This window comes from Martes martes (genome assembly GCF_963455335.1).
Source record: "Martes martes genome assembly, chromosome: 1".
Classification (NCBI taxonomy): Eukaryota; Metazoa; Chordata; class Mammalia; order Carnivora; family Mustelidae; genus Martes; species Martes martes.
Window position 1 is genome coordinate 200918984 of NC_137888.1, and position 70016 is coordinate 200988999.

The 70016-nt window shown below is 49.7% G+C and overlaps 3 protein-coding genes across 3 annotated transcripts; 1 reads left to right on the forward strand and 2 right to left on the reverse strand.

Moving 5' to 3' along the window:
- Positions 1 to 13740: 13740 nt before the first annotated feature.
- Positions 13741 to 35728, forward strand: LTF (lactotransferrin). The gene is made up of 16 exons (XM_080817437.1): positions 13741 to 13869; positions 16108 to 16216; positions 16548 to 16730; positions 17035 to 17182; positions 17757 to 17812; positions 19246 to 19424; positions 19893 to 20067; positions 20773 to 20927; positions 22140 to 22230; positions 23280 to 23327; positions 23816 to 23971; positions 25601 to 25742; positions 31136 to 31203; positions 32820 to 33004; positions 33895 to 34084; positions 35522 to 35728. The coding sequence occupies exons 1-16, from the start codon at positions 13795 to 13797 to the stop codon at positions 35554 to 35556; spliced, it is 1995 nt and encodes a 664-aa protein (XP_080673563.1). The 5' UTR covers positions 13741 to 13794; the 3' UTR covers positions 35557 to 35728.
- A 5979-nt stretch (positions 35729 to 41707) lies between these two features.
- Positions 41708 to 43655, reverse strand: CCRL2 (C-C motif chemokine receptor like 2). The gene is made up of 2 exons (XM_080818471.1): positions 43392 to 43655; positions 41708 to 42876 (listed from the first exon to the last, which is right to left on the reverse strand). The coding sequence occupies exon 2, from the start codon at positions 42816 to 42818 to the stop codon at positions 41754 to 41756; it is 1065 nt and encodes a 354-aa protein (XP_080674597.1). The 5' UTR covers positions 42819 to 42876; positions 43392 to 43655; the 3' UTR covers positions 41708 to 41753.
- A 19453-nt stretch (positions 43656 to 63108) lies between these two features.
- On the reverse strand, positions 63109 to 66665 carry LOC308342812 (C-C chemokine receptor type 5). The gene is made up of 2 exons (XM_080803425.1): positions 66631 to 66665; positions 63109 to 65126 (listed from the first exon to the last, which is right to left on the reverse strand). The coding sequence occupies exon 2, from the start codon at positions 65113 to 65115 to the stop codon at positions 64057 to 64059; it is 1059 nt and encodes a 352-aa protein (XP_080659551.1). The 5' UTR covers positions 65116 to 65126; positions 66631 to 66665; the 3' UTR covers positions 63109 to 64056.
- Positions 66666 to 70016: the final 3351 nt, after the last annotated feature.

Here is a 70016-nt window from a genome sequence, read left to right on the forward strand (position 1 = left end):
CACTCTTCCTGTGTCTCAAAGCCCCACTCTCCCATTGAATAATGGGATGCTTAGTTTCCTTCTTTAAAAAAAAAAAAGATTTATTTATTTATTTTGGAGAGAGTGAGCAAGCAGTGGGGACATGAAGAGGGAGAGGGAGAGAGAATCTGAAGCAGACTCCATGCTGAGCATGGAGTCCAACATGGGGCTTGATCTCACGACCCTGAGATCATGACCTGAGCCAAAAACAAGAGTCAGAGGCTCAACCAACTGAGCTTCCCAGACGCCCCTGGATGTCTAGTTCTTAAGAGTTCAGAGATTTTTCCTCTTTTTGTTATTGATTTTTAGTTTGATTTAATTCTGATCAGAAAATATATTTTGTGTGATTTCAGTTTCTTTGTTTGTTGAAGTTTGTTTTATGTTCTAGGACATGGTCAGTCTTGGCAAATGTTCTGTGGGAACTAGAGAGTTATATTCTGCTACTGTTGGGCAGATGGTCCATAAATGTTGCTTACCTCTTGTTGGTTGATGGTGCTGTTAGGTTCTTCTGCACTCTTGCTGACTTGCTGTCTCCTTGTTCTCTCAGTTGTTCAGAGAGGGGTTTGACGTCTCCAGTTATAATTGTGGATTTGTCTATCTCTTCTTTCAAGCCTATCAGTTTTTTTAGGATTTTATTTATTTATTTATTTATTTGAGGGAGAGAGCATGAGAGAGCAAGCGTGAGTGGGGGACGAGCAGAGGGAGAGGGAGAGGCAGTCTCCTTGCTGAGCGGAGAGCCCCGAGGCAAGGCTTGATCCCAGGACCCCTGGATCATGACCTGAGCCGAAACCAGATGTTTAGCCGACTGAGCCACACAAGGGTCCCTAATTCAATCAGTTTTTTCTTCATGTATTTTGCAGCTCTGTTTTTTGGTGTGTATACGTTTAGGATTGTTACCCTTTTATCATTATGTAATGTCCTTCTGTACCCCGAACCGTTTTCTTTGCTCTGAATTTGACTTTTTCTGATACTAGTACAGTCACTCCTACTTTCCTTTTATTAATATTTACATAATGTTTATTTTTCTGTCCTCCTACTTTCAACCTAGTTATGTTGTTGTATTTTTCGGTGAGTTCCTTGCAGACAGCCAATAACTGGATTATGTTTTTAAAAACCACTTTGCCAATCCCTGTCTTTTATTTTTTTATTTTTATTTTTTTTAAACATTTTATTTATTTATTTCACAGACAGAGATCACGAGTAGGCAAAGAGGCAGGCAGAGAGAGAGGGAGAAGCAGGCTCCCTGCTGAGCAGAGAGCCCGATGCGGGGCTCGATCCCAGGACCCTGGGATCATGACCTGAGCCGAAGGCAGAGGATTTAACCCACTGAGCCACCCAGGTGCCCCCAAATCCCTGTCTTTTAATTGGAGTATTTAGCCTATTTATATCTGATACAATTATTGATATACTAGGGTTGCGTCTGCCATTTTATTTTTTATCTGTTTTCTCTGTTTTTACGTTTTTCATTATTTTCTTTCTCCTACTGTCCTGTGGGTTACTTAAACATATTTTTACAATTCCATTTTGACTTATCTATGGTGTTTTTGAGTGTATCTCTTCATACAGTTTACTTAGTGGTCACTCCTGTGGCCAGTTTGCATCCATGATTTATCACAATCTACTGGCCTGTTAGGATGAGTAATGGACCCCAAAGATGTCCATGTCCTAATTCCTGGGACCTGTAAATATGATGCCTTATGTGGAGAAAGAGACTTTGCAGATGCAATTAAAGTAAAGATCTTGCGATGGGAAGAGTATCCTGGATTAAACAAGTGGGCCCAATGTAACCACAAAGGTTTTCATAAGAAGGAAGCAGGGGATCAGAGTGAGACACAGAGGTGGGAAAGTGGAAACAGAAGTGGGAGTGATGTTGGGCCAAGACTCAAGGAGCTCCGTCAGCCTCTAGAAGCTGGAAAAGGCCAGGAAGTGGTGTCGCCCGAGAGTCTCCAGAAGGAACGCAGCTATATGTTCTTTAGCCCACTGAGAATGACCTGAACCTCAACATTTAGAACTTGAGGCTGACAAATCTGTGTTGTGTTAAGCCATGATAGCTGTCATGCCCAGAGTTTTAAGCTATACTTGGGAGGAGTCGGGGGAGATGTGTCTGTTCCATCTTAACCCAGAACTGGCAGTCGGACACGTGATTTTGAGGTGCTGGTGAGACTTGCAGGTTGAGCTGTCCTGCTCGCGGTTGAGCACATCTCCATCAGACTAGACAAGAAATCTGGGTGGGCATTATAGTTCCAGGAGTTTTCAGTATAGAGAGTAGTTTAATCTAAAGGACGAAGTCCTTCAAGGGCAGAGTGTAGGGAGAAGAGAGGAGGGGCAGGGAAAGAAGCCATGGAAACACTGTGGGCTCTGTGATTTTGAGAGTCCCATGGGGACAGATGGCAATGGGACAGCGAGAGGTGGGAGGGCGGTCAGGAACTGAGGCAGGAGCCCAGGGCCATCTCATGACCATGGAATAGGAAGGGGCGTGTGGGCATGAAAGGCAGGATGAAGGAAGGCGGAGTGCATTTGGGCACCAGATGGCATCCAGGGAGTGAAGAAGAAGGGGGCATTTGAAAATACACACAAGTGTTGACCTGGAGAGATTGGGAGCAGAGCCCAGCCTTGCCAGACTGGAATGAAGAGAAGACCATAAGGGAGCTAGGATTCCAGAGAGGAAGGAAGACATGAGGAAGAGACAGGAAGGATGAGCAGAGAGAAGCTCTTTGATTGCCGAGTTTCCTTTACAAATGGGGCAACATGGGGCAACATCTCTGTTGGTCAGAGCCTTGCTCTCCTGTATCCCCAGCCCCCACCCCTCAGCTTCTTCCAGTCTTCCCTCGAACACCATCCACACCAAGCTGGTGACTGAACGTTAATCTTTTCCCAAATGGATTTCTCTGGTAGTTAAGAGTTAAGACTTTGCTCAGGATCAAGACCTGCTCAGTGGATCAGGAAAAGGGGGCATCTTGGGGCACCTGGGTGGCTCAGTCAGTTAAGTGTCCCGTGAGTTTAGGAGGGAGGGAGGCCAGAGCTGGAGATGGAGAAGGAAGCTAAGGAGAGAGAGAGAGAGGCAGAATGAGAGACGAGGGAAGAGGCAGAGATCAGAGACAGAGACATGGAGAAGGAGCTGGAGAGCAGGCCAGGGTAAGACTGACACTCTAGAACACATGGGCAGTTGAGGGCAGACGCACGCTCTGTTAGAAGGAGGGGCATGTAGGAAAAGTAACTCTGCCATGGTTTTGGCTCTGGGGAGCTGTCCCCCCCATGGCCAGAGCTCCCAGCAGCACCTTCCTAGGTACCTACACATGGGATAGAGACTCTCAGCACACACAGCCCCTCCTGATGGGCCAAGTGTCCCTAGAGGGCACTGCCTGCTCCCCTGTAGCCCCATGCCCAGCCGGGGCCCATGCAGCTCATGACACTCATTCATGTCTGCAAATATGACCAACAGCTTGCCCGTACTGAGCACTGTGTAAGCATCTCAGACATCAGATTTTAACTCTACCCACTTCATACGGTGGGTATTACTTGTATCCTATTTTTACACATGGGGAAACCAAGTTTCAGAGAGGTTAAGAGACTAGCCCAGGCCAAGATGGCTATTTAGAGTGGAGCAGATTCCAACCAGGTGTCCAATCCAATCTTCTACACCTCTAACCATATTTCCCCTCACCCTCCAGTCCGCCAGGCTGTCCAGTGCAAAAGTGAATGAGAGGGTGTAGGGGAGACCTCGCCTGGAGCAGGTCAGGGGGCTGGCCACTCTTGGCCTGGGGGAACTGGGGAGGAGCAGCTCCAGCCTCGCCGGGGGGATGGAGGAAAATAGAGGCTCCTTGCTCCCCTGGGCACCCACTCAAGCTCCTTCTCAGAGATGGCGTGGCAGGGTTGGGGGGGCAGCCAACGGAGCTGCCAGAAAGCAGCCCCATGGGAGGGACAGCTGCAGGGGCCCCCTGGCTCAGGTGCTTCCTGCCTGGGGGTTTCGCTGGCAGGAACCTCATTCCTTCTGGGAATAAATTTGCATGGCTGGCCCTGGGCCAGCAACTGTCACCCTCCAGGCTGCCCTTGGCTGGCACCTTCCAGGAAGACTCTCTCTGGGCCTGGCCTGCTGCACATTCTCATCCAGACGTGGTGATTAGGTGCTCATGGAGTTCGGATTTCTGCCAGGGAAATGGGGGTGCTGACCTGGCTGGGAGAATTGAAATCTTGCACCTGGGAAACCTAGGACGTCTCCACTGGCCCTCGGACCACTGGGCAGAATGATGCCGTGTCCTTGGGGAGGTCTGCAGGGTGCTGGCCTGAGAGGGGAGGGTCCAGAAGGGCAGAGGGTGCTGATTACGAGGAGAGGGAGGTGAGGGAGGAGAAGGAGGAGGAAGAGCGCTGTCCAAGGACATAGAAGCTCTTTGTCTCTGTGGGTTCTTTGTAAATTGGGCAACATTTGGCAACAAGACGTATTAGTTAATAAAGCCACCATTTTCCTGCGGGCCACCCTTCAGCTCGGCCCCCACCACTCACAGACACTCCTGAAGTCTCACCAGGGCTTTTGACCATATGCAAGGGGCCCACTTGGGGCCCAGTATTCTGGGGACCTTGTTCTGGAAATTGTGACCATCACCCTGGCCAAGAAACAGAGAGCTCTAAGTCCACCTCGCCCTCAGTTTTGTTCACGTTCTGCTCTCTCTTCCGGGTGGTTAGCAAAGGAATGATGGACAGCCATCAGGGACCACCGGATAGGAGGCGGGAGTCAGTGGCGGATTTCTAGATCTGACTAGTGGCGTGGCCACAGACGAGTTGCTTTGCCTGGTTCTCCCCATTCGGAAAGCAGGCCTGCTGAGGCACGTCACGGTCCTTCCACAAGGATCAAGAGCCACGGCTGACATGTGGAAAGGGCTGAATGGTGCGTGGAGCCACAAGGGGTTCAATCCCTGCGGGTTTTCCTTCTTGCTGAGGTCGAGAGCTAGGGCTGTCCCTGGATCTCAGCCTCTGTGTGCTGAGCTCTGGGAGAGTTCTGGGCCTCCTTGGGGAGCACAGCCCGGCTGTGGGCTCAGGGGAGACTCAGGGCCCGCAGTTCCATCTCTGCATCTTGCTCAGTGTGTGACTGCAGGCAACCCTCAGTTTACCTGATTTTAGAGCAGTAACCGTGACTTCCAGAGCTCTCTGAGCCATGAGAGACAAGGTCACTGGCAGCTCCATTTGAAGTTCAAAGTGCCAGCCAAATGCTTCGGGTTATTACCTTGTCTTTCTCCTAGGAGGGCACCCCATACCCCATATAGCCACGCTGACCTGGGCACGCTGCCCGCACACAGTGACAAGCCCAGGCCGTGATGTGCTATAAACTGGCTCTCCAGGAGGGAAACACGCCCCGATTCACAGGGTTTGCTCATTTCCATGGTGTAAATACTCCCACCATGAATGAGTTCAAGCTACCAACGGTTTAACAACCTGCCACAAAATTCCTGAATATTTAGCAAGTGGCTGTCTAGCAAGCCAGTAACCTCCCACCATTGGCAGGGGTGGGCAGCCAGGCTGGTGGTCTCCAGTCGGCCAAAGACCCCCTGCTGAGCAGCTGTCTGAAGAACTCCTTTCCTTCTTTATTCCTTCTAGAGCTGGCTCCGCCCAGATGCACAGCTCCTTCCCAAACCTCCTCTTGGGGTTTGAAGCTGGAGGACACTGTAGAGGGCAGGGAGTGGGGGTAATCGTGCACCTGTAGGGAGGGGGCCTTGCTTGGGCCAGTCCTTGAGCTGGCAAAGGGTTCCTGTGTGAATTTCGGGGGTGGAGAAGGAGTGACGATGTGGGAGAAGTTTGTTGGCTTCCCTCACCTGCCTGCCCCACACCAGTCCCCGATATTACACGGTGGTTTGTCCCATCAGCATCCTTCTTCACCATGCCACGGTCTTGGCATTGTGAAACCTACAGCCTACTTCCCTGCAGGTTCTGTGAGATCTGGTCCAGCTCCTGGTCCCTCAGAAAGCCATGTAGATCGATGCTGAGCCCATGGGCAAAGTGGGCTCCATGCACACAGACTCTGGGGAGGCCTGACTTCACCAGCCCTGGGTCTCCCCATCTTTCAGATTTGACAATGGCAAGCAGGACCCTTCACGCTCTGGCCCTCCTCCTTGCTCCTTCACTCATTGACCAATATTGATCATCGGGTGTCCATCACACAGACAGGGCTAGCTGGCCAGAGGATTTGAGGACCCCTCTGAGGCTGTTTATTTGGAGGGTTTGGTGGAAGGTGGTAGGAAATCTGAGAGCAGGTGCAGGGCTGGAGCGGGGAATGAATGCATTTCAGATGCACTGATTTCCAGTGCCCACAGGACCTGCAGGAGGAACTGTCCAGAGGCAGATAGACACCTGGTGTGGAGCTCAGGCCAGAGGAGGTGACTTGGTCAATCCTTCTTCCAAGGAAAGGCCCAGGCCAGTAAAGCCCAGATTGACCTTTAGTGGTTCCTCGTGCTCAGGTAATTGGTCACTGAGTGCTCACACTCCCAAGTCCTTACTTGGCTGTTTCCTCTACCTGAATATTTTTCCTGTAGAAATGCAGCCCTTCCCCCTGCTACCCAGGTCAAATATTCTTCCTTGAACCTTTCTGGAACCTTCATGATGGGAACTGGTCAGTCATTCCTCCTCCCACCCTGACTTTGTATATGCTCCTGTGTCTGTGCGGTAGAGGGGTGTGCCTGTGCTTGCCCCCAACCATTTGGCTGTGCTGTGAGCTCTCAAGGGCAAGGACAGACCCTTCTTCTCCATGTCCCTCCTGGAACTCACCAGGTCTGGCACGAACGAATGAAGAACGAATGTTGATGATAGTTCTGTCGAACTTCATGGTCTCCTGGGTAGACTCCACCTTTCTGTCCACCTTCTCTGCAGATGGCCTTGGAGTAGCCATGCTCTGCAGGTGTCCAGCTGAGCACATCCCTGGCCTGGGACTGGGCCATGCCATACAGACACAGCGTACAAGCAGTCTGTCCTGTGACCCGACCTATCCCGGTCCTGCCTCCAGGGCCTATCCCTGGAGCTCAGCCTCTTGATTGTGGCCCCAGGTTCTCCGTGTTCCTGCCAATGCTGTAACAGACATAAGAGGCTCCAGAGGCTCCGACTTTACAAGCTGCCCTTTGTAAAATTTGCATTGAGAGACAGACACATGGGTGGTGACATTTCTTAATTCTTTAATAATTGTGGAAGGGCAGAGCTGAGTGGCTAATTTAGGTACCAAGATGCTTCAGCACTCCTGAGAATTAGTCAATTTTGTATTTCTTCACTATTTTTGAAATCGCTTATTGCAATTATCGATGAAAGCAACTTTTAACGTTGTGACACTGTGTTTCCAAACAATAGGAGGGGCTGAATCTGTCACCCCAAAACCCAGCTGATGATTCTACTGCTGACCCCCAGGCAGGCAGGATACCTGATCAGACCCTACTCTGTGCCTTGGCAGTCTCCATACCCGGGGCAGAGGGCCCCACCGCCTCCCTGAGGGTCCCAAGGAGGCACACTCTGTGACACCCCCAAGCCATGGATGTTGACTTTGCTTCCAGTCTGTTAATGATACACAGTGTGGCCCTCGAGATCCTCATATGTGAGCCACTGTGCATCATGGGAGTGCATTTAAAAGGTGTATTCTTAGCAGCAGAATCCTAGAGTTTACAAACTATCTTCCTGAAATAAGGTCAGCTTATGTTGACAAAATATGACAACTATCAAAATGAGGTTCTCATCTCCCACCTCATACTGCCACGGAACAAAACAAAAGAAAAACGACACAAGTGTTAGGACAGCCTTCTCACTGGCAAATGAGGGGACAGGGCGACAGCCGTTGGGCCCTGGGCGGTGGTCGCTTCCTCTGAGACCTCTGGCTCTGTTTTCTGGGAGCAGTACTGTGGTCTCAGTGGGGCCAGGAGAAACCCCATGGGCAGCCTGGGGCAGACTCTGGGCAGCATCTGTCCCCTCTGCTAGCTGTCCCAGGATGCTGACCTCAGGCCAAGGTAGCTGGGTCCTCTGCAGAGCTCTGGGCTGGCCACTGGCCAAGGTGAAGGTGGCTCCCAGGAACTTCTGACTCATCTGGGAAAGGAAAGGCGAGCCTCACAGTTCAAATGATCACAAATGTTCACCTTGGGATCCTTGCTCTGTGTCCAATGGTCTAGGAGGCTCTGAGACCAGAGAAAGGACAAGACTTGCAGGCCACGCACCAGTCCCTAGAGACTTGCAGCCTGCTGGAGAGAAAGACCATCCCAGTCCCCAGTCACCAGGCAGCACCAGCGGAGACTCACAGAGGTGGCCTGTGGGCTGGGTTTCCTCTCTTATGGCGCTAAGGCTGCTCGGGCACCGGTCCTTCTCCCCTCCCTCCCCTGTTCCCCCTCTGCCCCCCTTTCTTGGCCTCAAGGAACTAGCGGAGGAGGGGTGCGAGGGCGCAGGGCAGGGGATGCGTATTGGGCCACAGGGCGGGGCAAACCCCGTGAGGTCACCAAGCCCTGGATAAAGCGGGGCAGAGCCGGTGCGGGTGACAGAGCCTTCGTTCGCCAGAGTCGCCTCAAGGACCCAGAATGAAGCTAGTCTTCCCTGCCCTGCTGTTTCTTGGGGCCCTTGGTGAGTGCAGGTACCTGGGAGCGCGCCCCGCCAGGTGGGCGCCCTTGGTCTCCGCGCCCGCTGGGTGGATGCCTGCGTCCCTACTATCCCCCTCAGCCATCTATCCCTGCGCCCCGCGGGGGGGGTGCGTTTGCGCCCCGACTCCCCGTGCCCCGCACCCTTCCATCCCTGTGCCTTGGCTCCTGCAGCCGGAGGCGGCCGGGTCCCGCCCACCTGCGTGGGGAGGAGCCAGAGTAGGGCTCCTCTGAGCGGGTCCAAGCGTCCCTAGAGCTGCGCAAAGCGACCCTGTCCCATTGTGTCCCACCGGGACCTTTGGTACCTGTAGTACTCTTGCAGGCTTTTTACGTGGGAGGCAAATGAGACCCAGAGACCGTGAGTCACTTGCCCAAGACTCACAGGAGACTGGAGTTCAGAACCCAGCTCCTGCCAGGACTGTGTAACTTGGGCAAGACAGAGCCCAATTTAAAAAAAGTCCAGCTGTCTTCCCAGAAGGGCAGAAGTGGTGGCACAGACCTTCTTGAGGGGCCCCCTCCTTCAGAGCGTCTAAGAGAGAAATAATTGATTTCTGGTTTTAAATGCATCCAGGCTAGGACTATTTGAAATAGTTTCTGGGGTGTGCGCAGGGCACTCAACAGTCATGGACACCAGTGACTGGAATGTGGCAGGGCAGGGCTCCCAGCAGTTGTGGGGTGTGTGTGTGTGACAGGTATCAGTGCCCAGGCAGTATGTGGGGGGTCGGAGGAAAATGACAGATGTCCCCTCCCTCCCTGGGCTCCTGCCAGCCTGGGTCAGCCTCCTCCTGGCTTAGAGCATGTACTCCCAGCTGGGAGAATCCTGGGTGGAAAAGGGCCACAGAGGGCACACTGAGCTTACACCTCCAACCTTAGGGACCATGAAGCCATCCCTGTCCCCATCTTCTGGTTCCCTTCTCCAAATTCCTTCCTATGGGTCTTGTCATCCCTATCTTCTCTGAGACAGGATTGGGTCTGCCAGGACCAGCTGCTCAGGACCAGCTTGCCTTCTGCTCCCTGACCTGTGTGTAGCCGCTGGGAGCACAGCACAGGGTTGGGGTCACCTGAGAGAGACCAAGAAGCAGGAAACCTTGCTTTCCTGGAGGAGGTCATGGGCTGTGCTGCAGGATCTGGGCTTAGAGTTGCACCCCTGGGTTCCATTTTGAGGATTCACTTGACTCTTCGGTTGCCGTGGACCCCTGCTCTAGGGGGTCCTTGCCCTGCTCCCATGGGCGTCCTGGCTGGTGAAGGTTGGGTGGGGTGAGAAGAGTAGCTCCATCCCGGTCCCTGCCTGGAGGTCAAAGAACTGCCTGCCTGTGCGCAAGCAGTCAGGGGATGCATACTTTCAATGAGATTCCATCCAGGCTCAGGGGGGCAGCATCTGAATGGCTGACGGAGTTTGGGTGTAGGTTTGGGGATACAGGAGGGGGCAGCCCCAGACCTGCTTCAGAGGGCACGTGGTCTTGAGAGGGACGCATGGCTTCGGAGGTGGCTGTGGAGGGATGAGTGGGTGGCTGGGGAGGGATGAGTGGGTGGTGCATTCTGACTCTGCCCCCCGGTGTTTGGGGGGCTGGGACTGTGGATCTTGAAAAACCCCTCTGTGGTCCGTTATATAGTTTCCTGGTTCAGCCCTTCCCAAGGGAAGAAACCAACTCTGCCTGTGGGTTCCCCATTCCTGCTGCTGTTCATGTCCTCCCCCACCTTGAAGCATGGTCTTCTGTTTTGCCTTTCCGCTACACCCTTTCGTCCCATCTGTCATCAAGCTAATTCCTGACACCACCTCACTATTCCTGCCCCTTGTCCATTCCCAGTATTTTTCTGCTTGGTTCCCTGCTTTCAGTCTACCCCTTCCCCATTCTTAGCAAAGCTCTTATCTCTGCTCTCTTTCAAGAGAGAGCTCTACTCGCTCTGGAATAAGTCCTCCTTGGACTAGTGCCAAGGGCTTTCCATGATCTGACCCCAAACCCTTTACCCACTCCATCTCCACTGTGGTCCGTCTCTAACCTGACCAACCTAAATGGGCGGGCTAGCTTTGTGGTAAGAGCAGGAGGTTTTGTGTCTGACTTTGTAGGTTGAAATCCTAGACCCAGTACTTCTTAGTTGGGGGGAACTTGGACAAGCCACATAACTAGCTAAAGCCACTATTTTCTCACCTGGAAATGAGGGTGTTAGGAGCACTCATAATACAGGGGGCTGGGAGGATTGATGGACAGAGAAGGCGTGAAGTGCTGAGCAAAGCGCCTGGCATAAAAGGTGCTTGCAACATTGGGGCCATTGTTCTCACTCTCCTGGACCGCCCTGATTACTGGCTGAGGTCATGGGGACCTCACTTCTGGTTTGGTATTGTTTCTTCTAGAGCATTCATCATCCTTAGCTTCCTCTTTTTTGACTTTCTGCCTCTCTAGATGGGAGGTAAGATCTAGTCCTCTCTGCTTACATGTTCCTCTGTATGACACACAGTGCTGTGTATACAGAGGGCATCCAGTAAAGGCTACTGGGTCACAAGTGGCTGAATATGACATGGTTGGTTGATTTTTTAAAAATATTTTATTTATTTATTTGAAATAGAGTGTGAGAGAGAGAACATGAGCAGGGGGACAGAGGGAGAGGGAGAAGCAGGCTCCCCACTGAGCAGGGAGCCTGTTGTTGGTGGATTCTGGGGTTGTCATAGCTAAGTAAACTTTGCCTAAGCCAAGGTTGCATTGTTTTCCCCTTGTGTTTCCTTCTGAAAGTGTAATTGTTTAACTCTTACACTAAATTTTATGATCCAACTTTGAGTTAATTTTCTGTGTGTGGTGTGAGGTAGGGCTCTAAGTTAATCTTTTTTTTTTTTTTTTTTTTTTTTGACAGGAAGTTGGATTTATTGGTGGGCATGAATATGACGGGAAGGGGTAGTGCCAAGGTTCTCATGAGTGCAGAGCCCTCCATTTGTCCAAGGGACCACGGTTAGGGATATATTTGACCCCACAGCCATCTGGGATAAGCCGCTTTTCAGCCACCATGTCTTCAAATTCATCCGCATTGAACTTAGTAAAGCCCCACTTCTTGGAGATGTGGATCTTCTGGCGGCCGGGGAACTTGAACTTGGCCCTGCGTAGGGCCTCAATCACATGCTCCTTGTTCTGCAGCTTGGTACGGATGGACATGATGACTTGGCCAATGTGGACCCTGGCTACTGTGCCCTGGGGCTTTCCAAAGGCACCCCGCATACCTGTCTGCAGCCTAAATTGGAGATAGCCATGAGGTCAGACCCCAGAATCCACCAAAAGGGCTGTCTCCAAGGTCCCTTAGGGCAACCCATACAATCAACAGGCTGCATACACTACCGAGGAGGCTACTGTTTGCAGCCATGGCACACTGGGCCCCCATAGACAAAGAGCACAGTCGGCTTAATTGGCTGCAGAGTCTAAGTTAATCTTTGTATGAGCCTATCTGTGTGCTAGCACCGTTTGTTAATAGACTATCCTTCTGCCTATGAACTGCCTTAGTGCCATTAACAAAAATCAATTGAATGTAAATGTAAGGATTTGCTTCACTCAGGACTCAATTTTTTTCATTGATCTATATGTCTATCTCTATGCTAACATCACACTGTTTTGATAACTGTAGCTTTATATAATGTTTTGAAAATAGGAAGTAAAATTGCTCCAGATTTTTCTTTTTCAAAACGTTTTGACTATTGAATATAAATTATATGGAAAAATTATAAATATAAGTTATATAAAATTATTTTGGCTATTTTATATCAATTTATTTATTTATCCTATATACATTTTCAAATCTGTTTGCCAATTCCTCCAAAAATAAAAAAGTGGCCTGCCAGAATTTTGATAGAATTTGTGTTGATTGTCTGTAGGAATTTAGGGAGAATTACCATCTTAACAATATTGAGTTTTATAAAGCATGAACAAAAATGTTTCTCCATTTATTTAGAACTTCTTTCATTTCCCTCAGCAAAGTTTTATAATTTTTGATGTACCAATCTTGCATTTGTTTTGTTAAATATTTTTCTAAGCTTTTAATTACTTTTGATGTTATTGTGAATAAAATTATATTCTTAGTTTCATTTTTGGATCATCCAATGCCTATATGCAAAAATATAATTGCTCTTTGTGTATTGATCTTGTATCCTGTGACCTTGTTTTACTTGTGTATTAGTTCTAATTGCATTTTGTGCACTCCTTAGGATTTTCTACATAGAGGATCATATAATCTGCAAATAAGGGCAGTTTTGCTCCTTCCTTTCTAGTATGGGTGTCTTCTGTTGCTTTTTCTTGCCTTATTACTGTGGCTAAGATCTCTGGTATTATGTAGAATAGGAAAAGTGAGAGTGGATACCTGATCTTAGGGGAAAGCATTCAGTCTTTCACCATTATAACATAATGTTCGCTGTAAGTTTTTCAATGATGTGGTTTTTAAGGGCTGTGAGCAAATCTGGTCTAGCCTCCTTCTTAATTGCATAGATTCTACTAACAAAGCAGTCTTGGCTGGAGAACCAGTCTTCTTGATACAGGGTGAATGGTGGTAACTCAGGCACACTGACCCATTTGGTGCACCAGTCACTATTACCAGAAAGGAGTCGGGTGTGTTTTAGTTGCCTTGGCATCATCTGGGGATATTCTTGTCAAAACAACAGGCTAAAGGGACCTAGATTCTAGGCTGGATTTTGCCACTGCTGAGCAGACAATCACTCAGCTTCCTCAAGAGCCAGTTTCCACTTTAATAAAACAAGAACAGTAATCCCTTTCCTGCCTACCTCTCGACTTCAAGTAGGTTAAAGCAGGTGGGAGAATCTCATAAACAGATGCAAAGGGTCATCATTTTTTAGAGGTAGGAAGTGTGTCCGTTACAGGAAATAAAATAATCCAGAGGCTCTGACCATCTCCTTTCATTTATTGAGAGTCACAGCCCTTTGGCCAGCAGAGAATGCCCATTAGACCATCAAGACATCTGCACTCGAGGACAGTGGCCTAACTTTGGCACTGAGTGGCGAGGAAAGGGGAGGAGCAGAGAGATGGAAGAGTCTGTAGAACCCTGTCAGAGGGTGAGGTGGTGTCTCCCGTGGGCAGTGCTTGAACCCTGACTCCTTGATTTCTCTCTCCCAGGACTGTGTCTGGCTGCGCCTAGGAAAAATGTTCGGTGGTGCACCATATCAAAAGCAGAGTTGGCAAAATGCTCCAAATTTCAACGGAATATGAAGAAAGTGGGGGGCCCCACAGTCTCCTGCACAAGGAGAACCTCCCACCAAGAATGTATCCAGGCCATCAAGGTAAGTCATTGCCGTGTGTTTGGGTGGGACCAAACTGAATGGAGGGAATGAAATGGAGTGAAATAGAAAACGTGTTTTCCCCCCATTTCTTCTGCTTTTCTTTCTGGGTACCTGTAAGTTGGGAGTGCTCCTTCCTTATAGGACACAAGGCCATTTCGAAAGCAGATATTAACATTCCAAAGTTGAGAGACCAAAGGTGGGGTATCTGGGGTTGCAACACAAATTGTTAATAAGAGTTGTTGCAAACACAGAAGTAGTCACGTTGGATGAACAGGCAAAATCAGGGTTCCTCTGAAAGGTAAAACCTCCAGAATATCATTACCACCGAACCCTGAGCAACATAAGATCAGCTGGTCTGTAGTTACTGGATCACAGGGCTTGGGAATGGCTGGCCAGGGCACCAGGCATTGGAAGGACGTTTGTGCAAAACATACCCAGAGAGAGAGAAAAGGGAATCATGATTTCTGGATGATCACAGATTCCTTTTTTTTTTTTTTTTTAGATATAAGATCTACTGAGATAATTTTTACTCGTTCACTCAGCATATATGTTCTGTGTCCCTGCCCTGTGCCATGGTTGTGGGCACTTGACTCTAGCAGAGTGGGTAAATTGTGTCAAAGTTTCTAAGAATATCTAGAGTTATCAGAACAGTATGTAGGGGAAAAAGATCTAGCTTCAACAGTGTTTTAGGCTATTGTTTTATAACTATGGCTTGGGGAAAAACAGCACCAGCATATCTTACTCATTTAAAATGCAGAATCTTAGACTTCATTCTAACCTATTCAACTGAGTACCTGTGGTGGGGTCCCAAAATTTGCCTTTTTAATAAAGACCCCCTTCGAAATCAGTTCTAGGTGCCACACATCAAATGATGTCATTGGAAACAGAACACACATTTTTGAAGAACCAAGGGACAGGTTAATTCTCAGAAATTTGGAGCACAAGAGCACTCATAGTTTTTAAGCAATGAACGAAATCGTGAAGTAAACTGACAGATTGAAAAACATAAAAAATTTAATTTATAGCCGTTAAAAACATTCAACAAAAAATTTAGAAAGAATGAACATGCATCAGCTCTGACAAGGGATTCCTATTTACTGTACACTCTATAAAGAATTCATTCAACCTGGTTAGAAAGATAGGGTCCTTTATGAAAAATAATATGAACCAAGCCTTAGTAAGAGGGCATGCATAATTACTAAAAATACGAAATGTTCCCCTTAGTAACCAGAGGAATACACACCAAAGCAATCTGTTAGCACTTGCATTTTCTAAAGTAATAGCAATAAAACGAAAGCCTGTCCTGCTGGTGATTTTATAGCAAAACTGATCTTCCTGGTCAGTGGGATTCTAACTTGCCATTACGGATCTTCTGGAAAGCAGAAAAACAACAGTGGCCAGGGCCATGAAGATAAACATGCTCACCGTCTGGGTGATTCCCACCCTCAGATGCCTATCCCAAGGCAACAGGTCATCAGAAGGAAAAAAGAAATCTATGAGGACAAAGCGATCCATAAAAGCATAGATATCATAGCAAAAAAAAGAAAGTGCCGAACATTTGAGGAATTATTGGATAAGCCATGGAACAACCGCACTATCATAAATTATGAGGAGGTCAATGAAGTTGATAAAGACTGCAGAAGTAAGAAAATGTCATGCGGTTTTAGATGAGTAAAACAGTCCACTAAATATTGTCTCTACCAGATTGCCAGTGTAATGGTGTAGTCGTTAATCGGTTGCCTTCTGCTCAGGTCATGATCCCAGGGTCCTGGGATGGAGCCCCGCATCAGGCTCCCTGCTCAGCGGGAAGTCTGCTTCTCCCTCTCCCACTCACCCTGCTTGTGTTCCTTCTCTCGCTGTGTCTGTCTCTGTCAAATACATAAATAAAATAAAAAGAAATAGGTAAGTATATGAGAAGTAATATGCCAAAGAGAATGCACATGGTTTATTAGGATAATTTTAAGGTAGCATAATAGTTCTATTTTCTATTCGATAAAAAGGAACTTAAAAGAACCAAATATAGAGAAAAGATGGGAGAAAGCATCTAGAATAAACAACTTTATATATAAATGATTGAAATGAATGAGCGATACGGGCAGGGGGTTCATACAAAAAAGAGAACATAGCAATATGGCTGGACGATCCTTCCAGCCACAAAGACCTGTGACATCCTGGAACCGAGCGTCCTGGATTAGGGTGGGCTCTCTTCTGAAGCTTGGTTGGCCTCTTTGCTTTCAGGCAAACAAGGCAGATGCTGTGACCCTGGACGGTAGTTTGGTGTATGAGGCTGGACAGAACCCCAACAAACTGCGACCCATAGTAGCTGAGGTGTATGGGACCCAAGCAGGTGAGTTCTCCCTGGAGACCCAGAAGCTGGAAGCTGGGGTGGCCCTGGCCTTAACCCTGAGCTCCGTGCAGTCAGAGGGGCTGCATTGTAGAGGTGGGGTCTCAGATAGCATCCCACTTGCAGGGGTCAGAGTTCCTGGGCTCTTTGGGCCAGATGCCCACCCAGTTGGGGAGGACATGCGTGTGCTCCCTGAGGGAACAGAGTGGACCAGAGGAAAAGTTAGCCTACGGCTCCTCTTTCCACCTGGGGAAGGTCAAAGTGGTTTTTTTTCTCCCTCTAAGGCTTTTAATTGTCCGGTTAAGATCTTTCAGTTCTCTCTGTCCTTTTGCAGAGCAACGAGTCTACTATTATGCTGTGGCCATAGCCAAGAAGGGCACCAACTTCCAGCTCAATCAACTACAAGGCTTGAGGTCCTGCCACACAGGCCTTGGCAGGTCCGCTGGATGGAACATCCCGATGGGTACCCTTCGTCCATTCTTGAACTGGGCAGGGCCACCTGAGCCCCTTGAGGAAGGTGAGATGGCTGGGGGATGGAGGGCCATCTCTGGCGGGGGTCTCCAGCCCAGATGCACACACAGGCCACTTGGTACACATGTGTGATGAGCCCGAGGTGGGCCTCACTGCACCAGCGGCCCTTGGAAGGTGGCAGCTGAGTCTGCCGTCGGCCAAGGGCATCTCTGAGCTCCCAGCCTCACGAAGAGGTTGTCCAGCAAGGATAGAGGAAGTGGCTCTCTGCCTGCAGGAGTGACACAGGGAGGTATGATGAGCTGTGGCTGGGCTGGCTCACCCCATGTGGTCTGTTTCTCTGTGTTTGACAGCTGCGGCCAAATTCTTCTCCGCCAGCTGTGTGCCCTGCGCGGATGAGCGACGGTACCCCAACCTATGTCGCCTGTGTGCGGGGACAGGGGGAAATAAATGTGCCTGCTCCTCCCAGGAACCATACTTTGGCGACTCTGGTGCCTTCAAGTGAGTGAGAAGGTCCTCTTCTCCTGAGTGCCATGCGTCCTCAGCCCAGGAAGCCTTTTCTCTGGCCCCAAATACAGCTCAGCTTGCTGGCCGGGCCCGCAGAGCAGGTCCAGTTCTCCCACTGCGGCGTAGACAGAAGTACTAAGTAGAAAGAGGGCATTGACTATGCCCGGTGAACATGCCCCTCCAGGCCCCACCCCCGGACTCTCCCATGGTGCCCCTCACCCCTACACCAGTCTTGTGGTGTCCTCAAGATACTCAGACTTTACTTTCTGGTGTAGAGTCTTCAAACCCTTTTATATAGAAAGACCCATTTTGCCCTTTCAGCCCTTAACACAGGAGATGAGGGGGTGGTCTCTGGCCAGCACCTGAGGCATTCTCCTTCACCATCTACCTGGACGTGGCTCTTGCTCCCTCCCCAGATGGGGTGCTCCAAAGCCTCAGAGACTTGACCTCTGGGGGCCGGACGCCCACAGGAGACAAACCCCAGGACCCTGTTCCTTTGGGAGGCACAAGGAAGAAGTTGGGGAGGGCCGCTTCGTGCTGACCCTTCCCATGCTTTCTCATTCCACAGGTGTCTGCAAGAAGGGGCTGGAGATGTGGCTTTTGTCAGGGACAGTACAGTGTTTGGTAAGAGGTGGGAGGAGAGCCTTGGGTACTCTCCTTTTATTTTACTCTCCCATAATTTTGAGTATTGAGCTAATCGGATGCCTCATCTCTTGGCACACTATTGTTGGGGTTCCCTACAGGACATGCCTCTTTTTATTTCCTTTTATTTCTTCTTTTAAACAATCATTTTCCCTTAAATGCCCCATACCCACTGCCTTTCTTTTCCTCATAGAGAGCCCCGCCGTGGTACTTGACACGGGTCCTTCAAGATATATGGGGTCTTACAAAATGCAGAGCGCCCCTTGTATTTTGGGGTTCTAAGACCGCAGACGTTTCAGCATTAGAAACCATGCTGCCGCCCAGATTTTCCACCCAGCATTTTGTTCCGGGGATTTATCTGTGTTTTGTGTCTGTCTAGTTCAGTGGTTCTATCTGTTGAGGAATGCTCCACGGAGTGTGTCTACCAGACTCGAATGCTTTCATTTTCTTCTGTTAGTAGGATTTTGCTGTAGTTGTTGTGATAGATGGCATTTGTCAAGGTCAAGAACTTTACCAAGTTCTCCATATTACTAGTTTTCTGAAACTAAAAAACAAACACAAGTAGATGTTGAACATACACGTACTTGTTCTGCATCTATTAAAATTAAGATGATCTCCCGGTTCTCTTCCTTTCCTCCATTAATGGCATACATTGCTTTAGCTTTTTGGATGACTGACCATTCTTTTGTTAATGGGATAAACTGGTAAACCTTCATCCTGATCTGCTAGTTTTTAAGATACTCTGTTAGACTGAATTAGCTAATGTGTATTTGAGACTGATGCATTTATGTTCGTAAAGACGAGAGGCCTGTAATTCTCTGCTGTACTTCTCTCTCTGATTTTGAGATCAAGGTTGTACTAATCTCATAAGAGGAGTTGGGCAGGTTCCTGTCACTTTATATATTCGGAAGCGACGTATATATGAGATACATTAGCACTTCCAAATCGGGCTGAACTCCCTCATAAAAACAGTCTTTCCCCTTCTTTTGATAGCACCCAGTGTTGGGAAGTGATTCAACTGTATCTCTCGCTGTAAAAGTGTTTGTAATTTTTATTCTTTCTAGAGAGGTGGGTAAGGCATCTCTCCCCTGGATGGCTAGCTGGGTTGCCTCTGCCACCTGGCCCTTTTCTGGGCAGAGTTGCCATGGAAACAGATGGGGTCTGGTTCTGTCTTCTCGACCAGCCGGGCAGCAGTCTTGATCCCGGAGCAGCCTGTCTGACCCAGAGGAACACTGGGCTAGCCCCCGAGGTTTTCTGGGCATTGTCGTTCCTTTTGGAATGTTCTGGAGCAATCCACTGCCTTTCTCACCGCCCAGTTTTGTAGAGTGCCTCCGATGTCTCCTCTGGGGGAAGTTCATGGTTAGTGCCTCCAGTAGGCTCATCTGGGCTCCCCTTCACTTTTGCCCTTCCTCCAGAGAACCTGCCAAACAAGGCTGACCAGGACGAATATGAGCTGCTTTGCTTAAACAACATTCGGAAGCCAGTGGACGCTTTCCAGGACTGTCACCTGGCCCGGATCCCTTCTCATGCTGTTGTGGCCCGAAGTGTGGGTGGCAAGGAGGGCTTGATCTGGGAGCTTCTCCAGAAGGCACAGGTATCCACCCCTCGTCCCCCAACCCCTGGAGGCCCTCTGCACCTGCTTGGATTTGTGTGGGGAGATGCCTTCCTTCCCTAATTTCCTGCTGTTCCAGAAGTCCTACCGCAGCCTCTCTTCCCAAAAGGTGACAAATTCAGTGAACTGCTTACCACGGTGGTGCTCTAGACAGCAGAAACAGTCAAGATCTCTCCAGCATTACTGATGAATATTGTCTCGTGGGCTGGAGCAGAAGCAGAGGGAGGATGGGGGCAGTATTCTCAGGACCTTAAGGTGCTCGGACCCTAGCAGCTTTTTAAGGAATAAGCCACAGCTGAGCTCCTGCCACAGGGAAGACGCCTGGTCCCTACGCAGGAGGAACTGAACCAAGGATCATCCCCTGGCTCCGGATACTGTTTTTCAACATGGTGTTTTTCCTTTCCTCTCTATTTACCACTGAGACTGTGATTCTTATTCTTCCTGAATTAGGAAAAGTTTGGAAAAGACAAGTCATCTTCGTTCCAGCTCTTTGGCTCCCCTGCAGGGGAGAAGGATCTGCTGTTCAAAGACTCCGCCCTTGGGTTTTTGAGGATCCCCTCCAATATAGATTCTGAGCTGTACCTTGGCTTCAACTTCATCAATGCCTTCCAGGGCCTGAGGGAAAGTGAGTGAGGCCGGCGCAGGACTGGGGGTGGGGGTGGAGGTGGAGGTGGGGGTGGAGGTGGAGGTGGGGGTGGGGGTGGGGAGGCAGGCAGGCAGCAGGGACTACAAGCTCCGGGGGAGGCCTTCCAGGAAGGACCCTGCACTCCCTTCTCAGGCAGTGCTGCCCTGCTCTAGAGCGGTCACTTCACTGGAGGCAGAGGCCAGTGTCCTGTCAACCAAGCCAGGGCATGATGAACCCCGAGGGCCTGGTGAACACCAAGCCTGGACTGGGGCCCTGCACCTGCCTGGCGGGGGGGCGGATACCACAGTGGGCCAGCTCAGCTGTAGCTCCTCTCCTGGGTGCATGCACAGGTGGGGGTTTGAGGGGGGACCAGGACAGGGATGGGCTCAACGTCCCCTAAGCCATCTCCTGGGACTGCCACTGTCTCTGTGTCCTGGAGCTTGTATCGCGTGGGACCGAGACATTAGACAAGTTATTGCACTAAGGCTCGAACGGTGGATTAGAAACCCGGGAAGTCTCGAAAGGAATGGAAACGAGAAGCCCGGTTTGAGAGCGCCTGGAGAAGGGGTTGTGCCTGGGGTGGAGGGCGGGGGGGCGCGGGAGGGCAGCAGGTGCCCGGGGCTTCTCTGGGCTGGCGGCGCTGGGCGGCGCCGGGGTGTCCCCGCTGGACTCTGGACCCCACTTCGGCCTTGTTCCCGTGAGCAGAGGCTTCGGAGGCGGCAGAGCGGCGCGCGCGTGTGGCGTGGTGCGCGGTGGGCGCGGACGAGCTGCGCAAGTGCGAGCAGTGGAGCCGCGCGAGCGGCGGCACCGTGAGCTGCGAGTCGGCGCCCAGCGGCGAGGACTGCATCGGACTCGTCCTGGTAGGGGCGCGGGCTCTGCCGGGGGTGGTCTGGGGCCCCGGGACGCTCCGCGCTCCGTTCAGAACTGCTTCTGGTGGCCATTCCACCGCCCCACCCCCCAAGCCTGCTTCGACGCGATTATTGCAGGGGACCGAGGAAGCCTAGACAGGTAGCATATCGCACACCACTAGTAGAGCTACACCGCGGTTCAGGGGTTGAGAGTTCCCTACCCCCGGATTCCTGGGTACACGTGTGCATCCCGGATTGCACCTGTTCCCGTAGGCTTTGAGTCCTTGTCACTTGCGGGTACGTTGTGGCCATTTTCCCACGTAAACATAGTCTCTGAAAACACTTAAAAATGATGTTAGGGTATCTTTCCTGTGTCTGTGGCTTGGTTTAGCCACGATCCTATTCTGCTTCGTCCCCTTACTTCGTTATTATCTATAACTCGGTGGTGCCCCATCCCTGAATAGAAATCTTCAGCCACCTCTCCACTTATTTTTAGGAGAGTTGTCCAAAAAAATTATTACTGAGCCAAAGAGGGAGTTAGTCTTGATGAATCCATGTTCCAGTGTTGGGGTGCGGGATCGTTCCTTCCCAGGGTGAGGCAGATCAGTTATTTTGGCTCATTTGTTAAACGCCACTTTTTTCTTTTCTTTTCTTTAATCTTATTTGCTTATTTGAGAGGGAGAGAGAGAGAGCACAAGCAGGGGGAGAGCACAAGCTGGGGGAGGGACAGATTCTCCACTGAACAGAAAGCCCAACACGGGGCTTGATCCCAGGATCCTGGGATCATGACCTGAGCTGTAGGCAGATGCTTAACCCGCTGAACCACTCAGGTACCCCATGTTGAACAGCTTCTGTGTAGCGCTTTGAGTGTAGTGCCAATGGGATGAGACTAGACCAGGCCGGTCATTTGCATGCATTTCTTCCGTGAGTGAGGCTGGTCCAGGAGGGTGTTCCAAGAGTACTTGGAGGACAGAAGTCAGTGCAGCCTGTGCCTGGTCTCTGTGCTGGAAGTGACAGTGTGAAAGGCGTAGGGGGCTGGTAGAGAATCAGTAGTGCCCATAGTGTTTCCTTGGATGCTCTGTTCACACAAACCCGTCTCTTTCTGCTGCTTTATCAGAACACCTGACATCTCTGACGTGTAGCCATGCTCCGAGAGACGCTAAAACAGGCAGGATGGGAGAGAGCCTCCCTGTGTGCTGCTGACGATTTGCTTTGGTTTTGCAGAAAGGAAAAGCTGATGCCTTGAGCCTGGATGGAGGACTTATCTATGTTGCGGGCAAGTGTGGTTTGGTGCCTGTCCTGGCAGAGAACCAAAGTAAGTCGGGGGAGTGTCCTCTCTGGTTTATTCCGTCTGGGCCATGGGAGGAGTAAGCCCACTGGGTGGGGCCAGGTGGAGATGCTGAGATGGAGGATGCATTCAAAACAGGAGAATCGGGGGCAAAGAATAAAGGAAAGAGGCTTTTACCCACACTGCCTGCTGTGTTGAGAAGCATGGATTGAGCATGGATGAGCATAGATTGGCATGGATAGGCTTCTTCCTTCTCTTTTTAAAAAAAGATTTTAGGGGCACTTGGGTGGCTGAGTCGGTTAAGCGTCTGACCTTGACTCCAGTCATGATGTCTCAGCTGTTCACATGAGCCTGTGTCAGGCTCCATGCTCAACAGGGAGTCTACTTCTCCCTCTGCCCAGCCCCCAACTCATGCACGCTCTCTCTCACTCTCTCTCTCAAATATTAGTGTATGTGCTGCCGAAGCGAGCACTCTCTCTCTCAAATAAATAAAATCTTTAAAAGAAGATTTTAGTATGGTATACTATACATACAGAAAAATTCCCATAGGCGTGCAACTCAGTGAATTTCACAAACTGATACGTCCCGGTGTGCTAGTGCCCAGATCGAGACACAGCAAATTCCACGTGGCTGTGGGTGCCCTCCTGCCACCAGCCCCCTTACTCCAGCCAGGGTAATGAGCCCTGACCTCAGACAACACAGAGCAATTCTGCCTGGTTTTAAACCTTGCATGTGAGGCATGTGCTTTGTATGTCTCTTGCACGGTGTTCTGTTGGTGCTGTTCCTCCAAAGGATATGGACTCTCGTGGCTGTGCAGTGTTCTGTGCCGTGACTTGACCAGTTACTTGTCCCTCCTAAGGCAGAGAGGCATTTGGGTCACGTCCAGCTGGTGGCCGTTGTGAGCGAGCTGCCGTCAGCATCCACAAACACAAGGATGGATGTCTTTCTGGTGCCCGGGGCCGCTGCACCATCCCTTCTCCTTGGGTTTGATCCTGCATCGTTGAGATTTTAAAAGTTTGAGACTTCTCCACAAAGCTCAGCGTTGAACGACATTTTGCTTGTTTTTGTCCTTTCAGAATCACAGAACCCTAATAACGCAGGTTGTGTGGATAGACCGGCGGAAGGTGAGTTGGAATCTGTTCCTTTCGGGGTGGAGGTTAAGTCCTTGTTGCCAGAGGGGGAGATGGCAGGAACTCTATAAAAACTCAAAGAAAGGGATGCAGCTGGAGAATCCCGAAGTTCTTTCGAAGGTGCACATAATTCATAGATGCGTAATGGTAATGAATGTTCTGCTGACCTTCACACTTGGCCGAGAACTTTCAGAATTGCTCACTGTGTCCTGATCGCAGGGCAGGAGGGTGGTTACATCCCTGTCTCGTATGGCTGGGTCAGGGTAGGTCCCCAGCCACCGCTTAAAGGCTCGGCTTGTCTTCTTCCTTTCATAGCCTAGATCGGTCTCACCTTCACATATAACAGTCACTTAAGTTTCTGACAGTGGCCAGATATCTGGCGGGTATCCCCGATTGGTGGGGCTCCTTGACTTGTTTTGGCTCTGGCTGCAGAGAGCTGCGCTCGAGTCCGATGCCAGGCGCCCCCCCTTCTGTTGTTCAAGGGTACCTTGCTGTGGCCGTTGTGAGGAAATCAGACCCCAGTCTCACCTGGAACTCTCTGAGAGGCAGGAAGTCCTGCCACACCGCCGTGGGCAGGACTGCGGGCTGGAACATCCCCGTGGGCCTGCTCTTCAACCAGACGGGCTCCTGCAAGTTTGGTAAGGCGTCCTGAGGGAGTCGTGCGTGGGTAGGCGCGCTGAGCTGTGGGACCTCAGGGAAGGGGGGTGGCGGGGCTGACTGTGGCCCGAAGGCTTCTCTTGGGGTCGGCATGTTGTCCGTGTGGCAGACCAGGCAGCACGGAGTGGGTCACCCCATCCCAAGATAAAAAACTGGAAGACCAGTCAGCTTCTCTGCACCCTAAGAATAGATACAGGTTCTGAGAAGTACAGAATTTTTTTTTTTTAATCTTTTGAAGTGTTCGATCCAAATTTCTCCTAGGCGCTGGCTTCCTAATTTGGGGAAGGGCACCTGTTTGCCTTAGGGAACAGACTTCCTCCATGCTTCCAGGAAACCAAATTAAGAGCTCAAGGGTTCTGGCTCTGCCTGCTTCTGGGGCCTTCCCTCCTTGCATGCCCCATGTCCCCCCCGCCATGCGCAGGCCGTGTCCCACCTGCTGTGGGCCTGCTGCTGTGAAAATGTGTGGCATGTCCTCACCGGGGCTTGCCTCTCGTGCAGGTGTCTCCTCAAGGAGGACACCACTGCATTTTGAGTGGATTTGGGAGCCTGGCTCGGGCAGACTTCCATGGGGCTCTGCTCCTCATTGCTGATGCTCACCGTGGTCATCCTTTCCAAGTCCCGTGGCTGCCTCCAAACTGGGAGGGGGTACCTTAGCAGGTGCTCCCCGGGCCTCTCCGGAGGTTGACACATGGTGTGGCTCTCCCAGGGGCAGGGCCTGCATGAGTCGGATAATGGGTGCTAGCTGCTCATCGAGGCAGGACCTTCTCGTCCCCAGCGTGTCCTCTCTCCTTCACCCATATAAGTCCATGTTAACTCCTAAACGTGGGTCAGATCACACGGGGGGTTAGTCGGATTAAGTGCAGCGGCCAGGAGAGAAAACTCCCAAGTAGCAGAGGCTTCCACAAAGCAGAGGTTTCTTTCTCCTGAAAGTGAAACCCAGAGATTAGATTGTCTGGAGCTACTGTGATAACCTCACCGGGTCAGAGCCCGGGCTTCAAACATAGAGCTGTGATCTGTGTGGCTGCCGTGCTCAAGGTCCCTTCGTGGCCCGTATATGTCACAACTGGAGGCCGGGTGCCCACTTCGGCAGGCCGTGTGCAGAAGGAAAGAGAAGAAGGGGAGAAAGGCCTGGGCCAACTGTCTTCGAAGGGTGTTTCCAAGGAACTTCCTGGAGAGTTCTGTACTAGTCACAGGGCATCTGGTAAGGCCAGTCTTTAGTCCAACGGACTGGATGCCCAGGTAAAAAGCAGGGTTTCTGTTTCTGAGGAAAGGGGACATCAGATCCTGGAGGGCGGCCAGCAGGTTTGGCCGTGGGTCACTGCCAAGTTCATCAGTTGAGTCTCAGCCCGAGGCTGTCACAATGGGCCCCTCTGTCCAGTACTGGACCCTCTTCTCCAGCCCCCGGCCAGACTTCCTGCCAGTGCCTCTGGTGTGAAGCTCTTCTGATTTCTGCTGGGCCCTCTGTGGGTGGCAGCACCAGGCGGTGTGTGACAGCGAGGATGTGGTGTCCATGCCAGGCCGTGGACCCAAGCTGTATGGCCTGCTGGGTAGAGAGGCCTCTTGTCTCGACTCGGGTGGGAAGTGCTGACTCCCGTGTTCTTTCTCTCCAGATGAATTCTTTAGCCAGAGCTGTGCCCCTGGGTCAGACCCGAAGTCCAATCTCTGTGCGCTGTGCGTTGGCGACAAGAATGGTGAAAACAAGTGTGCGCCCAACAACAATGAGAGATACTTTGGCTACACTGGGGCTTTTAGGTGAGTTCTGCAGCCGAGCCTGCCCCGGGTGGGGCCTCGTCCTTTGTCCCTTATTCTCCAGCATCTTGACAATGCACTTCTAAGGAGGTAGACATGGCCTGTCACAGCAGAGCCAAGGGACAGCCTGGAGGCCCACAAAGGGGCTGCACCCATCAGGGCCCCTCCACTCCTTCCCAAGGCTGCCACGGGGTTGCTGCCACGGGGCTGCATGACCTCAGCTCTGCCAGGCCTCTCTCTGTGGCCTGGGACCCGTGTCAGCCTCAGTGGGCCTCAGCGTCACCCTCCTCAAAATCAAATGGGTCGTGTCTGTGGCCTCGTAAGTCCTTTCTACAGTTCAAGTTTATGGGCAAGAATTCGCTTTCCTGTAGCCGCCACCTTCTTCACCCTCATCCCCCATCAGGGTTGTCCTTATACTTCACAATTTACTTTTCTCTCTGATTTCAGCCTTAGAAATGGCAAAGACAAAGCAGTAGTGCAGTGTTATTTTCCACTAGGAAAGTGAAAGAGAAACCAAAAAATGCGTTTTTAGAATTCACCAGTTATAACCACTTAGTGATCCACAGTAATTATCCATAATTCAAAATTGCAACCCCGTTCCTATAGAGGTCAGCTTCTCAGGGGTCCTCCCCAATCCCTTTTTCTCTATTCACCAAGAATATATTGCACTTGGGGCTCCTGGATGGCTCGGTCAGTTAAGCGTCTGACTCTTAATTTCAGCTCAGGTCTTGATCTCAGGGTTGTGAGTTCAAGCCCTGCATCAGGCTCTGCGCTGGGTGTGGAGCCTACTAAAAAAGAAAAAAAAAAAAAAGCTATTGCACCACCAGATGGCGTCATGGATCTGACAAGGACAGTGGCCAAAGTGGGGTCTTTGAACTTTTCACTATATAAATTCAGTAGCCTTCTCTCCCACAATGGGACGATATAGACGTAACTTTTACTATAGTGTGAGTGACTTATGAAAATATTTTGTGAAAGTATGAGAATATCTTTAAAAGACTAAGGATTTGCAAATGGAAAAGCTGGGATGTGATTCTGCTCAGAAATACTGAGTAGACACTGAGAAAAACCCAGAGGAATCATGTGGTTTTCTCTTTTATACTCACAGGAAGGTATTATTCCATTGGGAACACCTACACCTTAGTCTTCCTCTTTATACAAGAAGGGAATGTTTTGTCTTTTGTCTAAACTGAAAGCTGGACCCAGAAGTCCTAGCATGGCTATATTTCTATATAAGAATTAACATTCTTATATTGCTGGTTCTTAATTTTCGATTTTCAGCTATTTTTCTGCTGACTTTCCATTATGGAAGAAGTTCTAGCCTCTCCTACAACTCCTGTGCCTGTTCCACTCACAAGCACAAATTTCACCTTTCAGCACCCAGCATATTTATTTCATGTTCAGTGCTTACGTTATTATGAATATGTAAATATTCTCATATCAAATATGTGGTGTAATAAGGTTGTACTTCTCTTACAGTACAAAGTTTTCGTTTACTCTAGAGTTAATAAGTGTCTTTTTTTTTTTTTGCTTCATTTTTGTGTCACGTTTTTTTGCTTCATGTGCTTAAAAAAAAAAATCACTAGTTCGTCTAAAAACCCGTAGTCAGTAGTGTAAACCTCCTGACAATACATACCCAGACTGAATGCTGGCTTCGGTTCATCAGATACTGGGGAATCTTGCTCTGGCCGAGTCCCGACTGGTGTTCTCTAGGCCTCCTGCACAGCTGTCATCCTGGGTTTCCCCTTGGTGGTCATTCTGGGATTTCCCTTCACAATACTTTATGTTAAATTACCTGTTTCCTGGATTCCATATCTTTTGCTTTTGATTCTTGGCTTTGTTGGCACAGAACACATCTTTTTGAGAAAGGCTGAATGGACATTGCTGTTCTTTGAGGATTGCATGTCTGAAAATGTGTTTGTACTACCTTTGAAATGATGTATAGTTTGGCTGGTTGACTAAGTGTCAGTTGAAAAACATTCTCCCTAGGGATTTTGACAGGATTTTCCCTGTCTGGGAAAGGACAGCATTAGCTATTTTGACCAATCCTCTCACTAAAAACAAGCAAAAATGTTGGATTGGTCCCCAGGGCCCCCCCCCCCACGTTCTTAAAAATATCGAATAAATAACAAAGTAGTAAGATTATTAAGGGAGGCTAGGAATTCAGAGAAATAAGTGTTCAGTTTGTCCTGAGGACATTTACCTGTCGTGACAAACTGGAACACAGAGGTTGCATACAGCTTTAAGGTAGGAGTGAATCAGAAGTAATTTCCTCACCTACTCCTGAGGGCATCAAGTTGTTGGTTGTTGAGGAAAACAGGGGGGAGAATGCACACCAGCCTGAGAAACTGAAAACACGAGCCCCCTCCTGCATGGATTTGCAGCTCAAACTTATATCCCTTAGAATGGTCCAGAAATTTTCAACTCATAAGTATTTTTATTTATTTATTTATATAAAGATTTTATTTATTTGTTTGACAGAGAGATTCACAGTAAGAGAGGGTACACAACCAGAGAGAATGGAAGAGGGAGAAGCAGGCTTCCTGCCGAGCAGGGAGCCGGACACAGGGCTTGATTCCAGGACCCTGGAATCATGACCCTGAGCCGAAGGCAGACGCTTAATGACTGAGCCACCCAGGTGCCCCTCAACTCAAAAACATTTTTAAAAGTGGTCCCAGACTAGTGGCCCCTCTAGAAACCTGCCTGAAAGACAGCACCTTGAGGATAGACCTTAACGATTGCTCATAATCCTGTCTTTTTTTTTTTTTTTTTAGATTTTATTTATTTATTTGACACAGAGAGAGAGAGATCACAAGCAGGGAGAGAGGCAGGCAGAGAGAGAGGGGGAAGCAAGCTCCCCACTGAGCAGAGAGCCCAATGTGGGGCCGGATTCCAGGACCCCGAGATCATGACCTGAGCCAAAGGCAGAGGCTTAACCCACTGAGCCACCCAGGTGCCCCCAAAATCCTGTCTTGATAACAATGAGCAGTACACAGTCAGAGGTAACTATAATAGTATGAAGCAAACACACAGGGGGAAAGTTACTAGAAGCAACATCCAGCAGAAGAAACAGTTAGTATTTTTTTCTAAAAGAAAAATTGAACTTCTGGAAAGGAAAAAAACATAGCATTTGAAACTACCTATGCCATTGGCTAGTTTCACAGCTTAGACATACCTAAAAAGAGAATTAAGGAATATATGTGAAAAAATTATCCAGAATGTAACAGAAAGACAGAAACTACAACAAATTTAAAAATTTAAAAGCATTAATCCACTGTCTTCTAAATCTAGAATTTCCCTTGAGAAATCTACCATTTTGGATTCCCAATCCTTTGCATGTGACTCTTCCTTTTTGAAAAAAAATTGTTTTTGATTTTCAACAATTTATTTGTAACATCCTTGTTCTGAAAGAATGAGCTTTATGAGGGTGAGGAAGCATCTTAGACGCACAGGTCGACACAAAGAATATTTTGTGAAGAGTAAAGAAATCAGACACCTATGCTTCTCCCTTATTTCTCTCTAAATTTACAGAGATTGAACAATGAATGAAAAATACTTTTTAGGAAAAATTCACTTGGGGTTTATTGAAAGTAAGATGCTTTGAAAACAAGTTTCTTAAGAAGTTTCTGAGTTTAAAAAAAAATCTCCAATGTTCTGAAACTTCACACTGATATTTCTTTATGTGAGTCTCCTTTTAAACCTTTGGATTGGGCACTTGGTGGGCCTGTTTTGTCTAGAAGCTCAAGTTGTTCTGTTCTGGGAAATTTTACTTCATTATTTCTTAGATAATTTCTATCCTTTTTTCTCTGATTTCTCTTTAAACTTTAATTCTTAAGTTATAGACTCCTGGATTATCGTTTCATCTTCTTCTTATTTATTTTTTTATTATTTACTTTTCTTTATCTTCCAGTTTCTGGGGTATTTCCTCAGCTTAATCTTCTAATCATTATATCATTTTTGAGAATTTTTATGATTTTTTTTTTACTTTCTAAGAACAGTTTGTATTCTGACTGCTCCTTTTTTAGAGCTTCTTGTTCTTGTTTTATGAATGCTACAATTTCTTTCATCTCTTTAGTGATTTCATTGTAGTAAAGAAACTTTTAAGGGCACTGGGTGGCTCAGTGGGTTAAGCCTCTGCCTTCAGCTCAGGTCATGATCTCAGGGTCCTGGGATCGAGCCCCGCATCGGGCTCTCTGCTCAGCGGGGAGCCTGCTTCCCCCCATCTCTCTGCCTGCTGCTCTGCCTACTTGTGTTCTCTCTCTCTGTCAAATAAATAAATAAAATCTTTAAAAAATTTTTTATTCCTTCTCCTGTATTGTCTCTATATTTTCTGAGCATAATTAACTATGTTTTTGCAGTCTACATTTTTTCTGGCTTTTCTTCCAAAGATCCAGTAGTTTCTGGCCATTTGTCCATATTTAAGAATAAACACAAACAATGACTGTTAGTTCTGCATCAGGTGCCATGTATTGACTTGGTTAAGAGCCTCACCTATGGGGTAATTGATTTGTGTCATTTCACTGTGGGACATCCCCACGTCAGAATTTATAGGAATTTTTCTTGGATTGATCAACTTTTCCAGAAAAAGAATCATCCCGTATGGTTCTTGGGAGGCTGAGTGAGGGAAAGAGGTTGTGATTTAACCTTACAGAATATAGGTTTTCAGTCCACTCTCTGACATTAGTGTTGGGCTTCTGTTCTCCACTGTGCTTGGCTCTTTGTCTCTCATGTAGTTCAGGTTCAATATCTTGTGAATAAGCCTTCAGTCTTCTGCCGGAGGGGGGGGTGTTCAGAGCCATTTCCCATCCAAATGGAATAGAAGGACACATAAGCCATGTTTATACACACTCTATCCAGTCCTCCTGTCTCAGCCAGATTCGTGATGCCTGGTACTTCTAGTGATGCCTGGTACTTCTAACTGATGACCCTTTCTGGAGTTCTGTAGCACACATCACTTTTCTTCTGGGCTTCCCCCTCTCCCAACTTCCATTTACAGCTGTCTCTGCTCTGCTGGATCAATTACAACTCATTGGTTTGCTCTCCGCCTTCCAAAAGTTGTCAGTACTACCTTCTCTCTTCCCCTCCTGCCCTTCTCTGACTCATGGTTTACAGCTTAAAAAAATATCATTAAAGTTAAAAAAAAAAAGAAAGAAACGAAACAAAAAACCCATCAATTTCACTAATGTCATTTTATCGGGACTCTGAAAGCAGGGAAGACTCATAAATGTATGTGTTCAAGCTACCATTTTAAACTATATGTTCCTGGAAATATTTGTCTTTATCTATTCCATGTTTACTCCCTTGTTCCAGTTTTTGGAATCTATATTACAAATATTTATGAAAACCCTAATAGTTTCTCATTTGTGGCAATGTGTTTATTTTCTGGAACATTTAAGGTGCCTGGCGGAGAGGGCTGGAGATGTCGCATTTGTGAAAGACGTCACTGTCTTGGAGAACACGAATGGTAAGTGAAGTGTTTCCCTTTTGCGTCTCAGTATTCAGATTTGCAATTGGTAAGTTATTATAACCTTTTCTAGGCTTTGGATCAAGTTACTTGCAAAATTCTTTACTTAATTATGCCACATGGTATGTCTGTGAGTGTCACATTGATTTTGAAACCATATTCCCTCTCTCTCTCTGTCTCTCTCTGTCTCTCTGTCTGTCTCTCTCTCTCTCACATACACACACACACACATACACACATCCCAGCCATACACAGTAGCAAATGTCTCCCTGGCTTTGTCTAGTCAACCACAGAAGTACACATCTCCCTGTCCCAAAGTTTTAAAAAAAGAAGTAAGGGACCTTCATTCAGACCCATGTGAGCCCTCTGTCTGGAAACTCCTTGGGAGTCTTTGGGGGACAAAATCATAGGCAGGTACCGATAATGGAACATGAATAGTAATTGCCAACTTCTGCACCCTGAGCCATCTGGCCTCCCTCCACCCCTATTCGGCTCCCAAGGCAGACATAAAAACTTGGAGTGATCTCAATATCAAATAGACAAAGCCAAGAGAACGGATAAAGTGTTTGTTTTTGTTTTTGTTTTTTTGAGGGGAGATGCGGTAGAAGGAGCAAAGCACGGGCCTGAACATTGGATCTGTGTTTGTACATACACAGACATGCGTAGAATTCTACTCCAAATTTATGAAACATTAATCCAAGTGATCTCTGGGGATCGATGATGTCAGGTTTTTTTTACTGAAGTGTAATTAACATACAGTGTGATATTAGTTTCAGGTGTACAGTATAGTGATTTAACAATCACTGTACATGACTCAGTGCTTATCACGATAAGTGTACTCTCGTTATCCTAGAGCGATGTTAGATTATGGTGTAAGTTTCTTTGGGATTTTACAACTATTTTTTTTAAATCGATGGAACATACTCGATAAACTTACAGAAGTTCCTATCCTTTGTCTGTTTATACACAAAGAGCCTTTGAATATGAAAGGAAGGAGAAAACAATTTCTTCTTGAACATAAACCAGATATTCCTTTTCTAGAACTCACTGGAAAATAGTGCACAAGTGGAGAGTGTTCTTTTTAAAAAAATTAACAGCTCTGTTGAGATACAATTCATGCTATAAAAATCTGCCCATTCCAAGTGTGTGATTCGGTGGTCTCTAGCACATTCATGGAGCGCCACACCCACCAGCCCAGCCCAATTCTAGAACACTCTAGAACACCCCAGAAAGTACTCCTGCCCCTTTCCCCACTCCTCCAGAGCTGCCCACCACCAGTCTGCTTTCCGTCTCTGTAGATTTGTCTGTTCTGGACGTTTCACAGAAATGGAATCCCGTGGCCTTTAGCGACTGGCTTTTTTCACTGAGCATCACGTTCTCAGGGTTTGTCCACATCGTAGAGCATGTCAGGGTTTCGCTCCCTTATATTCCTGGATCCCGTCCCCTAGTGTGGAAACAGCACTGACCTCTGCTACATTTGGAGTTTGTATAGCTTGTGCAGACAGCTTCCTTCCCTCTCCCTCGCGTCACTGTGACCCGCATGTGTGCATTTCAGGAGAAACCAGTGCCGAGCAGGGCAGCCCCATGGCTGATGCCGCCTTTCTTTCTCTCTCCAGGCGAGAACCCTGAGGCCTGGGCTAAGGATTTGAGGCTGGAGGACTTTGAGCTGCTGTGCCTAGATGGCACCCGGAAGCCCGTGACGGAGGCTCAGACGTGCCACCTGGCCATGGCTCCGAACCACGGTGTCGTATCTCGGCAAGAGAAGGCAACACACTTGAAGCAGGTGCTGCTCGACCAACAGGTGTGGATCTCCAGGGCCTCCTGCCATCTCCCAGCTCTACGGGCTGCTGCGAGGCAGGGCAGTCACAGCGCTAGAGGGGAAGCAGCCTGTCCAGAGACCATCTTTCCCGTCCCTCTGCATGAAGTTGGTTTCACACCGAGGAGCTGCCCAGAGTTTCAGTGATGGAAAAGCAGAGGCGTCCGCAGGTGTAATCTCTAGAAAGAACACACCCAGAACTTCTGTAGTTTGAAGGCTATCTGTGGGAAGTGGTTTGCAGGAAACCGTGCAATTTCCTTAAAGTCTGTGATTCTCTTTTAGAGCGTCTAGATTTTGTGTTAGAACACCTCATGTCCAGGTGTGATTTAAAGACGGTGGCCCTAGACTGGTAATAATGGGTACAGTAACCTCACAGTGTGGCACGCTCACTGGTGTGTTGCTCTTGCCCCTCGGATGAGGCTGAGTGACCCACCCGCCCAAGGCAGTGACCTGATCAAGGATCAGGGACAGAGATGATTTCCAATGCAGATTGCCTGTCTGCGAGAGCTGGCCTCTTGGAATGCTGTAGGTGATCAGCTTTGGGGGGAGTTCTCAGAAATCCTCAGCTGTCACCTAGCCACTCAGAGATTTTACGGGAAGAGGCCGCAGATGGACAAGGAAGGAAAGATGGCAGGAGGTGAGATCAGAAGTAGGGAGGGGCCCAGTCCCTACCCGGTGTGTCTGCCCCCTGTGGAGCACGGGCCGCTGGAGGACATGGGGCAGGCGAGGCTCGGCCAAGGGGTGGAAGGTGTCCAGAACTCAGCTCTTTCATTCTGTGGGCTTCCCAGGGCTGAGCCTGCTTGGAAGAGGTGTCTTTGTCCTACATTCTCCTGTTTCCCTCGGCCACTCTCTTACTGTCGGCCTTGTTACTACAGAATCAGTTTGGAAGAAACGGCGAGAAGTGCCCAAGAGACTTTTGCATGTTCCTGTCTGAGACCAAAAACCTTCTGTTCAATGACAACACGGAGTGCCTGGCCAGACTCCAGGGCAAAAACACGTATCAAGAATATTTGGGATCAGCGTACGTCACGGCCGTTGGTAATCTGAGACAATGCTCGAGCTCCCGTAAGTGCGACACCTTGGGGAAGCCGGCTCGCGGGAGGGGTGGCGAGGTTGCTGGGCTGGGTGGCATTTTAGGAATAAAGATGGGAATAAAAAAGTCATGGCGATGTGCTTTCCTGCTGCCTTGGGAAGTTACAGTGTCACTGACGAGATGAAAGTCTTAGAGAAAAATCAGGCAGTAGTAATCTGCTAAATTTTTATAGTGCTGAGTGCCCATCCTGGGTTTTAGAAACTGATGATACATTTTATCCAGTAGAATGAAGTGTGTGTGTACATGTATGTAGCTATATGTACATATGCTTATACACACGTACATACACATACATGTATGTGTGTGTGTGTGTACACATATGTATTCAGAAAGGACAAATTCTGGTCTTCAGACAGTTAACATAAATGCCAGCCATGGAAAATACAAAGTCTTAGAAAGCATCTTAGCCAGAAAAATGTATTGAAAAATGATTTATTCCTTGAAGAACGCATGTAAGATACTGCTGAGTGTCATAAGACCCCAGACGGTGATTCTAACACTGCAATGTGCACTACCTTGCCTATGCACGGGGTCGCCCAGAGTCCTAATCCTGGGACCTCATCGGACAGCTGGAGACCTCGGGGTGGTGGCGGCCCTGGGGTAGGGTGGGGCCCAGAGTCTCTAGTATCGGTCCTTCACAGCTAGGCGCTCTGTCTGCTCCCCGCCCCCAACCTGGCCCACTGAGGGGACACTGGGCTGTGCTTGGAGGTATTTTTGATTCTTATGACGGAGGTGGGCACAGCTGGTGTCTGTGGGCAGCAGCCATGGTTGCTGCTGAACAAAGCAGAGAACAGCCTGGCCAACCAAGGGTTCCCCGGGACCCAATGTCAATACCACCACTGCTCTTTAGCAGGGCAATTGTGATCAGGTGGTTTGGGGACTCCATTTTGAGAAACAGGCTGCAGGGCTATTCCGGTGAACAGCCGGCTCAGGGCTGCCCAGAGTGTGTGCCCCTTGAGGGCAGGGCCCGTGCGTCCCTGCAGGAACCCCGGCACTCAGCACAGTGCCTCACACCAAGCAGGCCTTGGGGAGTACTTGTCAGTGCCTGAGGGCACGAGTTGGTGACCGCCGCTGTGGACAGATCTGCATGAAGACGGGGCATTGACGGCTCCCATCCGAGGACCATCTGTGCCTTGTGAACTTGACTGTGACAGTTGACTCAGTTAGAGGCAAAAGGGGGTGGGGCCTGTGTCACTCAGGCGAGGACAGGAAGTCACTCTGGTTAGTGAGGCCCAGAGCCAAGGGGCCACCATCAGGAGGAGGCTCGGAGGGCCAAGGTGAGCAAGCACAGGCCACAGGTTGGTGGGAGAAGGCAGGGGAAGGTCCGTGTTTCAGCACCTCCTCGACTGATATCTTGGTTAAAAAAAAGAAATCGGTTTCTGACTCTCCTGCTTTGGTGTGTCCCACAGCGCTTCTGGAAGCCTGCGCCTTCCTGAGTAGATAAAACCCGCCCGAAGATGGCCTGGCCTCCCTTCCTGAGGCGCCTCAGCCCCTTACTGCTCTCAGCCCTTCCCCGGGGGCGCTGGGCCTTCTCCCACCCCAGCCAGTCATCTGCTTTCCCAACCCCGTGCTGGCATCCTCGCAATAAAATAAAATGAGAAAGGCTGTCGATTTTCATTCCTTGTAATGCATCATTCATCTTTTCTAGATTTTATGCAGAAATCATGGGTCTGGTCAGGTGCTGGGCCAGCTGGACCGTTCCTTCTGCATTTTCCAGGTCCTGCGCCTCCTCTGTCCCGAAGGCTCTTGGAAGCAACGGACTGGCCCACGAGCTGGTTTCCCCAAGGGCATCGGCTCATTGCTCACGTGGTTGTTTGTGTGTGTGCTTGTGCATGCGTGTGATTCTAGGGCAGGGGGAGGGAATAGGGAGTAGGAATCAAGGCATCCTAAGATGTGAAAGAAACTGGATATCCCAAAGATTTTTGAGTGTTTGGTATTTTAACTAAATTACGTTGATACAGCAAATGTACAAATAATACAGTCATCATAGGGGGAGGTAACAGCCTTCTGTCCCTTTGTCTTCTGACTGGCCTTATAGTTCTCCCACCTCCGGTTAACCTCCATTCAGTTGTTTCCCCCCCACTTTCCTCCGCCCAGCTCTGGAGAGCACGGTTCAGGCAGGCTGCCCTCTCTTCCTTCAGCAAGCAGAGTGGGCTGGTCGGGCCACTCTCTCATTCTCTCTGCACCTCACTGTGACTGGGTTCTAACCTGTTCTCTCTCCCGAGTGGTTCTGGAAAAGGACGCCCGTGCCCTCCCAAACCACCGAGCTTCTCAGGGTTTCCGGGTCTCTTTCCCCCCGGGCCCGGGGCCTCTCCTCAAACCCCGTTCCTTCAGCTTCCACTCATCCTCCTCTCCAGCTTCCTTCCCCCGCCTTGTAGAGGACCCATGCTTTGTCCTTGAAGTGTGCCTCCCCTGTGGCTTTCTTCTCTTCAGGGTTTTACTTCCGACCCATGAGAGAACCAAATGACCGGGTCTCGGCTGCGAATGCAGACTTTCTTCCAGAAACTGGAGCTCGGTGGTGGCTAGGTACCAGCTCTCTCAGACTGCTAACTCTTCCTCAGGAAGGGAACATTCTCTGGCTTTCAGTTTTTCCATTAGCTCACTGGACCCAACAGACAAACCCATGCCAACCGGGTGAAGACAAAGCAGCCGCCAGACAAGGGTGGCCAGCACTGACCACCACCAGTGGGTAGGTAGCTTTGCTGCAGCCTACACCAGGCTCTGAACTCTGCCAGGAAAGGACATGTATTAGGGTCCCCTAGGCTTCGGATGGAAACTCACTTTTTGCTACTATGAATTATGGCCCAGATACGCAGTCCCTCCTCACTAACTTGAGAACGTTTTTTAGGAAGCAACATTTGATGCTCTTGTCATGTTCATTACAACACTAGCCCCACAAAGCATAACACTTGGACAGTATGAACCTTCTTGTATAAATAAGATACAAAGGAGAAATTAAAGCCCCACCAGTGAAAAACCCTTTCTGGCCATCAGCTCATGCTAAGTTCTATCAAAATCCTAGCAGCTTACACAGCAATCTCTTATTTCCGCCTCACACCCGTGTCTTTTCGCCAGTGACTCTTTCGCTCATGTCTTTGTTCTGAGACCTGGGCTGAAAGAGAGACAGGGAGGGGTGCCTCACCGTAATTTTTAGAGCTTCTGTAGGACAACAGCATGGTCATTCCCATCACTCCATTGCCCTAAATCAGTTGGGTGGCCACGACGTCGAGGTGGTGGGTATATGATGTCCCGTAGGGAGAGGCCCGGTGGGAAGGAGCCGTGAATATCTTGGTCATAGGACTCCATTTCACTTCTGTGCCTGAGGCTGTACCTTCATTTATTTCAACCCTAAGGCTCTGGTACGTCTCTTTTCTGAGATTTTGTGTTGTCAGCAGAACACACAGGAACATCTGTACATCAGGTTCACAGTCACGAAATGTAGAGAGGGTGAGCAAATCATTCTGCTGTGGTCGTGGGTGTGAGAAGCCACCTGCTTCTTCCAACCAAAGTGACGGTCCCGCTGGGTTGTGAACACTGCGGCCATTTCTAGCCTTTGAGCCAGAATGAACTAAATGGGTAAAGTTGAGTCTGGATTTTAGGGTGGAAGCAGAGGGTATGTTAAGAAATGGTCGTAGGTGGCCACGGGGGTTGAGAAAAGTGAGGTGTCTACCCTGAGAGTGAGAGTTTGGAGCCAACTCAATCAAGTTGACTCACTCTCCTAGATGAATAAGGGAACTTAGAGTTCACCGCAGGTGAGGGAAATGTGGAGAGGGTGGAAAATCCACTTAGAGAGGACACATGGGCCCCGGGAACTCAGCCTCTCAGATTCTAAAGGAAAATGTCATCGTGGAGACAATTCCTGCCCCCGCTGGCCAGGATGCTTTATCCCGGACACCTAATACCTATCAGTGATTGGACCCATCTTGGCCAACACCCATCAGGACAGGGTCTGCCTGTGGGGAGAGCATGTGGGGAGCGGATCGCAACTTCTGGAACGAAAGGTGGTGAAGACCAGTAATGAGGGGGCAGAAGGATGTGGGTGACAGGGGGTCGGAAGAGGGTGAGGCCCCAGGAACCTGTGGAAATTCTGAGTGGGACCCTGAGCCCTCTGCAGAGCAGGAGATGGGTACCACGGCATGCTATCTGAGTTCTAAGGGAGGGTGTCGCTGCAGAAAGAGGATGTGGAGAATCCGGGGTAAGGCAGGGACAGATGGAGGAAGAGAAGCAAAGCTCCTTTGCTTCAGCTTGGCTGGGACGGCGGTCAAAGCCTCCAGTCGTGAGAAGGAACCAACGTGTGGACTTTGTCTTAGCCAAGAGCAACATCTCTCCTTCTGTGTGTCTCAGATCTTCGGGGACACACAAACCCCGAAACTGCACCCGCGGTAAACTGTCTTCGAGCTTCGCACTCATGAATTCTAGCAGAAGTGGGAAATCTGCACATTTCATTCCCATAACTTCCCGGATGCTCCTTTCTCCTCCCACTCGGGGGGCATCCCACCCAGCGCAAGCCCTGGGCTGCCACGTGACCTTTGGTCCCCACTTTCTTTTCACACTGAATGGAGGGTGGCCTCGGTTTGGTGTCCCTGCTTTCACTTCCTCCGACCCCTGACTCCTCACAGGCTTCAAGGGAAAGCCCGAAGCCTTGCATTCTGCATGGTTTCCACCCTGTGTAGCTTCTCTGGGCTCTCTACCCCCTGGCCAGACCTCGCCAGCCCTGCTCTGGCTTGCAGCTGTCTCTGCCTGGCTCTTCAAATTCCCTCTGCCCCTGAGCTTGGTCCCAGAGGGAGACAACCCCCATTCCTGTTTGTCCTGGCCGCAGAAGGGTTCCCATGCCCACACACAGGGCAGGGGACAGAGCAATGGCCCAAGGAAAATGCATCAGAGAATTTCATGGTACCTGGCCAGAGAGCAGTCAGAGGATAGCCCTGCCAGCCTGTACGAAGGCCAGGGAAGGTACCTCTTTCCCAGGGTGTGTACAGCTTCCTGCTTGGGAGCACGGTCTGCTCAGCAACATGGGCTGGATTTCAGGTCCAATGTCTCCCTCATTAGGGTGCGTAGGCGGGACCCCACCTGCATAGCCGCCCAGGTGCCACAGACACAGAAGATAGAGCAGTTGCAGGATTCTTAGGGTGGGAATCACTCATGTCTGAGCTCAGATGTCCTCCAGGGAGACCGCTGCTGAATCTCGTAACATCAGTCACGCTCCCTCGCCCCGTGATAGCATCGTCTCCTCTCCTCCAGGCCATATCTTTAGCACTGGTTTGCATACCGCTCCCTATCACCCTTATATCCGTCTACCCGTGATTCTGAGCACTATGGGTATAGCAACACTGGACACTGTTGTGTGCGTGTATGGTTGAGGAAATGAGCAAATGCCTGGATGCTTTTGGGGACCTAGAGTTACCGTGAAAGAAAAGAGGAGGACAGAAATACGGAATGGAGAAGGCGAGGAGGAAGCACTGGGTTGGGCTGGAATGGGTGGTATCAGTACCAGCTCATAATTGGAGTACAATTTCTTGTGCGTGATACAGGCCTACTAAGGAGAAGAATGGAAGTTAGGGGGGTAACTTCTGTTTAATTGAGGTTCAAAACTGATATTTCCCATTATTGAAGTTGATTCCAACATTTCGTCCCTTAAAGCTGATCCGTGGAGAAATTTTACATCATTTGTCTTCAAAAATGTCTTGTTCACAAAAGGTGCTGCCAAACACGGAGACCTGCCTGCAAGCGTAAGACATTACTCGTGCGTATTTATCACTTGGGAGACGTTTATAGAATTCTACTAGATTCTCCACTTGATGTTTACCTTCTAGCCTGGCATGGAAGATTGCAGAGCGCCCCCCACTGGAGGTAAAACGAAAGCTCTCCAGTTGCCCAAACTGATTTTAAAAGAGGGAAATGTCTTTTGTCCTTGCACAGAGGTCTGAAAAGCACGGCTAAGTTCAGAAAACATTTTTTAAAAAGATTTATTTATTTATGGGGCGGGGAGAGAGAGAGAGGGAGAGGGGAATCGGGAGAGGGAGAGAGAGAAAGAACATGAGCAGGAGAGGCAGAGGGAGAGGAGAGAGGGAATCCCAAGCCGACTTGATCTCACGACCCTGAGATCAGGACCTGAGCTGAAACCAAGAATCGAGGCCTAACGGACTGACTCCCCCAGGAGCCCCCAGGAAATATGTTTGATACAAGTTTGCATGAGAACAGAGATCGCATTTCTGCAACTTAACTTACAAAAAATTGTATTGTCCCACTAGGGCACCTGGGTGGCTCAGTCAGTTAAGTCTCCGACACTTGCTCTTTCTTGGCTCAGGTCTTGATCTTGGGGTAATGAGTTCAGGCCCCACATCTGGCTCTGCGCTGGGCATTGAGCCTACTTCATTTATTTTATTTTATTTTATTTTTTGAAAAATATTTTATTTATTTATTTGACAGAGAGAAACACAGCGAGAGAGGGAACACAAGCAGGGGGAGTGGGAGAGGGAGAAGCAGGCCTCCTGCCAAGCAGGGAGCCCGATGCCCGGCTCGATCCCAGGACCCTGGGATCATGACCTAAGCAGAAGGCAGATGCTTAACTGAGACACGCAGGCGTCCCCGACTCTACCAGTTTTTTTTTTTTTTTTAAAGATTTTATTTACTTATTTGACAGACAGAGATCACAAGTAGGCAGAGAAGCAGGCAGAGAAAGAGAGGGGGAAGCAGGCTCCCCGCTGAGCAGAGAGCCCGATGTGGGGCTCGATCCCAGGACCCTGGGATCATGACCTGAGCCGAAGGCAGCGGCTTTAACCCACTGAGCCACCCAGGCGCCCCCCGACTCTACCAGTTTAATGCACATCGTAAATTCCAGTATTTTCTACAGAGTACCACCAAAGAATAACCATTGACTTTCTCATTTTCCCACATTTTGTAAATTTGTCTAACGAAGCCATTTTCCTGCCCAACACATGTTTTAACCCCCATCCATTACAACACATCTTAGTGGATTCCACTTCAGATTGTACTGAATGAGTGTTTTCTCAATTCCTTTGAGAATATTCTCGCCTGGAGTTATTTTCTCCCAGACTATTCATGTAGCAAGTAGCCAAGGAGGCCTAGTAAATTCCACAGAGCAAGTCCCTTCTACCTCTTTATCCAGAGTTTCCAGCTAGCCAGTTCTTTCAATTACCTGCAAGAAAATGTGCCTGGACAATTATTTCTATATGAATAGGTTGCTTCTGATTTGGAGTGTGGTCTGATTGGTTTTAAGGGTATGTGTTTATTTCTCATGTTTCCTTGCCCGATTTTTGGAATTTTGCCATGCTGGGACAAAGCCTAGGTTTTGGAGCGAGTGGCACTCATGTTTGTGTCCCATCCCTGCCACTTCCCACCTGCATGAGCCTAGACAAATTTCCATGCCCCAGTTCCCTCCTTAGCGAAATGAGACACATTCCATCCACACCCATGGTCAATTATTGAGGTGCAAAGGGGCTCAGGTTAGCAAACAGCCTACCACAACACCTGAGACAAATTTGGTGCTTGGAAAATGTTTGTTCACCTCCCCGCTTTTCTTCCTGTATCCTGTTTTATACACAAATGCATTAAAAAAAATACACAAAACAGGGCAATGTTACAAAAATCAATGTTTATTTGTGCTGCCTTAGACAGAAGCTAGTTTACACTAGCTTGGAGGGGAATGGAATGGTCGTATCCTTCTCTGGATGCCTCTCGTGTAGATTCCTCCCTGGACTGAAGCGGACAGCCACTGCACACTGAGCAAGGGCGGCAGAGGTGTCTTCTGAATGTGGGGTCGAGGAAGGCGTGCAGGAGGGGGTTGACGCAGCTGTGGGTGGCCGCGACAATTCTCAGGATCTGAACACTCCTGTCCAGGTTGTAGTCGCTCTTGCAGTCGTGCAGGGAGAAAGAGTCTTTGAAAGTGGAGAGGAAAAGGGCGATATTGTAGGGTCCCCACATCAGAAGGAAAACAGCCATTATGGCAAAAACAAGCTTAGAACGTCCAGACCTCCTCTCCCCAGACCCTCGTATTTTTCTCATTCGCGCGTAGCAAAAGACAAAAACGCACAGTGGAAAAAGAAGTCCCAAAATGTTCATCTTTAAGGTCAGATAATGCTTCCAGGATGTCTCCTCCACCGGCAGGAAGTGAGGTCGTCCGAGGAAGCACTTGGATGTCTGGCTTTCCATCCAAGCTTTGTAAAACACAGATTCGGGCAAAATGAGCAGAGTGGCTAGGACCCACGCCAGAACACTTGAGACCAAGCCCCAGCGTGCTGTCCGGGTGGTGGTGGGCAAGTTCACGGGGAAAAACTCCAGGTACCTCTGCACGGTCAGGAGGATGTTGAAAAACGCTTCGCTGTACAGGCCTATGGAGTACAGTACCACTAGAATTCTACAGAAGGGGTTGTCCAGAACTCCCCCGTGCGTCCCAGCGTAGGCCCAGAATGGCAGGGCCAGCAAAAAACACAAATTTGAAATGGTCAAGTTTAGGAGGTAGATATTTTCCCTGTGCTTGAGTCCTTTACGTTTCACCAGGATAAGCACGACCCAGACACTGCCCAGGAGACCGGCCAGGAACACGGCGGTGGAGAGCTGCGGAACCACGCGGGCCGCCAAGACCTTGGGGTCGTAGGGGTCACACTGTTCTACGTCGTTGCTATTCACGTCATCCTCGATGAGGACGTCATAGTCATTGTCCGGGGCTGACGTGTAATTATCCATCTTCAGGCTGCCCCGCACGGACCGGCAAGATTACTTTCCTTCATACAGCTGGGTGGTCCTGGAGTGGGAAAAAAAATGGGATTAGTGTCCATGAAGCCACCTGTCCCTTTGCTGGGGGTTCATTTTACCTAGAGTAGGTCTACAGCTCAGAAGATTGAAAAATAAACATTTCTCTGACGCATCCCCACCTGCTGAGAGCGGCTGCTGTAAATGACCTCCTTGTTAAGCCGACACGTACTTGACCATGCGCTAATACCACCGGGGAAATTAAAGTAAGCATGACACCTCTTCACAGAACTTAAATTCTCCTGGTAGAAACATGGTTTGCCTATCTGAAGATAATATTGAAGGAAACGCACCATCAAAGAGAGCCAAGCGGCGCCATTTAGTGTCTTGAAATAAGTATCAGTCCTAATTCCTACGTGTTCAATAAGTCTGTTCACCCCGGCAGATAGTTTCCTGTGACAGGCTGGCCGAGTTCTTCTCTCCAAGGACAGAAACAAAGGTTTGCAAAAGTGAAACCATCCCCAGCATCAACATAGACGTCACTGGTTAAATACAGAGATGACTTACCCCTTGACAGAGTTCCAGGGGGGGCAGGGCACAGCCTCCCGACCCACCATCCAAGCTGCCGTGGGAATGGCCTGGGACCCCTGAGAGACCGGCTTTCTTCTGAGCAGCCCTGGTCCTGACCTTTGGGGGCAAGAGAAGCCACTGTTTAAGCCCTGGGGAGCTCTACACCACAAGTCACTGGTCACGGTTTCAGGGACTAACCCAAAGAAAACAACTTGAAAGCTTCTCCGGACCCCTACAGTGCTTCTTAAGCCTCTGAGAGAAACCAGGAAGTTGTTTTCTCCTCCCGGTTCCCCCTGGACCCCGCCTTTGATTTCCCCCTGGCCTTTAGACTGGCGTCCTCCTGGCTGTCCCAGATAAGGGAACTGACTTGTCACTGCTCCCCAGTGATATGAGGTGGGGTGACAGCAGGACACTTCTGAGTGGGTGACAGCCAGCAGTGGAGGTGAAAGTGTCCTGTGGGAGCTCTGTGTGCAGACTCCAGGACACAAGCCCACTCTGTGCATCTGTAGGGCATCTAGAAGGCTCGGGGAGAACCACAGTGAACGGTTGAGAGACACTGGTGGGGGGGGGGCGTCCCAAGAGAGGATCTGGGGACAAAGGAGGCCACAGAGTGGTGTCACTTGGGAAGGGGGCTGGTGCAGAGAGGCTAGGATCAGTGAGTGGGGGGCTGCTATGGGATTTAACAAAAATGTTGTGAGGAAAGCCAGGAGTTAAGCAAGCCGTGAAGCGCTGACCCTGCTCCCAGAAGTTCCCAGAAAATTCCATGGAGGTTGGGGGTGGGTCAAGTCTGGGCTACAGAGCCCGTGGGGAGAACACCCAGCCCAGGACTGCGGTGGGGGAGGGGGGAGGTCTGAGGCTGGAGAGAAAGGAAGCTGGAGGAGTCCAGATTTCAGAGTCGGGGGAGGAAGTAGGGGGTGCTCAGGGGCAGGAACCAGGCAGGGGGGGTGGCTTGGAAGAAGGATGAATGGAGAAGAGGAACACCAAACGGCAGGGAAGTCCGTATGAACGTCTCCCAGATCCGCTCTTGGGACCCGTGACTGACCTAATTTGGGGCCACTCCACTGCACAGTGGTTTAGCACTCACAGACCTGGTTCGAGGACGTCCTGTTAACGAATGCCAGAGATGTGTCTGAGGTAGCATTCAACTCAGAGCATGGACCTGTGAAGATGGAAATAGAAGCAAACTATTAAAAGAAAGGCAAAAACAAACATAAAAAGGGCCCAGACGAAAATGCGGTTGAGTGTTAAATTTAACTCAAAGATGACGTTTGTCCTCTGCGCGGGGTTGGCGTCGGTGGGAACCTGGGCGGTGTGTGCTTCCCAGCAAGGACATGCTCCCCTCCCCCCGGCACGGGCTTCTGTAAGTGAGTGGGAGGTCGTTGCCCACTGGTGGCGGCACAGCCCTGGGACCTGTGGACCGTCCCCCTGGGGCTCTCCCTCCCTGGGCTGGACGGTTCGAAGCCACACCAGCCCCACCCCCCTCCTCTCCAGGACCTTGAGTAAGTGATGGAGGCTCAATAAGGCTCATGCCTTATTGCCACCTGCTCACTGGTCCACGCTGGGCAAGAGGATGACAGTCAAGTCAACTTGGAATCAGGGAAAGCCCTGTGGATATACACACGCACCCTGCATGGTTAAATGGATGAAAACAGCAGCAGGGGGACCTCATGCATGTCACAGAATTCTATGAGATTTGAAGTTCCCCAGGAAAAACACTGGAAATTCAGGACCGCCCCTAACTTCCCGATATCAATGGCTTTCGCTTTCAGTATTATGTTATTTTGGCTCGATTCCCAACATTCTGCTTACCCAGCCTCAGGCCATGGGGTCCTTCACCCCCCACTTTTTTTAAAATTGAGAGATAATTGACACATACCGTTGTGTAAGTTTAAGGTCTACAGCATATTGATTTGTTGTATTTTTATTGCAAAAGGATTGCCATCGGGATGTTGGCTAACACCTCTGTTCCATCACGTAACTACCGCTTCTTCTAGTGGTGCGAACTGTTAAGATGTGTCCTGGCAGCAAGTTTGATATTTATGACAGTTTTGTTCCCTATAATCGCTATACTCTGTATTCGCTCTCCACGGCCTTGGGATTCTAGAAACTTCTAAATGGGTAGGAGGGAATGGCTCAGAGGCCCGAAGTGGAGGCAAGAGGAAAGTTTTATTACCATTCTGCTGTCTGGAACCGTAATAGGGTCTTCATTGTTGGTGAAAGCTTACCGCATTCTGTGACTTCTGCTTGCGGCTCGCAGACCTTGCCTGCGAGGGTCTGAGTTCTTCTTTATCACTATAATTCAACCCCAAATTCAGCCCAAGAAACTAAGAAGCTATAACTCTTATTGTCCTGTACTCGGAGATCATTCCTTCATTCAGTTCATCGGTTTGGCTAGTCACCTTTGTTACAGCGTGCCTGGTAGGTGCCTGGCCGGGTGAACAATGTAGGCAAAGAGTCTGAACTTCACAGAGCTTAAGTCCTACAGACAAAAACAGAATAAGTACGTAAGTTGCAGGGTAGGAGGATGGATGTTCTGCGGAGAAAAGCAAAGCAGGAAGGTGGGTGGGAAGGGCTGGGATGGTTCGGGGGTTCACATTTTGTGTCAGATGGTCTGAAAAAACATGGTGACAGGTGTGTGTAGGGACAGCGCGGGATTAGGCCTGATAATTAACACTCACGATCTCATTCTTTTCTTGTTTTACTAAGTTCTTACACCAGGGAGCTTGGAAAGCACACAGCCCAGTGGGTTGTACTTGCACTGTCTCCAACAAGGTCTGAGGCTCAGCCTTGGGAGGGAAGGCACCTTCCAAGTGTGTTCAAAGCGTCTGGGTGTTCTGTCTTAGCCTAGAGACGGCTCCTTATGTCTGCTGGTCCTACAGCTAGTCCCCTATTACTAGTTAGCAATTCTTCATAGTAAATGCTCTTTGTTCACGTTACTGGTGTGATTTCTGTCTCTCGACTGGATGCAGGTTGATAGATAGCCAACATTGAACTTAGCTCAGTGAAAGGTTGCCAGCATCCCCGGATGCTGAATTGCTAACATGGCGAATATCTCAGGGATCTAACTTGATACTGAGAAAATGGGTATTCAAAATTTTAGAATTATGGTAATTTAATCTATCCCTTAAACTGACTTCTTCAAATATCAGTGCTCTCAGATTATCTATCTATCTGTCTATCTATCTAAGTTTTATTTGAAAATATTACATTACAGAAAAATTGGGAAGTACAGAAAAAAATCTATAATAGTGATATTCACAAAGAGCGGCTATTATAATTTTTAAACAGCACCACTTCTTAATGAAAAATGTGCAAAAACTGCTGTTAGATGCCTGCTTCCTGCTGGATTAGTTGTTTGGCATTGAGTGGTAGATGAAATGGGCAAATATCCACGTGTTGTAATTTTCAGCATTCTGATGGTGTCTGTCCTGGCCCCACATTTTCTCCTACTGACTGCCTAATGACTAACCCTCTGTCTCAGTGCTTGGTCCTCCCAGTCGCTGGCCTTCCTGGGAGGGCAGCAAAGGGGGAATGATCCTTTCAAATGCGATCGTACTGATAACCAACCCTGAAACACAGATTTTCTATGTACTTACTGAAAGAAGAATCATTACCTGTATCTAAAAAAGCCTCTCTTGGCGCATGCTCCGTTCATTACACAGTGTGCTAAAAAAGTGTAAAAGAGAAAATCTGGGCGGGGGGAGACTTTGCCCAAGTAAGTTTGAAAAAGAGCAAAACTACAAAATTTAAGCAAGTGTCTTTACTACAGGACTTCTCAGAACTCTTAATGTGCTAATAAGCACGGTGATCTTCCATGAGGAAGGGAAGGTCTGTGTTGGGTCCGTTATCAAAGGAACGAGACCGAGACAAAGTGAAAGTTATGCAAAGCCTTATTCTATGCCAAGCATTAGAAGTCAGACTGACCGGCCAGGGCCGCTTCCGAAGAGAGCGACCCCCCCTTTGGTCTTATAGGCTAGTTTTATAGGGCACAACCACAGACCTCTACGTATGTGGCTTTGGCTAATTGGATGTCTCCTACCTGTGTGTTTTAGTAACGGTTACCCGGAACCAATACTAGTAACTGCTGAGGTGTTTATTAAACAACAAAATGGCCTTGTTTTAGGTATGTGTTTTAGCAACGGTTACCCGGAACTGGTATCAGTAACTGCTGAGGCATTCATTAAACAACAAAATGGCTACCTAGGCAACATGGAGTCACTATGGCTAAGTAGGCCCAGTTAGGCCCTAAGGGGTTTAACAGGTTTTAACGTGCAATCGGCCCCAACAGTCTGCAGTGTTTCCCAAAGCTGTTTGATCGTGGAACCCCCTTTTTTATTCTCAGATATTTACGGGCCAAGGGCTCTGCAGAACATAATTTGAGTAGTGTTGCCTTTGACATTCGTGTGTTACTGTGTCTTGGTATGGCCATGGGGAAGGACCTCCTCATCTCTGAAGGGAGCAGAGTGACCGAGGGTCCCAGCTGCTGCATCCTGAAACACATCCTCGCATTCGTGCCAAGGCCATGCCTACCAGGGGCTGCTCCAGCCGGTGACCCTCTTAGGGACATGGGGACAGGCCCAGTGCCGGGAGGTGGGCTCTGATGGTGACTTTGGCTGCTGCTTTCCCCCAGCCTAGCACTGATGTCTCTCAGAGACATTTCCTCTAATACACTTCCTCTACGCCACATCCCATCTTGAAGGAGTTGAGCCAACACAGCCTTGGAAGGATGGCTGTGAGTCTTGAGTCTCTAGAGTCTTGAGCCCTTTGCTTTCTGGAGAATGATACGCTTTGCAGCACCCCATCCCTCTCTGACTGTCTTGTCCACCATCCACCTGTCAGGATGGAACTTCCCGGAATACAGGAGACCAGATACTGCCACCATGCCCCCATCCTGCTCAACTGCTCAGGTCATGTACCTTGTCTTGGTTCCCATCGACATTCTCCTTTGTGCTTCCTCTGCCCTTGGCTCATTTCTCAATGTCTCCTCTCTCCCCATGCTCTTTCTCTGCACCTCTGGAATCTGAACTCCAGGACAGATGCTCCTTCCGACATCCTTCACTCATTCCAGAACATTCCTAGCATTTATTGTCTCCTGAGGATACTCCCTCCTTCTCATGCCTACCTCAGACTTGGGGGTCAGGAGGTGACATCTCTGGCTCCAGTGCCACTTGCTGACCATTGCTCCCGGGTATGTAGGAGACCCCTTGAGTCCCCACCTCTCTGACCGTGTCACCTTTTGCTCCACCACCAGCCTGATGACCCTCTTCTTTCATTTTAGCCTTGTGTACCACGGATAACAGGCTTCTGTTCACCCCAGTTTCCTCCATGCCCCTGGAGACCTACCTGACTGAGTTGACCCCCATTCAGCTCCCAGGTCATCACTTTCATGGACTCATTAATTCAACTTCACTCAGGTCTGTTAACACTGATCCACCACTGAACGCTTACAATGAAATAGCTCATTTTCCTGATGACAGCTGCCACCCTTCTGACCCTCCTCCCTCCATTCACTTCCCACCATTGGTTGTTCTCTTTCCTCAAGTCTTCTAGCTCTGCCTGCGAGAGCCTCGGGTAGTCACACCCCTCCCGTCTCGCTGAGAGCCTAGTCTATCACTTAGGCACACTTTGATCTCTACCCTGCTCTCCCTTAAAGCCCTGCCTTAGATCAACCATCCATCTGCTTCTCCCTTCCAATATGTGTTTCTGAGGATAGCTGGTTAAAACCACTTAGCCACAAAGAGAAGACCCATCACGAATTTGTGGTCTCCAGGCTCAGCTAGCCTCCAGAGATTTTTCTCATTTCCCCAGTCACTCTTCTGAGTGTCCTAAATCGTCACCTTCTCCTGTCTTCCGTCGGCTACTCCAAGCCCCCAAAACTCTTCTAGTGCCTTCACACTCCCACCACCGCCACGTTCACTTCTGCTCAGGAGGTGACCTCATCTCCTGCTTTTCTCAGAACTCTCTCCGCTCCCTGGCATCCAGCTTCAAATGTCATCATGGCATCTCCATTCCTTCCCCCTCCATGGACAGAGGTTCTCCTCGGAGAGCAGAGGCTCGTTTCTCCTCCTGCCCTCTGGACCACACCCTGTCTGACCTCTGGCAACTGTTTCCGACGGTCAGTTCCAACCTCAACTGCGTTCTTCACAAAATTGAAATGCTCTGGTCTCTCCTTTAACTAAAGACCATAAACCCATCCTGAACCCCACACGTTACTCTAACTACACACTCCCCCCGCCCGCCCCCGTCTCGGGCAGCCTTCATTCATTGTCCAAATCCGTTCTTCCTACTTTGTCCTTGTTCATTCTCTACTCAGTCCCCTCCAGGCTGGCATCGGTCCAGACCCTTCTGCTGATATTGGCCTCCTCAGGGTCCCCAACACCCTTCTGTGCTGAAATGTCATCATTGCTCTGTGAAGCACCCGTGAGCAGGAAGTGACCAATATGCCCCTGCTCACAGTGAAGCCAATGATACATCAACATCACCATATCTGGGGCTTTCCAAGCTGAAGCCGTGCTTAATGGTTTCGAAACCCTTGTGAAATCTAAGAAACATTAGTATGGGTTTTCCAGTAAAGATGGCAGAAGGAAGCAGGATCAATGGTCTTGCTCTCCTCCAGTATCTTATCAAATAGCTTCAACCAAAATCTAAAAACTACCAGTAGCAACCGAACACAAAACAGGCTGCAATCTTGTGCCAAAACCTTGAAATGCGGTGCATTACAGCGATGTCTAAACCTAATCCTATTACAGACACAGTATTGAAGAAAGAGCGAGAATCAGCAAATCCTGAGAATTATCCCAATACTCTCCTGTCAGAGACAAGTGGGTGGAAGAGGAGTATGTGTCCCTAGGAAAAGAAAGGAAAAACACTTACTGAGTAAAAGCCCTCCCATTCCAGTAGGGTTTCTTGGACTTCACACATTCTAAGACAATAGGGCAATAGGACAGACTCCACAGACGTCAAATATACCCTTGTACACACTGAGTAACTTCTGGTAGTGATATTCTATTTTTTTTTTTTTGCTCTTTTTTTTTTAAGGATTTTGATTCCTTGTGAAAAAAAAATTTTTTTAAGGTTTTGTTTATTTATTAGAGAGAGAGAGAGCATGAGCGGGGCAAGGGGCAGAGGGAGAGGGAGAAGCAGACTCCCTGCTGAGCAGGGAGCCTGATGCGAGGCTCAATCCCAGGACCCTGAGATCATGACCTGAGCCGAAGGCAGATGCTTAACCCACTGAGCCATCCAGGTGCTCTGATTCTGTGTGAAAATACTTCGAATCAACTAATGACTTAACCCAGTCTTTCAGGGTTCTAGTCCTATGGTTTGGGAGGCCTGCCCACTGTCACTCTTGGTGCTGTATTTCCTTGTGTGTTTTGTAGCTCTGTGTGAGTTCACCTTTGTTGGGAATTACTGGTCTTGCAGCAGCTTTTTGTGGCCCGAGGTGGGACCACTCCCTTCCGGAGGAGTTTTGTGTTTGTTTCCACCAGGACCATGAAGGGCATCCATGGCCTGAGCTGAATTTTAGTTTCTGGGTCTCCCGTTTTGAGGGTATTATAACATCGAACTTGCTATTTGCACGAAGGATGGGTTTTGGAGTCTTAGAGATTTTCCGCCTACCACCTGGAGTCAAGGCAAAGCCAGCTAAGCTTCCTTACTGTCCCCGCCTGTGGGTGAGTTTCCTCCCCAGGGGCCCGCTTTCTGCAGGGACCTCTCTGCACCAGCTCCGGTCACACGCAGCCCAAGTTCTTGCTGTCTGCTCTCGTGTCGAATGTAGGCTCCACAGACTCTTAGGGTGTGTGCCTTTTGATTTGTTTACGTCAGAAAGTGATCAAAATAATAAATATCCATGAAGTGAATATTCAGGGAATATTTGTCAAAAAATGTTATTCATTTCACAGGCATTTAGTGTCGGCCGTTTGGTAAATCCCCCCTCTCTGCCCTTCTGTACTCACTCTCCATCCCCTTCCAGCCTGCTTTGGGTCCCGGAGGCAAATCTTGTTAAGGGCAGAGCTTCTACCCTCTGACCCTCTGAGTCTCAGTCGGGCTTGGCCAATGGGGGCTTTGGGTAGGAGGTTAGAGGCTGAGGTCAAGAGGTTTAGCACCCTGGTTCCTTCCTGGTGGGGCTGGTCTATCTCTTTACCTTGACTTAGGTGGCATCTCCCCCTGCTCTGGCCCTTGTTCCTAGCAGCTGGAATGGCGGCCGGTTCTCTCCTGCACCGGGCACTGCTCAATGCACTGGGGTTTCCCTACCCCCTGTTTAAGTCTCAGGAGGAATCCTCTTACCAACTGTCCTCAGTCGCCTTATTGGAATGTGCCATTTGCCTTAGGCAAGACTCTGCAGGACACATCTCCTGGGTTCCAGGAACTTTGCAGTCCCCGGGGAAAAACTGTGAGCAAAGAGACCCATCCGGGGCCCTCATGGCGTTGATGTTCTCAAGGGAGCTGGGCAGGTACATAACTGGTCGCAATGTGGGGAGGCTGGTGCTGTGCTGGGGGAAGCACACGGGAGTTGGGGGGCCGTGGGCGAGGACACCCGCCCCATCCAGAGGGACCGGGATGGTGTCCCATGGGAGGGGCTGTCTAAGCAGAAAGCCTGAGCGGGAGTTAGCCTGGTGAAGAGGAGCACAACCTCTTCTCTCCTCCTTCTCCTCCCCATGTCTTCTTTAGGTCCCTGAGGGGCCATCCACCTGTGTCTAGAAGTGGGGCAAGACAAGGAACACAGAACCCAGGGGGGAGACATTTTATTGCTCTCAGCCTCTGAGTTTCTGCGGAAGAAGAAGTTGAAACAAGGAACCAGACTATTTTCGATCTAATTCCTGGGAGTCCAGAGCTCAGAGGGACAGCTGCAGGCCAACGCCTGGCTGGGGAGGGCTTCCGGGGGGGGCACCCCTGTCAGCGAGTGGGTGGGGCAGGACTGGACAGTGGGAGAAGCAGACCCCATTGTGGAGACCCTCGAAGCCCCGAATGACTCCGTGAGGAGCTCTAGGTCTGGGATGGTCCTTCAGCTCTGTCCCACATGGAGGGAAGGGGGCCAGGCCCTTGCAACCCTCCATCAACCGGTCATGGGCCTTAATCGTCCCCCCGGGAAGGGACAGAGCCCAGAGAAGGCCCCAGTGGCTGAGGTTGGTCCCTGTCTCCAGCAGCTGGGAGGGTGGGTGCCCTGACCCTGAAGAGGACATCTGGGCAGACCCCACAGCACCTGTGGCATGCGCTGGGCTTCTGACAAATTTCCTGCTTAAGAAGGAACGGTGAGCGAAATTTCTAAAACCACCATGTCGTAAGACTTTGAGCCATATTGGGTGCACTCGTGCATGCCCGAGGAGTCACGTGCAGCAGAGGCAAACCACTCACTCACTCCACGTGACCCCTCTGGTGGTCCCTTACCCACTGGCGTCTGAGTGAAAAACAGAGTTGAAGAGGAACTGGACCCGCCCAGGCCCCATCCTCCGGCTTTTTCCTTTTTCTTTCCTCTTTCTTGTTCCCCACCTAAGTGGCCACACTCCCGTTTCCTTGGGCTCAGGCAGGCTGGACAGTCACTGGTCTGAGAGCAACCATATTTAAAAGAGATTGAAAAAAAATCTCTTTTTATGAGCAGGGGTAAAAAGTAATAAAACGAGTAGCATTCTCATTTTAACAAAATTCCATCATGACCGGGCAGGGTTTGCCCTGGTGGCCGTGGTGAGCCCCAGTTGTTGGACCCTGAAGGCTCTGCTGCCTCCCTGCCCAGTGCCCAGCCACGGATGGTCCCTGAGGCTCCCCAGAGGCTCTGCAGCATTCCCTCGCAGACCCTGGGGCTCCCGTCTCTGCCCCAGAGTTCCGGATCCCCACATTCCTTTCCCGTCCCAAAGGATTCAGCTGCGCCCTCTGGAAAGGGTGATTGGAAAGAGCCCCTAACCAGCTAACCAGGACCTTCCAACCACAGAGGCGGGTCCTGTCCCCCGTGGAATGTCCAGAACTTGGGTACAAAAGTGGTGCCTTTCTGGGGGGAGGGCAAGCATGATTCTGTGTCCTTGGCCGTGAGTCAGCTCGAGGAGACACAGGCAGAGGCCATGAAGTTATCTTGCTTTTCTGATTGCGTCACGGAGTCAGTGGATGTTTTTTCCGCTCTTACCTTGCTTCACATCTCTGCAGCGTTTGACACTGTTGACATTTCCTCTTCCTCTCAGAGGTCTCTTCTCTGCACTGACTCTGCCTTTCCCTTCTTTTTCCTTCTCCTTGGGACTCCTTTAGTGCCTGGGTGCTCCTCTTGGTTCTGTCTGGGGCCATCTGTCCACCCCCACGGTGCCCACTGCCTGTCACTGTGGGTCTCCATGCATGTGCTCTGCTGGGTTCAAGACAGCTCCTCCTGACACTGCCACCTGGATGGCCCCCAGGATTTCTAACTCAATCTGTCCAGAAACTTGCCCCTGAAGCCAGTGCTTTGCATCCTCCTGGGCTGGGACCCTAGCCTTGCCCTCCCTTCTTCCCCCACTCCCTCAGTCCAAGTGCTGATGAGTCCTTGTCCCCAGTAGCTTTCAGATCCCTTCACTTGTCTCTACCCAGAGCTTTTTACCTTGGCAGATGACTCTGCTGTGTCCCAGAAGGAGTACAGCCCAACCTTTGCCTTGGGGCTCTGATTCCATCCCTGCCATCCTCCAGTGCCTACTACTCTGGGGCCAGTTAGCAGTCCAGAGTCTGCGTTTACTCCCTGGGTTCAAGCCCCACATGCCGCTGGCCCGCGCTCCTCAGCGCTCTGTGCGAGGTCCGGCCGCATCTGGCCTCCACCCACCAGCTTGCAATCCCGTCTCTTCCTACTTTTCTTCTCTCCTGCTGCTCTCACAAAGGCACTTAGGGTTCCCGGAAGTTTCCTCTGTGTTTCCTCACACAGTGCTTGCACTGCAATTCCTCCCACGCGTACGCACTGGTCCTCGTGCTTTCTCCCTGCAGGACCACTACCTCCCACTCCAAACTGGATCACTCAGAAAGATGCCTGGCATGGCTGTGTTCTAAGGGCACCTTGCCAGTGGGGATGGGGGTTGGAGGGCATGGCATTCTGACTCCCGGTGGGATTCTCTGTGGGCGTGTCCTGCAGCCACAGGTGTGGGAAGGCCATGGAAGTGGAGGAGTAGCACGAATGAGGATGAAGGTAATGTGTCTGAGGACGCCAGGCTCCCATGGCCATGCCAGGGATCCAGAATGTTCCACAGGTAAGCTGCAGCAATCTGGAGTTTGGAGACCTAAACCAGCCCCCTAGAGGCCTCAGACACCTCTTTTTTGTTTTGAGAGAGAGAGAGAGGATAAGCGGGGAGGGGCAGAGGGAGAAGGAGAGAGAGAATCCCAGGCAGACTCCACACTGAGCACCGATCCCAATGTGGGGCTCGATCTCACGACCCTGGGATCAGGACCTGAGCTGAAATCAAGAGTCGATGCTTAACCCACTGAGCCTCCCAGGAGCCCCCAGATTCATTTAGATGAGGCTTCAAGCAAGGCAGAGACACCAGATAGGGTTTCTAACCATGGCAACTGCCCACATTTGGATCGGAGAAGCTTCTGTTGTTGGGGGTTGTTCTGTGCATCAGAGGATGTGGGGCAGCATCGATGGCCTCTTCCCGGGTTTGGCCAGACCTTGCTGGATGGCCACTGGAGGCAAAGCATGCCCCGGTGGATACCCGCCCTACCCGAACAATCATGGGGGACCGGGAGCGATGAGCCTTGTACCTCCTGAATTTGACTCCTGCATCCCAGGATGGGACTCAAGATGCTAGAAAGGGGAGGTAGAAGTCTGGGCTCTAGGACAAGTGGAGCTCAGAATGAAGGAGTGTTTGTTTGCCCAGAGACTAGCTTCCATTGTGCTTCCAAGTAAGGGCCTGATGGAAACGTGAGACATCAGTCATCTTCTCCCGCTTCCCAGGCTCCGGAGAAACCTCTGGGCTGGGGGGCCGGCCTTGGTGCAGGGGGTGCCCCTCACTTTCATGGGGACCCTCTGGCTCCCTTGAAGACAGGACTCCAGCCGTGCTGGGCGCTAGCCCCAGCATGCCAGCTTCTCAACCAACATTAGGTGAATCACTAAGTCACTTAACATGCAAGTCCCGAACGGGTGACCCTTTCCACCATCATCTGTTCGTTAACTCTGTGCTGTGTGAAGGAGGGAGTGGAGGTTTTGATCGAGGTACCATGAGGTGGGTAAAAGGGTTCATCTTCCCAAAGCAGTATTCTTTTGTAATTATCATCAGATCCCTCGAGAAAGCAATTTCCAAGGGGATAGACAAACACCTAGTAGAAGAAACGGCTGGTGTCTTGGCTGGGACGGCTGGACGGAATTACCGCAGACCTGGGTGGGGCAGGGCAGATGGTTTCAAGAACGGACGTGTGCCTCTCAGATGGCTGGAGGCTGGAAGTCCAAGATCAAGTGGCCGACACATGTGGTGTCTGGTGGGAGCCCACTTCCTGGTTTGCAGATGACCATGTTCTCATTTTGTCTTCACAGGGGAAGGGCTGAGAGAAGGCGCGAGCTCTCGGTCTCTCCTTACAAGGGAAGGGGCCCCTCATGATCTCATCGCCTCCCAACCCCCCCACCCCCCAGCACCATCACATGGGGTGTTAGAATTTCAACATTCAAATTTTGGGGGCGGCCAACACACATTCGACCTCCAACAGCTGGCAAACAATCTGTGCGTGAAAACCCATCGACTCATCTGGAAAAAGAAAGAAGCAGCTGAAAAGGAGGAAAGGGAGAACTCTTTCCTGCTGAGTGTGGGAGAAGTGGGGGTGTTTAGATCTGTACTCGTGAGGGCTCAGCTCGTCTAGCCGTTATGGGGAGCGCTGGAACATTCCTGGGGTCGATCAGAGGATAGATGGAATGGTTGGATGTCTTTCCTTGGGAAAGACGAGACCCCAGGCAACGCTGCCTTGGGACATAGCTCTCCCTAGGTAGTCCTAAGGCCTCCCTCCAGGGCACTGCTGGGCACTTTGGGGTGCATTAATGGTCCTTGCTTTTGGGAGCAAGAATCTGATGGACTCACCTTGAGCAGCACACGTCTGCACTCTGTGTGGGAGGTAGGCAGCCTTTCTAATTTGTGACCACTGCAATGGCACTTGGGGTCCTGTGGGGGACTTGAGCGGCTCTGACTGACAGTCCCTGACCCACCGATCAATGTTCCCATCGTGGAAGCAGGGGCAGTGTGCCCCATGTGGATCAACGGAAGGACTCACCCCACACATGGAGGGGCTGCCCCAAGGAATGAAACACTTTAAATGACACCCCGGGATATAGTCCTTTAACTGGAAATATAGAAATAGGACCAGACATGGGGGGGGGGCTAAAATAGAATAAAAATGGCATTTTAAGTTAGTAGGAAAATTATTTCATAAATGGTCTTGGGATGGTCGTGAGCCACCTGGGGAAAACCCTTGGGATTCCCACTTCGCTCCGCACTCCAAGATGAGTTCCAGAAAGAGGAACACAAATGATAAAAAAAAAAAAAAAAGAAGCCATAACAATTTTAGAAATAAAAATGGGAGATTTTTGCAATCTCGGCATGGGGGGAAGTCTTTTCCAAGCATGTCATAAAACCCAGAAACCAAAGAAAAAAGTTAATAAATTCACTTGCATAAAAAATACTAAAATTCACTGAGTAGTTGTCATGTGACAGTTGCCACGTGCAAGTTCCTATGTTAGTTCATTTACTTCTTGGAGCGATCAATGAGGTTGGCGTTATTACTCCTATTCCACAGATGGGGAGAGTGAGGCACAGAGAGTTTCAGAAACTTGCCCGAGAGCGTAAAAAACCCAAGATGTGATATATGATACTGGTGTTGCTGTAAACTCAGGGAATACGGGTAGAGACGTGATCTTGCTTATATATGCAGGAAATCTCTCCCAAGTGATAAGACAGTGTTAACTCTATCGTCTCTTGGATGGATGACCCAGTAGCAGGAAGCAGGGGCGGGAAGGAGATTTTCATCGACTCCCTTCGACAAAACAATCTGAAAGCAAAAGCGGAGACAGGGAAACTATGAACCAGACCCAAGAATTCAAGGAGACTGGTGTCTTGTACATCACAGCCTTCTCCCCAGCTCTGGAGGACCCCGCCTGCGGGCAGCGGTGCTGGTGCTAGAACAAGGAACGAGTACGTTCTGCTCTGCGTACGCTGTTTAAGGAGCGGGGAACCAAGAAGAGGTTGTAGCTACGCTTTCTTTACAACATGGTCAGATAAAGCACTGTCTGTCCCATTCATCTTTGCTGGGCCACTTTAGGCACCTGTTCGCGCCTGCGTACTTGCTCCACCTAGGCTCCGCCCACCGAGCTTCCAAGCTACCTTCATTCAAGGGCACAGAGCCCCTTGCGAGCTCCTTTATTCCGCGCCCCCTTCCGGCGGTGCACAGGCCCTCCATAAACGTATGCTGAATGCATGCATGCATGCATGCATGCACGCTAAACCTGGGCTGCACACGGTCAAGGCACAAATGAACTGTGTTCCCGCCTTGTTCTCCGGATGTGTCAGCCTCTGTCGGAATCCCAGACAGAGGGAGGGGGCGGGGAGTTAGACTGCTGCCTCCCCCACCCCCGCCCCGCCCCATCTCCCACTCCGCTTAGAGCTGCAAGGTCTGCATCAGCCAGAATTACATTGTCAGATTAATCCCCGCCCCCCACACCCCGCTCCTGAAAGCCTTTTCCAAGACACTACACAGGGTCGGGCGGATTGAACACAACACCCTAAGGCTGGGAGGCACTTTCAATCCATGGTGTTTGATTTCACAACCAAGAGCCCTCCCAGGTCCCCAGCAGCTTCCATTCCACCACCCTGAGGAGCATTCTTTGGGGGAGCGCAGTTCTAATAGAAAGAGGCAATAGCTATTATCAGGAAAGTAGCTGCCAGCTACGAGAACTCCTATGTGCCAGCCACTGCGTCCAGCCTACACACCATCTCTCATTTCATCCTCCGCACAAACATAGCTAGCACAGGTTACTCTCGGCCCCAGTATTGCAGATGAGGAAACGGAGTCTAGAAGCACTGACAAACTTGCCTAGGAGTCTTTGATGCCACAATCCAAGTTACACGGACATTTCTTGACTACTTATTGTATGCCAGCCTTGAACTGTCCATTAAGATGTGCATCGGATATTTTAAAATTAATTAAAATGAAATAAAATTTAAAAGCCCAACTCTGTAGTCACATAAGCCACATTCTGCAGTGGTCTGTCTTGGACAGGGCATCTCCATCGGTACGGAAAGTTCCTCGGGACAGGGCTGGTTTAGCTACTCCGTCCTGACCTAGCTATCAGGCAGATAGTATCCCAAGTCACAGGAAGGGACTCTGAGGTCCTAAGACTGACTCTGAGTCACTTCCCCAAGCTCCCTCAGCCTCAAGGCTGGACCTCAAGCAGGCTCCACTTTCTATCCTGTAGGAAGGAGTGAGATACCCAATCAACAGAGTCCTGATTTGATGATCTGTTAGGGGGAAAAAATTGTAATTTTCTTGAAAGGGATTTTTGAAGAATATTAGCCAGTGGATATAAATCAAAACACAGGCATTTAATGTACTTTTAAAAATTTTTATTTATTTATTTGAAAGAGAGAGAGAGAGAGAGAGCGCAAGCACAAGCAGGGGAGAGGGAGAGAGAGAGAGAGAAGCAGACGCTTAACCGACGGAGCCACCCAGGCGCCCAAGTACAGGCATTTTAGAGTAAATACGAGCTATTGCTGTTTTAAAACTACCTTGTTACTTTCTCTGCAGAATTATCATTGCACCACCCAGGGCTGATACAGACTGCGAGCGTTTTCTAGGTCTTCCGGGATAAGGCTTTACTGGACACAGTTAAAGGGAGGGCTCCCTGGAGGCATTAGGAAACGGGGAAAGGGAGAATTCTTTTGCCAACATAAGCAAAACCGATATTCATTTGTAAAACATCCCACATCGACCTTTTCTACTTATTTCTGTGCATCCTATCTTGAATTTGAAGCCGCCAAGCTCCGCACGGGCGCCAGACGACTCATCTTCATTTACTTTTCACTTGGAACGGACGGATTGAAACGTAATCCCAAACCAGACACGAAAGCAAGACACTTGGAGCCTCTAATACAGAGATTTTATACTGCCAATTAGGTCTAGATTCACAGGCTTTGAAGACAAGCTTGCAGGAAGACCCAGTTAATGCTCCACGTGTGAAAATCGAGGAGTCGAATCCAGACCCTCCCTGGCCCGCGTGCCACTCACTTCCAGGCCGGCAGGATCCTCCGCGGGACAGCAGCCTCCCTCCAGCACGCTTGGTTTGATGGGCTTTAAGCAGCGGTTTTCAAAGTTGGCTCTACTTAGAACTGCCGGCAGCTCCTGCAGACCTAGCGAATCCGAATGCCGGGGGTGGGACCAGGAGTCAGAACTGCTCCCACCTGCTCTTCTCCGCGGCACATTGCCAGCTGAGCAGGTGGGACGGGAAAACTGCAGGAGAACTGAAACCCAGCCTGATGCTCCAGCCCACCCAGACCTCTGATGTCAGAATGTCTGGCACGTGGGCGATGGCCTGGGGGATGGGGTGGGAGGTGGGGTCCGTTCTTCTTCCAGAGAGTGAAGGGTCGGGCTGATGAGTCCTCATCAACCTTTCTGTTTTCACATGATGTGATGCCAGAAGAGGGATCCGAACGAGGTGAAGACAGGAATGGAGAAAGGGAAGTGTGAATAAAGAAGAAAGCCGCCCAACTGGCGATCATATTTGATTGCTTCAAACATTGGGTACCCGAGACCATGACTGGTTGTACAAGAGAGACACAGGGGAGGGGCTTGGGGCATTTTATGGGCTGTGAAAAATGCTTCGTCACAAAACATCTGTGGCCTTGTTGCAAGGCTGTGGGTTCAGTGATCTGCAGAGATTGGCTCTGGGCCACTGGGACCTTCATTTCCAGTGCAGGCATTCTTCAGAAACAGAGAGAGCCGAGCATTATCTACGCGGAGCTGCTGCGGAAATACCTCTGGTCCACAGCAGGATTGGTGTCGCAGAGGCCAACGTGAAACAGCCAAGAGTAAAGCTTCACCCCTCTCCAGCCTCCGTGGTCCAGGCGCGGCTGCCCGACGCCCTTGTTGGTTACCGAAGTGGCCACAGGGGGGCAGTGTAGCCCAAGGTTCTTACTGGCTCTGAAGGTCTGTCCATTGGATTCCAGTTTGAACAGAATAAAGTGTTTAAAAAACTGGGTACCACCGTAAGAAAAAGAAACAAAACCAAGCTCCTGACCCATGACGGAACCACAGTGGCACAGGACTTATAATCAATCTAAAATAGTAACAACAGGGAACCAAATAGAAGACTTGTGAAAGAATGCTTCTAGAAGACTGAGGACAAATAAGAAATACAGCACCATATGCAGAAAAATAGCTTGATTTCATCATAACAGTGGTGAGCCCAATGCCCTGTAGTTGCATTGAATGTGTTTATTTTTTTTAGAAGATTTTATTTATTTATTTGTCAGAATGAGAGAACACAAGCAGGGGGAGCAGCAGGCAGAGGGAGGAGCAGACTGAGCAAGTAGCCCAATGCCCGGGACCGTGGGATCATGACCTGAGCCGAAGGCAGACACTTCACCGACTGAGCCACCCAGGTGTCCCTAATGTTGCAGGTGTTTAAACTAGAACCTTGAAATACAAGTGTGAGCAGAATCCTAACTTATGAATTTGCACACTTTTTTCCTCCCTGCTGAGGACGTTCACTTTACTTTGACTTTATCCATAGCACATATGTAACCCCTTCCATGACAGAGGCCTCTGGGCTGGGGGTAGGGTACCTTCACCCAGGACGTGGTAAGTGAAGTCAGAACCCAAAGGTCCCAATAAGTCCAAACTTTTTTGTCTGTCTCAGGGCTGGGGCAGAGGAGGGCTGCGCCGTGGAATGGCCCACAAAGGGAGGAGTGCGGGGACGATGGGAGGGTGCCCTAGACCCTTCCTCTGCTTGGATTCAGCCCCCATCCGCCCTTTCTTGGGTCATGCCTTCTTTCAACTCACGGGTGGAAGGTTGTCCTTCAGGTTTCTTAGGGAAAAGCCATCGTACGAGCCAGCTCTGGCTGTCCTTGTCTTCTGCTCATTCCACAGACCTCCAGGGAGGATGGTGACCTGCTCTGGAAGTTGAGAACCTGAAAACCAGCCGGCCCCAAACCATGGATGTGACCCGGACCCATCACCTCTTCCTGGAGCACCTGTCCTCTCTGTGGATAAGAGACACATGCCCAGAAATCCAAATGTCAGTGACACAACCACTGTCACCACTGCGATTACAAACAATACAGTGTTTGGAAGGGATTTGAAATGAAAGAAAAGCAAGCTTGGGAGGAGCCGTCCTCGGTCCTCTCGTGTCTGCAACTTGGGATGACAGAAATGACCAGCCTGTGACCTTACGCCTTCTTCACCGTCAAACACAGACAGCGGGCATGGGTTTAAACACACATCGATTTTCCGTGTTTTAAAAACGAGTCAGGTCTTTGGCTCTGGTAGTAGAATTAAATTAGAAGTTTAAAAGGTTTCCAGTGTCCATTGCCCAGAAACACGACCCTGAGAGGCTGTAGCTTCAAACACATTATTCTGGCAATCTGGACCCAGGGAGGGGGCAACGTCTACAGATATTTCAAAAGAAGTTTAATTCTCTGTGTGCGTGTGTACCTATGGAATTTTCCCAAACCCACTACTTTCAAAGTGCTTTCACAGTTTCGTAAGCTAGGCTTCCCTTGATTGAGATGACAAGAGTACGATCAGTCATTTTAGAGGGAGGCTTTTATTGGGTAAGGATTTTCTTCCAAGCAATTTGTAACTTTCCATAGACATAAGGTTCTCAGATATGTAGGATATATACATACACAGACACAAAGATACAGAATGTCTTTGAGTTGACCCAGAGGCTAGGGTCATAGGATACTGATGCCCTTGAGACAACCTTCAGAGCATCTCTGGGTGCTTCCCGGTTGCCACCCGGGCTCTCAAGTTTCATCTTTCAGAGCTTGAGAAAAATCTGTAGCACCTCTTACTATTCTGACACCTTTACCCTTGAGTGACTCTCACTCCTTTACGTTCCATTGCCTCCTCCCTCCCAAATGGTCTCAGCCACTCCCCAGATCCAAAACCTTCTCAGGCAGGTCAGCTCAGAACAGTCATGACTGTCTCTCTGACATGAAAAGATCCCTTAGTGTTCAGGGACCATGGAGAAGGCGGCTGGAAGGAGTGTCTAAAGTCACCACACTCAGCCTGAAACACAAAGGTCCGGAAATGGTGCTTTCTGCGGCTGATCGAGCTGGAGGTGGGCTGTTTCCAAATGAATCTGTCCCTTCTGCCCTCTGCCTACGGAGAGGTGAATCCAGGAGGCAATGTTGAAGCTGTGGTATGCCCCGGGAGGGCAGAGATGTACTCATTCGGGCTCCCCTCCCTGCCCCAAGGTCTCTTAGCTCTTAGCTTAGAAAGCTCTTCTTGATAGGTTCATTAACTATGTACCCAGTCCTCACCTGAATGTTCCTGTGTTCTTGGACCTCAAACTCACTAGTTCCTAAGTCTAGTGTTTCCAAGCCTCCTGGAGATGCCCCGTTGTTGGAACCGGGCTGGGAAGGACAGCTCTCAGGGCAGGAGCAGCCACGGAGAGACAGCCCAGGTTTTGTCTACAGAGGGCTGTGTTCAAGGTCACGAAACCAGACTCTTCCTCTTCCACAAGCCCCTCCTGTTTTGACCCAAACCTCATTCCCTTCCCATGCTTGAAGTCTTCCTTAGGGCATCTCTCCACTCTGCATGCTTGATGCCTGGAGGTTCTGTCTGTCTACCCTCTGCCTCTTACCTCCAACCCAAATCCATCACAAGTTCTCCTGACTCTCACCCTACATGCTGTGAAAATACTCTCTGCTTCCCATCCCCAGTGCCTGGACCTACACAGATGTCCCCTCACCTCACCTGCGTGTCATTGACCTCCATGCCTTAAATGCTCACTTTTCCAGGGCATGTTTGGCCATGCAATGAGCTCACTGCAACAGCCGCCAGGGCCCTCCCTGCTCTGGCTTTGACAACTGGTGCTGTGCACGCTCCCCACGGTCTGGGCTCACCTTGCCTTTCCCAGCCCACGCCAAGCTTCCCACTGCCGCCGAGCCACTCCCCAGGTCTGGGGTCTGCAGCTTGGAACTCACCCTCCCTCCCCTCTCCCAGCAGAGGATCCCCTTCTCACTGAAGATGCTCTCCCCATTCTCACCTGGTCCTGAACATCTGTGGATCTTACCAAGCACACCTTGGAGGGCAGATCGCACTTGGAAGACGTCATTTCTTAACCAATCTTGACAAGGACCTGCTTTAAGCACGTTTGCAATCTGCCCCTCTTGCCTCCGGCAGGTGAGAAACTATCCAATACGTTTCTTGATTAATTTTGGTGTTCCTGTTCAGGTTAACCACACTTAAGAATCAGCAATTCTGCAAGGATTTTTTTTTTTTTTTAATAATGAACTTCTGCAGTGAAGGGAGAGTGTGCCAGTGAGTTGATGTGTGTGGAGCGGAGATGGGAAGGTCGCTGTCATCAGCATATATTGATTTGGCTCTCCGGAAGTGATGGCTTCCAATGATCTAATGTACTTAAAAGAGATGCCAGATGGATGGATGAATCGTAGACCCTCTATGACAGCACCTTCCTTTTCAAAAGAACCACTCCCACCCCCAGGCTGTGTACAAAGACAAGTCCAGGTCATAAGCCGACAGAGATCTCCTGCTCCCCGGTGGATCGAGTGTAAACCGAGCTTGCCCTGTCGGACATGTCTCCCAGGAAGACGGGGCAGTGTTTGCAGAAGTGCGTGGCGATGTGCTTTCGGAAGAATTTCAAGAGGTAGCTTCTGAACTTCTCCCCCACAAAGGCGTAGATGATGGGGTTGATGCAACAGTGTGTCATCCCCAGGGTCTCCGTCACCTGCATGGCTTGGTCCAGCCTGTTGGAGCTGCTGCAATTATTCAGGCCGAAGAACTCCTGGAAGGTGTTCAGGAGAAGCACGATGTTGTAGGGAGCCCAGAAAAGAAAGTAAACAATCATGATCACGAAAATGAGCCTCACCGCCTTGTGCCTCTTCTTTTCGTTTCGGCACCGAAGCAGGGTCTTGAGGATGGCCGAGTAGCAGACGACCATGACGAGCAGGGGCAGGACCAGACCCAAGATGGTCATCTTTAACGTCAGGAAGTTCTTCCATAAATGGTACTGAGTGGGTGGGAAATGGGGGCTGCAGGTCAGGCGAGAGCCCTCTTTCTGGGATCTGGTGAAGATGATCCCAGGGAGAGAGGCAAACACGGCCACCACCCAGGTGACCCCGCTTGTCACCACCCCAAAGGTGACCGTCCTGGCCTTTACGGCAAACACGGCGTGGACGATCGCCAGGTACCTGTCAATGGTCAGGAGGATGATGAAGAAGATGCCTGTGAAGAAGCCTACGTAGTAGAGCCCCGTCAAAATCTGACACAGCCTATTTCCAAAGACCCACTGGTCTGCGGCGTAGTGGGCCCAGAACGGGATGGTGAGAAGGAAGAGCAGGTCGGAGATGGCCAGATTGAGCAGGTAGATGTCAGTCATGCTGTTTAGCCTTTTGCAGTTGATGAGGATGAGGACGACCAGCATGTTGCCCACGAAGCCAAAGATGAAGACCAGCGAGTAGAGTGGAGGAAGAAGCCTGGCTGCGATCTGTCTCACGTCGGTCTTCTGACAGGGCTCTGACATCCCGTAATCAATGTCATAGTATGGAGTTGACGTTGGGTCATTCATTTTGCTCGACCCTGGGAATTAAGAAAAAGTGCTCCTTTATTCAGCCCTAGAATGTTCTGAGCGGTCCACCACAAGCGCTAACTGTCTTAGACCTCAACATTGGTGCCTCGGTTTCCACATTTAACTGAGTTCCCTTATGTGGCCAAAACGAAGGACTTTTGCAGGAAAGGGAAGGCTCGCCGCTGGTGTCTCTGCTTGCTAGACGGAGAGCATGACTCCCGGGGAAATTCACAAAACCGTCATCTAATCAAATAAGATCTGGTGCCCCGCGGCCATGTGGAGAGAAGGCAGCTTTGACCACAATTTCAAGAAACTGACTCGGGTGCCGTCTCACACTGTCTGGCGATCTACTAAGCTGTAGCTGCCGTTCCCCAGGGGCTGAGCTTACATAAGAGCATCACGGAGTGCTAGTAACCATTAACGGCTCCCCAGGGCACTCTGTGGGCCAGCCGCTGTTCTGAGCTTCACACCCATTCATTCATTTAATCCTCAAGGTCACCGTAGGAGTCAGGTCATGTTATTGCCCCATGTTGCTGATGAGAACCTCAAAGCACAGAGAGGTTGAATAACTTGCCCAAAGACACACTGCTAGGAAGCAACTGATTTGGAAGGCAGGCAGCCTGTGCTCTTATCCACCAGCTACCCTGGTCTCTCGCTTCTTGGTGAGAGAACTAGAACTTGGCATCGCCAGGATGGTGTCTCAATACAGTCAGAACGAGATGGGCTGAAGCCCATGTCCCCTGAGAAGGTCGCGGGAGCTAGCAGCCAGCTGTAAAATCTAGACTCCCATTCTCACTTTTGCTCTCACATTGCCTTGCCTGGTCAATTTCAGTTCCATTGCTTCATTGAGAAATTTCTTTAATCCCTGTGGGTCTTAAACCCCCTGGATCTCAGATTAGACAGTGGGAGGAGCACACAGAAACTTTCCCCTTAAATTCTGAACCAGAACAAAAATCGTTACACTAAATGTGCTGTGGAACTGATTATTAAAGGGAAACTTAATTTGATATTTGTAACATGACATTAATTGGACAATGTTTACCTTCCCTTTTTGGGGGGCGAAAAACAAACAGAAGAGTTAGATTTAGATACAACTTCTGCTTGGAAACACATTCAGAGGACATCCCATCCCGGGGAGGGGGAGGGGATTTTCAGTTCCTTTTACCCGATTATAATCTATAATCTCTGCCAAGATTCTGGCCAAGAATCACCTCCCTGGAAAAGCTTTCTTTTGAAAGGTGAAGCTTCTTTCCTTTTTTTTTTTTTCTCTTTCTTTCTTCCTTCCTTTCTTTCTAGTATTGATCCCTTACAACCTTTCATTCACAATCGTGTTTTGTATCTTCGATATTATCACAATCTGAAACTCATTCTAAATTCTAACTCTTTTATTCTCTCAAAGATTATGTTTCAAGATAGCTCTAGGAGCACCTGGTGTTTAATGGGTTTCCTGTAAGCCTTTTACTCATCACAGAAGCAGAGCTAACTAATAGGCAAAGTGGCTGAAAGGTGACTTACCAGGAGGGTTCTCGTAGGGGGACGGATGTCTCAGCTCCTCTGACCAGCTGAGCTGTGCAAATCAAACATATAGGCAGCATAAAAGTAGGAAATGCACAGTTTCTAGTGAAAGGGGGGAGGCGGAGTTTAGTGAATAAGTATATTGCCTGGGGGAAAAAAAAGAAAAAAAAATCAGAGAACAGTTCTTCTTTTTTAGCTGAACTCGAAATAGGTTGCAGTCTAGATGTCTGGCCTGAGTGCTTATTCATGGGTTTCGCGGATTACACTTACGTCTTTTGTTTTCTGTTCATCCAACTACACAGAAACTGTTAGAAAATAGGATTGAAGGATATTAGAACTAGAAGAACATTCGCGTTTATGGAGTCGAAATCCCTCATTTTCCCGAAAGAAATTGCTGCTTCGGAGGCCCGTGATTTATTTGTAGAAGACTACAGGGCTTATCAACGGCAAGGCTAAAATGGGAGAGATTCTGATTCTCTTACTACTTGTCCTCAATCAAAGCCACTGAAGCCAACTTGAAATTGAGGGGGGAATGCTTCCCATGAACCCCGTGGTCTCCATTACCCATTTCCCCCATCCCCTGTTCTTATCCCAGCTCACACCCATACCTCACCCCACCGCCCTGTACTATTTTTCTCTGCAAATGAAAACAACTGATTGTCTAATGGGCTTTTCCTGTGGGTTCACCTGTGAGCTAAACCCGTTGCCCATCTTCCTTGGGTTTGGGTATGTCCTGGGGCTCGTCATTATGAATCTCCTCCACCTAGTTACTATGTTGCAGCCCTCAATGAATGCAGCAAGCATTCACGATTGCCTGCACTATGCCAGATACATAGACAGCAGAGATCCTGCTTCCAAGGACACAGTCTATCTGCGGCTCTGAGAAGTTGTCCACATAAAATGAGCAATAATTGGTGTCCTAGGGTCAGGTTCAGGAGTATATGACAATCCCATATGCAGTCACAGAGAGCTTTCTCGGTGGTTGGCTACTTATCTGAAAACCTCAACTGTTGACTTCGGGAGCTGAACACACAGGGGACAGCACCCTGAGCCTCAAGAGCGCCCTCTGGGGTCTTCTATGTCCTCCACTATAGAATCAGAAGCTTTGGCTTGTGGTCTAAGAAAGGGCGGAGACCCCAGACCTGCGGAGGCAGCCTCACACAGGGCTAAGCACGTGACCTCCGTGACCTCCGCAGCCAGAGAGCGGGAGCTTGAAGCCCCGCCCTACCCTCCGCTTTCCCATCCGTGCAATGGGCTGAATAATGGGTTTGTGGGGAGGAGCACATGAGGCAGCCGCACCCAGAATTTAGTACATAGTATCCACTAGGGAAACATCAAACTCCTACCCACTCATTCCGTGATCCTTTCCCAGGGAGAGTTTATTTGATAAAATTTTAATGAAATTGGTTCCTGGGGTCCTTGTCTAGAGCAGAGTCTCAGCGGCCTAGGGGTGAAGCCAGGGGTGAAGCAGGGTCATGAAGCTAGGGACTGGTGCTTGGAGAATAGACTAGAAGGAGGTGATGGCTGGGACAGCCATAAAAGCACAGAGATAGCCCAGCAATCAGTAACCACCCACCCAGGGCCATGCTCTTGTGTCCCAAGAGAGCCCAGCAATTGGTAATCGTAACCAGGACAGTGAGTCATGAAAAAAAAAATTCTTCAAGTTCATCCTGTGTGTGCAAGTCAGGAGGCAATGATTAAGAACCTGCCTCTGCAGACATACTCCAGGGGTAAGTCCCAAACTTCATCGTTTGCCACTTGGCTCTGAACAAGATTTTGAAACTCCCCAAGCCTTAGTTTTTCTTATCTGTAAAATGGGGTCAAAAACAAAACCCCAAATCACAAACCTATTTGATAGGTCTGTGGTCAAGATCAAATGATATAACAAGAATGGGGTGCTTCGCAGATATTGGTCCTCCATGGGCTATGTAACAAGGCCTTATATTTTACGAAAATATGGGTTCGCAAAATGGGTAACAGATAGATCGATATAAAATTTTGCAGAAAGCAGGCGGCATCAATAGTCTTGGTCCTCCGAAGAGCAGCCTTGTGTTCACGGCTGGTAACGTGTGCGTGTGTGTGTGTGTGTGTGTGTGTGTGTGTAGAACTCTCAGCTGCTGCTAGATAAATGTTACATTTCTGTAATGTTGCATTACTGTCACCACCCGAGCTGGGGCTTCTCCCTGTAAAGTTCTGCGTGTCTGTCGTCCAGGCGGCGGAGGCTGTGATGGGTGCTCGCCCCCGGAGGGCAGTATGGAGTAGTGGTGCAGGCTTGGAGTCCCCACTCCCACCCCACCCCACCAGTGTGCCCTTGGCAAGATACTTCCTCTCTCTGAGCTTCCACATCATCATCTGGGGAATGACGTGCTAGACCGCGGGGGTCCCGAAGGCAGCTCCCCCGTTCAATCCCGGATGACTCTATGGCCACAATATGGACAATACACATTTGGAGGGGGAAAACGGGGAAAACAGGGGGAGGATTCATAGAACATGGAAGCCCATCTTAACGGGTGTGTCACGCCTTTCAGATTTCTGGGTTCAGAGAGGGATTCAGGTCACCTCTCGGGGTGGAGCTCCATCCCAAGGAGTTACAAGGAGGTGAGGACCCACGGGAACTTCTTTAGCCTTGAATTAAGGAAACATTTCCGTCTGTCATGCTGTGACTGAGTTTCATGGTCTCGGATTCTCTTTGGCCCTGTTTGCAAGGCTCTTGTTCTCCTGGGGATGACATTCAGACTCCCCATGAGAAATGATCCTTTGACCTGTTTGTCACTCTAGACTCGATGCCCATAATGGAGGGCATCTTGAGCCCGCCCTCCTTTCGGGGAGTTGGCCGGCCTTTGAAATAGCTGGTGTCCAGGCACTGAATCCAGATTCGGTGGACAGCTCCGCTCCCGCTGCCCCATGCAACTCTTCATTCTAGATGCTGAGCATCCGCCAGGGGCTAGGGAAATGCTGGTTCCTCTCCTTGGGTTCAGAGGGTCAGCCTTATGAGCCCAGCTCTTGTCACCTGCCACACAGCAGCTCACACACACATAGTTCCTTCCTCCCTTCCTCCCTCCCCTTTATCTCTCCCTTCCTCTCTCCCTTCCCTCCTTCCTTCCTTCCTCTTTCTTTTTATGGCAGTCTAATTTAGATGCAGCAAAGTGCACTAGTCCTAGGTGCACAACTTGGTCAAGTTTTGACATGTATATACCCACATAACCATCCCTCCCCAACCGAGATGATACAGCATCATCCTAACACCCCAGAAAGTGCCCTTGCACCACACCCAGGGGTAAGGCCCACTTGACTTTGGTTACCATGGACCATCACGTGCCTCTCCTTTAAATTCATATAAATGGAAACATAGATGCTATCCTCTTCTGTGTCTGGCTTCTTTTGTT

Bases quoted from the DNA above. Each gene is read 5' to 3' on its own strand.
- LTF (XM_080817437.1), top strand. From the start codon at position 13,795: ATGAAGAAAGTGGGGGGCCCCACAGTCTCCTGCACAAGGAGAACCTCC. The intron at 16,731-17,034 runs GTGAGATGGCTG...TGTGTTTGACAG, and splicing joins ACCTGAGCCCCTTGAGGAAG to CTGCGGCCAAATTCTTCTCC. The intron at 23,972-25,600 runs GTAAGGCGTCCT...CTTTCTCTCCAG, and splicing joins GACGGGCTCCTGCAAGTTTG to ATGAATTCTTTAGCCAGAGC.
- CCRL2 (XM_080818471.1), bottom strand. From the start codon at position 42,818: ATGGATAATTACACGTCAGCCCCGGACAATGACTATGACGTCCTCATC.
- LOC308342812 (XM_080803425.1), bottom strand. From the start codon at position 65,115: ATGAATGACCCAACGTCAACTCCATACTATGACATTGATTACGGGATG.